General features: G+C 43.0%; 2 protein-coding genes across 2 annotated transcripts; one reads left to right on the top strand and one right to left on the bottom strand.

The window, feature by feature from the left end:
• The first annotated feature begins 12,733 nt into the window (after nt 1–12,733).
• On the top strand, nt 12,734–13,456 carry LOC120917380 (solute carrier family 22 member 20-like). The gene has a single exon (XM_040328637.1). The coding sequence runs from the start codon at nt 12,964–12,966 to the stop codon at nt 13,393–13,395; it is 432 nt and encodes a 143-aa protein (XP_040184571.1). The 5' UTR covers nt 12,734–12,963; the 3' UTR covers nt 13,396–13,456.
• Nucleotides 13,457–34,163: 20,707 nt separating this feature from the next.
• Nucleotides 34,164–68,848, bottom strand: LOC120917379 (solute carrier family 22 member 20-like). The gene is made up of 10 exons (XM_040328636.1): nt 68,327–68,848; nt 63,339–63,442; nt 59,553–59,707; nt 55,925–56,093; nt 55,695–55,818; nt 49,392–49,507; nt 42,106–42,320; nt 39,300–39,408; nt 38,998–39,201; nt 34,164–34,776 (listed from the first exon to the last, which is right to left on the bottom strand). The coding sequence occupies exons 1-10, from the start codon at nt 68,699–68,701 to the stop codon at nt 34,695–34,697; spliced, it is 1,653 nt and encodes a 550-aa protein (XP_040184570.1). The 5' UTR covers nt 68,702–68,848; the 3' UTR covers nt 34,164–34,694.
• Between the last annotated feature and the right edge of the window lie 3,241 nt (nt 68,849–72,089).

Raw genomic sequence — 72,089 nt, 5'->3', positions numbered from 1 at the left:
GAGATGGTCAGAGACTGCGGACATACTACAGGAGATGGTCAGAGACTGCAGACATACTACAGGAGATGGTCAGAGACTGCAGACATAATACAGGGGATGATCAGAGACTGCGGACATACTACAGGAGATGGTCAGAGACTGCAGACATACTACAGGAGATGGTCAGAGACTGCGGACATACTACAGGAGATGGTCAGAGACTGCGGACATACTACAGGAGATGGTCAGAGACTGCAGACATAATACAGGAGATGGTCAGAGACTGCGGACATACTACAGGAGATGGTCAGAGACTGCAGACATACTACAGGAGATGGTCAGAGACTGCAGACATACTACAGGAGATGGTCAGAGACTGCGTTCATGGCTGAACCCAGTGTAACAGTATATAGTATCGCAGGGTTGCTCCACTCCATTTAAACCATCTCTGTAAAGATCAAGTTGGTAATCTTCCTTTGAAAGTACACCCATGTGACAACTGTAACTGTCTTTCTGATTTTTTTAATATGCAGCATGGCGGGGCGGTGGGGGGGGGGGGGGAGGGAAATGAACTGTCTGCCACCCACTTGTCCAGTAGTGGGTGGCAGACAGTACATTTCCCTCCCCCTCTCCCCCCCCCCATGATGCATATTAAAAAAAAGAATGGCAGTCATCACAGTCACAGATCATAATCTGCATACATCCGATGCTAACTAAGGCATAAGTTAATAGCCAATAGGTAACTAAGCACTTGTTAACCTTACTTGCTGCCGGAATGGTGCGGTGGTGGTGGCACTGAAGTGTACTGTACTCGAGTCGTTCCTCCTCGGCGGCGCTGGCTCCGCCTCCTCTTGTATCGTGAATGGCATCTCTCCTCGTGCTCGGCTCCTCCCATCCCCTCCCGCATACGGCCGTGAGCGTGACCCCTGAGATACGTCACGCCGCTGGGAGGTGATCAGGGCCGCTCTAAACATAGGAGGAGGCGGAGCCGGAGGGAAGTGGCAGGCCAGCGCAGCTTGATGGACGCCGGTTATTGGCTGATGACGGCGCCGCCGACGCCGGGTATCTCGTAAAGCAATGTAAATGAAAATGACAGTGATTGACAGCCGGCCCAATTATCCGATCGGCCCACCGGGATTCTCCCGGTACTCCCGATGGCCAGTCCATCGCTGCCATCATCTCTTACATATTCTAGACTCCAGAAAAGCATGTATGCTACACACTTTCCATGATCCTAAAATCATTTTGTTTTTTGATTCCTTTTTCCTCTTGCCCCTCTGTTTCTGTGGAGTTCTGCATTGTTTGTGAAGTGGGAATTGTAGAACTATAAGTATAATTTCAGAGGGTTCAGCTGTGACGCTGCAGGCCTTGATATAGCATTCTGTGCGGAACACAACAGCAACAATCTTTCCTATAAACTTCCAATCGGTTATTTAAAGGAAATCTACAATGACTTTGAAATAGAAATAGAATTCCATATGTGCCAAATAAGTAAATCATAAATTCAAAAAATACTCTAATCAAAGAACATAAAATGAAATGAAATGAACACAAATTAATTAATGACAAAAATCAGTGAATTAAAAACTTGAATACACCCGTGCACAGAAATTGGCCCGGATTCACAGACAGCGGCGCACATTTATGCCGCCGTAGCGTATCTCCTTTACGCTACGCCAACACAGCGCAGAGAGGCAAGCATGGAATTCACAAAGCACTTCCTCTCAAAACTGCGCTGTGTTTCCTAGGCGTAAGCCGGCGTAGGTGGAAGTGGGCGTGAGCCATGCAAATGAGGTGTGACCCCATGCAAATGATGGGCTGTGCGCCAGACAGATACATATAACAAACGGCGCATGCGCCGTCCCGTGGATGTATCTCAGTGCGCATGCTCACAATCACGTCGGAACAACTGCCTAAGATACGCCGGATCACTGCCTACGGCGTGAACGTAACCTATGCCTAGTCATATTCACGTCCAACGTAAACTATGTAAAATACGCGGGCTTGTGTTCCCTGGTGCAGCCCTTTGCATGGATGCTGCTGAGTTACACCTCCTTTATGAGGTACAACTTACGCGCACCAGTCGTAGCCTGCGTCGGGCGCAAGTACGATCGTGAATCGGCGTATCTCCCTCATTTGCATATTTGAATCGAAAATCAATGGGAGCGCCACATGCGTCCAGCGTAAATATGCGCCCACTCTACGCCGGTGTAGGCAAGTTACGTCGGTGGAATGAAGCCTGTTTTTAGGCGTATCTTAGTTTTGTGGGCACGGCGCACAGATAAGGCGGCGCATATTTGCACTTACGCGGCGTATGTCATCCATATTGCAGGGACCAGACATAACATTAAAGCCGCAGTTTTAAATGACTTTTTTCTTATAGTAACCTCATTTTGTGCAGGGACAGTTCTAAACACGTGCCACCTCACAGGCATACTATAGACACCCAGCAGGTACGATATTTAAAATATATATATATATTTTTTTCACTTCAAGCATCATTAAAATCACTGCTCCAGAAAAAATGGCCACTTTTAAAACTTTTTTTTCCATTGATACATGTTCCCTGAGGCAAGACCCGGGTTCTCAAACCCGTTTTCCGACAATAACTTGCATATTAGGCTTTAAAATTAGCACTTTTGAATTTGAACGTTTGAGTCCTATTGACGTCAATGGGGTTCTAAATGTTCGCGCAAACGTTAGGTCCGTTCGAAGGTTCTGGTGCGAACCGAACAGGGGGGTGTTCATCTCATCCCTACCGCTGGTGGGCGTCACATGATTTTTAATGATAACACTGCCTTTATCATGGGTTAACACCAAGTCCAGAAACACCAACTCTCTGGGGTCGATTCCATGTGTAAAATATAACCCAAAGGGTTAGCATTAAAATGGACCACAAATGAGGGAAAAATAACTTGGCCACCACTTCAGATGAGCAGGATGTCATGAATGTATCTGTCAAAGAACACAACCTGTTCAGCAAAAGGGTTGTTGGCCCAGATGTATCCCTCCTTCCAGTAGCTCATCGTCAAGTTGGCATATACAGGTGCAAAATTTACTCTCATCAGTGCCACCACTCCAGATGAGCAGGATTTGCAGCTTTTTTACATCTGGACCAGGGCAATTCCATCCATCCATAGGAGCAGCCTGTCGATACACCACCAGTGGAGAGCGGCTTTTCATCTGACGTAGCCCGCGGTCAGCACACCAGCTGAATTGCCATACTGACACGTGGGTTACCGTGTTCCACCTTCCCATAAACTGCAACGTCCGTCCGCATCAAAGCCACTGAGTCCATGTCACCTTGTGGGTCCTTTGTGCAGCGGAGAGATTGGTCCCGTCTGTGGAAGCCGTCAGCTCCTCGTTGCTATGGGAACCTCAGTGATACGTAAGCTGTTTTTAATTCGTTTACTTTTTCCATCATCCACATCATGAGTTTCCCAGTGTTGAGCAGTCGTGCCTAGTAATGTACCATCTAGGCCTTTAACATGGATCCCGGCCTAGACTCCCAGAGTCTGTGTGTTCTAGGGAGACATGAACATGAATCAGAAACAAGACTACTCCATGGATATCCCAGGCATATACCTTTCAAAGAGCAATGTTCTCTTAAATGCCAGGGCCCATGGTCAGTAGGCAAGAGTCTAGCCTGCAGTCCCCTCCAAAAGCCTCTGTCCCGGTGGAGTCTGTCACAATTCCCCCCTTTCTACAGGAGACTAACACAGAAGGAGACGTCAAACAGGTTGACTTCAAAGTTAGTCTGTAGTTCCAGTCCCCCAATACCCATACCCACACAGTACCCCAAACAAATTGTCCCAAACAGAGCATTACTCACCCAACCAACCTCTGCTTCTCTTGTAGAACATACCCACCGCTGGGGAGAAGTGCAGACTGGCCCTCCTCCCTGGAGTCCTTTTAGCCCCTGAGAAGAAGACAAGGTGGCTGGGCTCACTCTGTCATGCTGTTGGGGATCTGGGCTGACTTCCCAGCATCCCTGGGGTATACAGGTAGAGACCATAGTCCCTTTCACTTTTTCTAGGTAAAAAACACTCAGTGCTTGCAGGGCTGATATCCTCCTGTCCCGATGCCAGACTTTTTTTGGGGGCAGAGTGAACTCATCAGTCAACCTGATTTTCATTCTTGGCAGCAGGAAATGGTTGTCATCAGTAGGTGTGGCGCAGAGGTCGTTGACTCTCTGTCCAGCTGCCTGTGCTTCAGCTGGGTGTAGAAGCTTCACTACATCAGCTTGTCGCTGAAGAGAGGGGTTGATTACCCGACTCCTTGGAATTCGGCAGTTGTTACCGGTGTTGGGCAGAGGTTGGTAGCACTCTGCCGTGTTGCCATCACTTTTGCTGGGGACTCCACATAATCCGCTCAGGCTAACTGTTGGGGAGGGAGGTTGGCTTCCTCCACTCCCAGACTGTGGATCTGCCGCTGGGGAGGAAGGACGACCACGTTCTCTCCCAAACTGTGTAGCTGTCATTTGGGGAGGTGAGCCGGCTGCTTCATCTTTCGTTCTCTAATTTAGCTGCTGGGATCACATTTCTCTGTCACTGTCTCCCAGGTTCATGGATCCTGGCTTGGGAGGGAAGACAGTTTTCTCCACTCTGGCTGACTGTTGGGGAGGGAGGATAACATCCTCCTCTCCCTTCTCCCCCCTGGATCCTGATCTGCTGCTGGGAAGTGACTGTCTCCTTCTCACCCTGGGCCTCCATAAAACTGCCACAGGTGTGGGGCAGAGGTCTTGGACCCTCTGTCCGGTTGCCAGTACTTCAGCTGGAGAAGTTTGTTGTAACTCCACAGATACTGCAGTTGGGAAGTCCCATGTCCCTGTCAGTGGTGTGAGAGAAAGGCTAGCTGCCACATCTCTAAAGGAAGCTTGAAGTTGCTGTTGGTGCTGGGCAGGGCTCAGTAAAGTTCTGCCATGATGCAAGCTCTTCCGCTGGGATGTAAACTGAAAAGTTGGTGGCCTTGGACAAATCCCCCAGGGTCACAATTGTTGCAGGCAGAGGTCAGCAGCGCTATGCCGGGATGTACGCTCTTCTGCTTTAGGCTCAATGGGTTTTTCCTCCACAGCAGAAAAGTCAAATCCCCAGTCTCTGGAACTGGTGTCTGGGGATAGAAGTTCACCATCTCCTGTCTCTGAAACCCAGAAGATGTTACCGGTGCTTGGCAGAGGCTAGCAGAGCTCAGCCCTGTTGCCAGCACTTCAGTTGAAAGTTCAGTAAATGTTACATCCTCTGATTAAAAATCACATAACTCCATGCTTTCTGTGATCTGTGGCTGGAGAGATGAGCCGACTGCTCCATCTCCCGTACCCTTATCCGGCTGCTGGACAAACGCATTCCTCCATCCAAAATCGCCCCATGCAGAAACGGGATCGGCAATAAGACCTCTGCTTCCATAGCCGTGGGTGCAGGTGAGCAAAGCACACTGTTACTCTGCCACATTGCCAACACTTCAGCCAGGATTTCAGGACTGTCAGCTGGTACTTCTGGATAGTCCCAGGCAAAGGGAGCCCAGACCTGCTGCTGAGCAGAATTTATCAGCCATCTGTAGGCGATTTCCAGCTCCCATTCCTGATTGGTTAGAAACTCCAAATCTTCCAGTGCCCTCTGAGACATTCCGCATCTGTTCTCTGTATTCCAAGATTTCCTCCAAATGCAACTCCAAATCACTCCCAAAGTCAGGGTCATCGAACAGCCTCTCTAATACCAGCCCCAGGCCGCCATAGCCAAAGCCTTCTGTTGGGCTGTCATCCGCTGTCCACAGGCACACTTGGTCTACATACAAGTGGAGGGATCTGTAGCTCCTGTCCAACTGCATCTCCACCTGGACCAGCCTGCTTGGTTCAGCTTTCCATTCCCTGTGCAGTTGTTTACACAAAAACAGCATTTACACTTTGTACTATGACCAGTACGTTTCTTGGATGCCCATCTGAAACAAAAGGATGCTTAGAAATGTGTCTAGTGCCTTGCGATCTAAGATAGACCTAAGGTCCCGTTTGGTTTTGGGGTCGCTAACCGATCTAGTGTTTTACAATATTGAGCCCAGACCTTCTGCTCCAAGAGCAAATGCAAAGCAAACGCCTGATAACTTTACGGTGAACCCAGAACATTCCAAAGAGGCGTACTTAACCTACCAGGTTTCTGTCAGAGTTAACTAAAGAAGGAGCGAACCACCTGAGAGACTGCCCTAGCCTCCTCAGGCCCGAGATACTTCTCAAAACACAGCAGCATCAGATGCCTCCCTAACTTTGGAGGGGAAAAGCTTTCAGCGCCTGGTATTCCGAGGCAGTCTCTCATCCAACTACTAACCAGGTCCAATCCTGCTAAGGCTCTGATTGTTCCAGGGGAGGGTGTAACGAAAAGACCTGAGCACTGTGGCGGTTTCAGCGAACCCAAAGAGGAGAAAGAGACCTTAGGTTTCCACCGGAGGTAGCCAGAACCCTGAACGGACCATATAAGTAAGGCTCTGAACTAATAACCTTTGTAATTGAGAAGCAGGATCTGACTTCTTTAAAAGCAGAATCAACTGCTTCCTAATCCTCGGGTTCCACCCACTCTTGCTCAAGAACTGGTGGATCAGGAGATGGGGATCTTTCCCTGCTTATTTACCCTGTTAGTTACAGAATCAATCATCCCTGCAATCTTGTCCTCTAACCCTGCTAAGGCTGATACAAGATCGTCCTTGGTTATGTACTCCAAAGTGGAATGCCGGACAAATGCAGCAGCTCAAATTGACATGTCACACCTGGCCTTTCAGGAGAAGTTATCACAGCAGAACTCCAACAACGTTCCTCAGGACCTGGCAGTGGAACACCTGTCAATGCTGCTGCTAAATTCTCCTAATGACATTCTTTTACAAAAAGTTTTATTGGCATAAAATCCAGCATATAACGACAAATTCTTTAGATGGTTACATCGTACAGTAGACAAACAAGGTGATGGAAAAACGATAATACAAAACGACACAAAGAGACCCGTATCACACACCCTGGTAACAAACCTAATGTCCCATACAACAAGATGGAAAAACAAAAAAAAAAAAAACCAAGGTTTACCCATCAAAAGTCTCTGGGTGGATAGGGCGACCATGGTCAAAAAACCACAGCATAGTCATGTCAGCAAAGCTGTGCAACTAAAGAAGTCTCCTTCAGGCAAAATTCCTTATAAAAAAAAAAAAAAATTATCAGAAATAAAGTGCAATAACTATGAGATTACAATTACAACCATCTCAGCTCGGCCAAATCCTGAAGGCCAAATAAAATTGTGGAAGGAATGCCTAGAAAATAGTAAAAGAAAATAGAAACGATGAAAAGGGAAATAAAGTCCAGTATAAAGGAGAGAAAAAGTAAAGGAGAGGAGGAAAAGAAGAGAAAAAAAAGGGGGGGGGAGAGAAAGGGAAGAGAGGAGGGGTCCACGGGGCGTGCACACAGGTGAGCATCAGATCATAAGGAGCGTGTCATCAAATCGGGAGGGTTGAGAGTATGCGAGCCATGGCCGCCAGACTCTGAGAAATTTGTCATGCGTATCTGAGAGGATAGCAGTCAATTTCTCATTCACCATGACCTCATTCATACGATTCTTTACCGCTTCATAACTGAGCGCAGGGGATTTCCAAGCTTTCGCGATGGTCAACTTAGTTGCAGTAAAGAGATGCTGAGCCAATTGCCGCTCTGGGCGTAATAACTCCAAAATAGGCTTCCCGAGGAGGGCTTCAAAGGGATCCCTTTTAAGATCTATATGAAACATGTTACGAAGAATGGTATAAATTCTGACCCATAGTCTGCACGCCCTCGGGCAAGACCACCAAATGTGTGCCATAGAGCCTTCCTGTGAGCAGCCTCGAAAGCAAAGCGGGGAATAGGTTGGAATGAATCGAGCCAATCTAGCTGGTGTGTAGTACCACCGATATAACACTTTATAGGCATTCTCTAATATAAGGACGTTTCTAGAGCACTTAGAGAGGGCCATAGTCATAGCCCTCCAGTCCTCCAGGTCCAACTGTCTCCCCAATTCCTTTTCCCATTGGGAATGATAGGCCCTAAGTGGAGGTGTCTTAGTGGAAATTATAGACGAATAAATCAAAGATATCGTACCCGGGGAATGGGGTCTAGCTCTACATAAGCTTTCAAAAGGAGTCAGAGAGTATGGAGTGGAGCTGGACCGTATGAGTTGTTGAAGAAAGTGCCTCAATTGTAAGTATCTATAGTGTTCCCTCAATGGAATATCATGAGAAGAACGCAAAGCGTCAAAAGTCAGTATTCTAGTGGGGGTAAACAGAGAGTGAACATCTGTAAAACTATGCTTGGTCCACCAGGAAAATTGTGCTGGATTTTCACATCCCGGAGGAAACAATGGACAGTGAAGAATTTTTAACAATGGGAGGTGAGGAGAGATCAGGCCAGCGGAATATTTGACTGAGTCCCATAAGTGCAGGGAATGAATCAAGCATGGTCCTAATGGTTTCGGGAGCTGGGCAGGAGGAAGCCACAGCAAAGAAGAGATGGGTAGTGGACTGGTGTCCACAAGATCCAACACGGCCCATAGTGGCATCTGGTAGGTGTCATGAAGATGGGAAAGCGGGGCAATGCCAGCTGCCGTGTAGTAAGCCTGCAGATTGGGGACCGAAAGGCCACCGTTTACCCGCCGGGCATATAGGACCTGCCTATTAACTCTGGGGCGAATACTCCCCCAGATGAAATGTAAAACTTTGCGCTGATGTATGCGCAAGATATGCGAGGGGACAGAGATGGGCAAGACCCTAAAATAATAAAGAAGTTTAGGGAGGTAAGACATTCGAATGGCCGTTATCCTGCCAAACCATGATAATGGTAGGTGGGACCAGGAGGAAAGCATTTCCGATTTGAGCAAGGGTGGGTAATTGGCCCGAAACTTTCCCTCATAAGTAGGAGTAAGACGAATTCCTAAATAGGGTAGCGAGGTGAGCCATTGAAAAGAAAAGGAAGATTTCAAGTCCATCAAGAGTGAATGGGAGAGATTAATTGATAACGCTTTGGATTTGCGGGGATTAACCTGAAGACCTGAGATGGAGGCAAAGGAGTCCAAAAGAGAAAACAAATTAGGAAGAGAGATCCTGGGGGAGGTTAATGTCAACAAAATATCATCGGCGAACAATGAAACCTTGTGGGAAGAACCCGCAAGCTCAATGCCGCCGACATCGGGGTGAGAACGGATCGCCTCCGCCAGAGGCTCCAAAGCCAAGATGAACAGTAGTGGCGAGAGTGGACATCCTTGACGCGTGCCCCTACTGATGTGAAACAGCGGCGACTCAAAGCCATAGTACTTAATTTTGGCCCTAGGGGAGTCATAAAGGGCCACCATCCACCGTAGAAACGAGGCACCAAAGCCATAACGACGAAGAACCGACATGAGATAAGGCCAGGACAAAGTGTCAAAGGCCTTGTTCATGTCTAAAGATAGCAGCATAGTCTCCAACGAGCGCTTCTGGACTACATGTTGCAGTTGTAAAATCCGCCGAATAGCATCACCTGCCTGCCTCCTGGGCACAAAGCCAACCTGATCCTTCTTAACCAAACGGGGAAGAAAAGAGTTCAAGCGGGTGGCCAAAATTTTAGTTAAAATCTTCATATCTATGTTGATCAATGAAATGGGTCGGAAGTTGGCCCAAGAGGAATGGTCACGGTCAGGTTTAGGAATCATGACGATATTAGCCGTAAGCAGGTCCGAAGTGAAGTTCCGGCCCTGTTTAACAGAATTATACATTGCTGTCAGGTGTGTGGCAATAACGCCAGCTAATTTCCTATAATACAGCGCCGTATAGCCATCCGGTCCTGGTCGTTTACCCACTTTCAAATCCTTGATACTTTGGACTTCCGAAATTTGAATGTCCCGATCCATGAGTGTCGCATGAGATTCTGACAACGAAGGGAGTTGGAGGCTCTCCTAATGACATTCTAACGCATGACATTCTAATGTATCAGGAATTACTACAATGCCAGACAAACACAGTGGCTCGGATACACCTGACACCACTGGTCTATTGGGAGATGCGAACACTGTCAGATTATTACCACCCGAGTCCACTGGACCTGAGGCCAGTGCAACTGCCTTTCCCAGCTACCTCCCCCTTTTGGGACCATTTCATTTGTACAACAAGTAAATAATGTAGTTAAAAAGAAAATAGGGACACAATGCGCAATGCGTGGCACCACATCCAAAATGTATAAACAAGGGAAGAATATTTTGTAATCCCAATTGGCAAAGAAAACTATTTAAAGGTATAAAATATCAAAATGTATTTAATATCATCATTTAATGTCACAGTATAGTACATTCTCCCATGTAAAGCAAATATGGTTTGGCAGGGAAACCTGTAAAGATGTCCTCTGAAATCGTAAATATGCTGTCATAATAGAAGTCTTATATCTGAAAGCCAGCCGACGAAATCACAATGCCAACACCAATAGATCACTACACATTTCGCCATTAGCTTCCTCAGGAGCTGCTGTTGGTACTGGGAGGTACATTGTAATTAATACTTGGCTACATGATACGAGATTTGGTTAGGACATCGTAGTAAATTTAATTTCAATTAAACATATACCAATCAAAGTAGAATAGAATATACTGGGATACATACCGAATTCAAACAAATGGAAGGTATGAGGCATCCAATTTACCATGAAGAGGGGAAAGGTGGGAGGGGAAGGAATTTAATGCCTCATACCTTCAATTTGTTAGAATTCAGTATGAATTCCATTAATTACAATGTACCTCCCAGTACCAATTTGATCTCCTGAGGAAGCTATTGGTGAAACACGTAGTGATCCATTGGTGCTGGTATTGTGATTCCGTCAGCTGGCCTTCAGGTAGAAGATTTCTGTTATGACAGAATATTCACCATTTCAGAGGCCATCTGTACAGGTTTCCCTGCCCAGACATCTTTGCCTTACATGGGAGAATGTACATACTATGGCACATTCATGCACTTATTTTTGTGACATGCAACCCAATTTGAAATCAATAAACACTGAAGATTTTACACTATGGAGGCCTTATATTTTTCTAGGATTTACATGTGATCGAACCCATTTCGGGAGGTGGAAACTTGACAGCGTGATCCCCCTGGGCGATCAAAGGCCCTGGCTGGATATAGAGCCACAAGCGCGAAAGACCTCCCGTAACAGGAGGTCATGAGGAGCTGGTAAGCGCCCATTTTATGAGGTGGAGGCTTTTTTTGCTAATTCATGAATATTCTGGTGAAAGTGTAAAACACTGAGGGATACATTGGACTTCATGTCACTTTATGGTCTTTCTTTTATTTATTTTTAATGTGCTTATGAACACAAACGCATCAATAATTTAAAACCTTTTATTTAATTTAGCACAGTTTATATTTGATCTATTGTTATGTGCTGTGTGTATCTCACAGGATAAAATTTTTTGATTGTAATAATTTATTGTGTGATTTTTGATAGCGCAGTGTTACACATTGTTTTTAACTGGTAATTTCAAAACGAGGGCTTTTCAATGGCAGTTTCTATATGTCTTAAGTAAAAATGTCCTTTATTATTGGTAGTAACAATGAAGTAGTGGGTGACAGTATGAGGTGTGTTCATAAAAATTTTGCATAGCATTTCCCCAGTGAAAGTGCATGTACATTTGTTGTGTACAAATGAGGGAAAAAAGCCAAATGTTATTAGGCTATTTTCTGTGCTGGTTGAATGTTTTTCCCTGGTTTAAAATAAAAAATATTGCATTTGGTCACTAGATTGTATTAACTATCAAAGGAAATTCCTATGATACTTAGCACAATCTAGTGGCCAAATGTGGTATTTTGTGGTTTATTTTCATGAAAATCATTAGTCCGGTACATGAAATAGCCTAATATCATTCATTTTTTTTGCCTCATTCACATATACTGTAACAAATGTGCATGCACTATAACTGGGTGTATTTCTATATAAATGCTATATAAATACATCCCTATTTGTATAACCTAAGGTGCCAAAATGTTCAGTGCCATGCTCCAGACTATATTGGCTACATAAAATAAAGGCTGGAGTTGAATTACTTCCATGTGCTAAACTGTGATTTAGCATCTTAGCTTGTATAGTTTCTTCTCTTCTTTTTCCTAAACTGCCTGGACGTTAAAAGGTTACCACTTCCCTTATTTTATTCTTTGAATCTCTTTCAGAACATTCTCCTAAGAAACTGAATTAAACGAATCTGACGAAATCTGAAGGTTAAAACTACTGAACCACATAATAAAACATCCAACCATAAAGGTGAGTTATTAACCTACACAGGCTTGGTCTCCAAGGTGTGAACTGTATATAAGGGTTCAGGATATTGTCAGATATTGTCAGATACACAGCCCTCCACTGGAAACCTGAAGACGGGAGGGCATCCAGAGTTCTGACATCATCAAATTCTCGAAACAAAACATCTCATAACTCATCAGGTAATCATACAATAAAGTGAACTGTGGTAGGTAGTAAACAGTATTAGGCCTCCCTTATAAGCGTTAGAACAGGAATAGTGGGGAAATCTTTCAATGGGAACACTTGTTCTAGTGATACCTGTCTAAGAAGGGATTTCTGTATTTTGGAGAAACCCCTTTATTTTCTGTTGTATCTGGGAGAGGAAGTGAATTTAGTTCATCCCTGAGGGTTGCAGCTGGCAAAAAATAAAAAAATAAATGAAAGGGGTTTTAACTATTCTATTCTCTATCTGAAACAAAAAGGTAAAATAGGCATGGGTCTATAAAGCAGGCACATAGCTAGAAAGTGCTCTGTCTTCTCTGCATAGAGGTTGATGAGTTCTTACTAACCAACAAATAACTAGAATTTGCAAGTACTACTTTCTGAGCCAATCAGCTGCCTGGCCAGAAGTGGGTGCCCCAACTTACTGTACTAAAAAATTGCTGCATTCAGTATTTGACAAAAACTGTCTTGCTTATTATTCTTGCATTTCCTCCTTGCAATATAGATTTGGCAACATGGCATTTGCAGATCTTCTTGATCGATTGGGTGGAGTTGGCACGTTTCAGATCGTGCACAGTATATTTCTGGCATTTCCCGTCCTCATGGTGGCAACTCACAACTTCCTACAGAACTTCACCGCAGCTTTTCCAGCTCACCACTGTGAACCAAAACCTGGCATCAATGGCACCGATGGTCTAACGTACCAAGAATTTTTAAGGATAACTGTGCCAACTGATCAGAAAGGCCAACCAGAGAAATGCAGGAGATTTACTGAACCCCAGTGGAGCTTCCTTCATCCCAATGCCACAATGGCAAATATCACAGGAATAGAAACAGAGTCATGTGTTGATGGTTGGGTATATGACAGAAGTGTTATCCGGTCATCTATCATTACAGAGGTGAGTACCATCATAACATTCCTATTAAATGTTAATGTGCCCATCTAGAATGATCTCTGTTGGCGCTGATCCTGTATTGTCCTAGCTTTGATCATTTATTGTCTAAAAGTATGCCAATGGCATACATGGGGTCTAGAAAACAGAACAGGTCTGTCTAGTCACTACAGTAGTGGGAAAATGTACCTGTTGAAAAGTTTAATCTGTTGACAGTGTGAAATGAGTTGAGCTATTATATCATGCCCTGTAAATATGCAAATTTCATACCGTTCTGTTACCACCTTAAGTGCCATCAGGAGACGTTAGTCTTCATCGAGCCTTAGCACAGGTCCCCTAGTGCATTCTATCATGATTTTATTAACATCAACTGCTCAAGCGCTGAGCAAGGGTGAAGCTTTTTTCTACCTGAAAAGCATTGGCTGTATTCAATGCTCTTAACCAGTCAATGTTTTAATAAGTCAATAAAGTGAGATGAACTCTTGTACTAGGCACTCTTTAGTACACACCTGAGAACCTAAAACACGTATGGTTGTAAGGTGAGGGGCAAAGCTTATTAAGTTACTAACTTTATTTAGATTCATTTATATCTAACTGGCAGCTCTATGAGGATTCAAAGTTATCCTTTCCATTTCAGTGGGATCTGATATGTGACCTGCGTCCCATGAAGCAGATGGCACAGTCTGTGTACATGGTTGGCGTTTTGCTGGGTGGAGCCATTTTTGGAGGCCTTTCAGACAAGTAAGATTTATTTTCATTGTAACAACTTTCAGATATTTCCAGTTTTCTGGCAGTTATAGTTATTAAACGTTTTAGAATTGTATTTATTATAATCTGCTATGGAACCACAATTCACTGGGAAGCACTTGGACTTGGTTAACCCAGTCTTGCATAATCTGAACTTGTAAATCGACTGAATGGTATTTTACCTCCCAGAGCTAGTGGTGAATTAAAACTAGATCACCAAGCCTAGGGCCGTATTCAGGCCGAGAACCCCATCTCTATACTATACAGTTGCCCAATGAAATAGTTACATGCCTTCATTCGTGATTTTATATACAAGGTATTCAACATAATGTAAAACAAGGTAAGAACATCTCCATAAGAATTCACTGGAGGATATTCTAAAACTCTCACGTTAACTGTATTTTCCTTCTTGGAAATGTTACATTTAAATTTTGGATTTTAAAGATGAAAAAAATGTAATAATAGACTTAAATTAATGCTAGAATCTAATAATTCATGCCAATTTAATTCAGTGACTTTATCACCTGTAAAGTTGATATTTGCTAACAAGCCAACCTGTACTTTCCGAAGTAAAATTCTGTTTAATTTGTAGCCCTGGACCACTCTTGTAATATCTACCATAGTCTGGATTAAAAAGCAAAACTTCTGTTTGGCTGCAGGTTCGGTCGTCGGACAATCCTTATCTGGTCATATATGCAGATGTCAGTAGCCGGTACTCTTGTGGCCTTCCTGCCCAACTTCCCATGCTATGTATTCTTCAGACTTATTAGTGGAATGACCTTCTCCAGTGTCCTACTTAACACACTGTGCTTAAGTAAGTTTCCATCATTCTGTTTGAATATTTTATTATGTTTTCATAAAGCATAACAAAGGTCATAAGAATAATACCATTCACATTAGTAAAATACAATGAAAAGAATAAAATGCAAAAAAGCAGTTATAACTATGCTTCTCTCATGAAGTATATAGAACCAAATGTAAGGAATATTCATTAGTGTAACATTTCAGTTGTCATAACAATTTAGTGATGTTATTTTAGCTATAATCAATAACAATCATATATAATCAACATAGGAGAATATAGAAGCTAATATTTAGTTATTGCTTCATATAGTGGGTCAAAATAACCCAAAATAATGAGAAATTAATTATATATTCCAGAGCCAAGTTCCTGCTAATTGGCTTGGTGTTATCTGGAGATTAATTTATATTTCTAACTATCTCAGATGACCCTTGTTTTGGTTGGTTAAACTTGTTTGTAAGAAAAATAAAGTAAAACTAAACCAGTTTAAGGTAAGGGAACACTAAAGTGGAGAATGAGGAATATTTCCAGAGAGGATATTTATAGGGCATAGAGACAACAATATTTTATCAAAACCCGGAGGTAGGAAATGCTCAAACCATGGTCTCCACAAGGCTTCATATTTGGATATATTGTCAAGAAAGATTGCTTCTGTTTTTGCATGAATCATGGATTGAGTAATCCTGTTTTTGACTGATAAAATACATAGTGAGTCAGATTTTCATGCTGTTGCAATAGTCTGCTATGCTGCTGTGATTATGAAAAGCATTAGTTTAAATTGACGATGTCATAGGGTGTGGGGTTTACTGTTCAGGAGTGCCGTAGCTGGATCAGGTGGTAGAATAGTGTTCAACATTGTGTTAAGGATTTGAAACACTTCTGACCAAAATGATTTAACTATTTTGCATTCCCACCATATATGTACCATGGGTAAGGCAGCCTCGGAAGCAGTGGGGAGGATATTGTGGAGAGAATTTTGAAATTCTGGTAGGAACCAGGTACCACCTAGTAAGAACTTTGTAATTTTTTTTAACCGCTTGCCGACCAGCCGCCGCAGTTATATGCTGGGCGAGATCACGTAGATCTACGTCATCTCGCCGAGCAGTCAATAGGGGCCCACTCGCCCCTGACGCCGACGCGCATGCCCGGCGGACATTTTTTTCTAAATTGTGGCTCTATTTTTGTTTATAGCGTAAAAACTAAAAACCGCAGAGGTGATCAAATACCACCAAAAGAAAGCTCTATTTGTGGGGAAAAAAGGACGCCAATTTTGTTTGGGAGCCATGTCGCACGACCGCGCAATTGTCAGTTAAAGCGATGCAGTGCCGAATCGCAAAAAGTGGCCTGGTCTTTGACCAGCAATATGATCCGGGGCTTAAGTGGTTAAGAGCCACTATATTCGGCAAGGCCGATTTGGTGGCTTGCCAGATTTATCCAATTTGTAATTGAAGGTCTCTTTCCCATTTGTTAGTATAGGTTAGGGGAGAGGAAGTGGTGTGTGAAAGTAATTGGTTATAGAAATCAGAAATTAGTCCACGCCTATTAGGATCAGTTTTACAGGCTTGTTCAAAGGTAGTGAGATTTGGGAATGTCGGGTCTGACAGTGCATTATTTGTAAAAAAAGTTTTTAATTTGCAGATACCTAAAGGTTTCTCTAATAGGAATATTGTGTTTTTCTTGTAAGGTTGGAAATGAAGTAATAGATGTGAATGTATAAAAATGATGTGCACAAGTCAATCCTCTCTTTGACCAAGCTGAAAAGGAGGCTGGGGAGGACCAGGCTGGATAGAATGATGGGTTATGAAAAAAGGAAAATAGAGGATTGTGGCGAGATTGCAGGCCAAACCGCGTTTTCAGTCTGTCCCAAAGAGACAGGCTATGTTTCGTTATGGGGGTTTTCACAATCTTTCTTTGAATAGGAGAGAACCATAAAAGATTTGTAGTAGAGAGAGTGTCACAATCAACTGATTCCAATGCCACCCATAGTGGGGTTTCAGTCGTTGCATGATATTTGGGTAATAATGACAATTGGGCTGCATAGTAATATCCGGTACTTCCAGACCTCCCCGGATTCTAGGACAATATATAGGTTTAGGTAATCAGGGTTTCGTCCTACCCCATATATATTGTAAAGTTTTACTTTGTAATATTCATAAGAAGTGTGATGGTATCGTAACGGGAAGAACTCTAAAAAGGTATAGTATTTTTGGGAGGATAGAAATTTTTATTGCTGAAATTCTGCCCATCCATGCTAAAGGTAAAGTTGAACAATTTGTGAGAAGTTTATTAAGTTGTGTTAGCATTGGTGAATAGTTTGTTGCATAGAACTCTGTAGGATTAGCCATAATGTTAATTCCTAGATATGTAATATATGTCATTGTCCATATAAATGGTAAGGAATTAACTAATTGGGTTTGGATATCGAGAGTTAGGAATACATTAAGGGCTTTGGATTTGTGAGGATTTATCTTAAGGCTCGATACTTCTTCATATTTGAAGAGGACATCTAGAAGAGTTGGTACTGATGTTATAGGTGAGGTAAGGAATAGTAGCACATCATCTGCAAACATGCATAGCTTATGATGATAACCACCTAATTCTAATCCTCTTATGTCTGGATTGAATCTAATGAGTTGGGCAAGGGGTTCAATTGCTAAATCAAAGAGGAGAGGGGAAAGGGGACAGCCTTGTCTAGTACCTCTTTCAATGTTAAATTGGTCAGATTTAAATCCCGAATAGGTTATATATGCCTTAGGATGCTGATATAGAGTAGTGATCCATCTCAGAAAAAGAGGACCGAATCCCAATCTACTAAGGATAGAGTGTAGGTAAGGCCATGACAATGAATCTAACGCCTTTCGTAAGTCCAATGAAAGGAAACATGTTGGAATTTGGCGAGTGCGAGCCACATGAGCTAAAAGTGTAGCTCGGCATATGTTGTCACCAGCCTGTCCTAAAGGAATAAATCCAGTTTGATCTTTGTGAATTAGAGAGCCTATAATGGGGTTAAGTCTAGAAGCGAGAATTTTGGCTAATATCTTGATATCTACATTAAGGATTGATATTGGTCTATAATTAGACCAAGATGTATCATCTGTGTTAGGTTTGGGGATCATAGAAATAGAGGCAGGGCCGTCTTTAATATGGTTTGGGCCCTGGGCAAAACATTTTTTGGGCCCCCCTCCAGCTTATTTTGGGCCTGGCTGGTTCACATGTATGTGTTTTGGTGGCCCTCATTTGTGCAGGCACAGCAGCCCATTGATTTGAATGGGCTGCCATGCCTTTGTTTCCTGCAGAATAAAAGGTGCATTCAGCATTTTAAAAATACAGTTGCCTTGAAATCCATTCTGCTTTTGCACCACGCACTGTGTTTTTAAAAGCGTGACCTAAACGTCTAAAAATAAAGCAAGTTTGACAGTGCAGGAACTGCAGATAAGTCACAGCAGACAGCAGAATGTATTTCAGTGCTTGATGGGCATAGGTGTGCCGTGTGTGCAGCCTATTACATGAGGCATGCGCTTTTCTTTGCAGGAAACGCAGGCATGGTGGCCCATTCAAATAAATGGGCTGCTGTGCCTGCGCAAATGTGGGCCGCCAAAACACATACATGTGAACCAGCCAGGCCCAAAATAAGCCCATCAAGCAGTTAAATACAGACAGTAATGCCATGTGCTCAGAGGCCTTACTCAGCCTGGACTGCAGGTCTGGTCTGTGATTTAAAGAGTTCCTCTATTTTAAACATGGCATGGCATGGGGTCCCATGGTGCTAAAGCAGAATGGACAGACGGTGCTGTGACCCCCATGCCATGCCATGTGTAAAATAGGGAAACTTTTTAAAACACTGACCAGACCTGCAGTGAATCATTAAATATTATAAAGACTTTGGGCACACTCTACAGAAAACTTCTGTTTACAATATAGATTAGCAAACAGTGACATACCTTGAGGAGCAGGACATGAAGTCAGCCTCGGGAAGAGCAAACTGGGGATGTTATAAAATCACATTCTAATTCACTTTTATATACAAGCAGCACCCAGTGGCAGGAAGGGAGAAGTAAACGTCTAAAGGGAAGCCAGGGGTGCTGTACATTTTAAAACACTTGGAAGGGAAGCAGTACTGTCACTGGCTGCGTGCCGCTGATGATTTTCAGCCTGATTTGTGGGCAGCACAGGGGCTTAATGGGCGGCAGAAATATATAAACAAAGTTTTTTTTTATAAAAAAAGGGGGGTTGTCATCCGGGGCCCTGGGGAACTATGGGCCCCTGGGGACCTCCAGACCTCTAAAAAAAAAATTGGCCCTTTAATAAAAAATAAAATAAAAATATATTAACCACTTACCCCCCGGACCATATTGCTGCCTAAAGACCAGAGTACTTTTTGCGATTCGGGACTCTGTCGCTTTAACAGACAATTGCGCGGTCGTGCGACGTGGCTCCCAAACAAAATTGGCGTCCTTTTTTTCCCACAAATAGAGCTTTCTTTTGGTGGTATTTGATCACCTCTGCGGTTTTTAGTTTTTGCGCTATAAACAAAAATAGAGCGACAATTTTGAAAAAAATTAATATTTTTTACATTTTGCTATAATAAATATCACCCAAAAATATATAAAAAAACATTTTTTTCCCTCAGTTTAGGCCGATACGTTTTCTTCTACATATTTTTCGTAAAAAAAATCGCAATAAGCGTTTATTGATTGGTTTGCGCAAAAGTTATAGCGTTTACAAAATAGGGGGTAGTTTTATGTCATTTTTATTATATTTTTTTTACTAGTAATGGCGGCGATCAGCGATTTTTTTTTTTCGGTACTGCGACATTATGGCGGACACTTCGGACACTTTTGACACATTTTTGGGACCATTGGCATTTTTATAGCGATCAGTGCTATAAAAATGCATTGGATTACTATAAAAATGCCACTGGCAGTGAAGGGGTTAACACTAGGGGGCGGGGAAGGGGTTAAGTATGCCTGGGTGTGTTCTTACTGTGGGGGGGGGGGGTGGCCTCACTAGGGGAAACACTGATCCTCGGTTCATACATTGTATGAACCGAAGATCAGCATTTCCCCTGCTGACAGGACCGGGAGCTGTGTGTTTACACACACAGCTCCCGGTCCCCGCTCTGTACCGAGCGATCGCGTGTGCCCGGCGGCGATCGCGCCCGCCAGGCACACGCACGGGAGTCAGGGGCGAGCGGGGGGGGCGCGCGCGCGCCCCTAGTGGCGGCTGGGAGAGAGGACGTCATATTACGTGCTCTCGCCCAGCAGAGCCACCTTGTGGACGTATATCGACGGTGCGCGGTCGGCAAGTGGTTAAATATATTTTAAAAAAAAGTTTTTTATTAAAAAAAAAATAAAAAAAATGGGGGTTGCCATCTGGGGCCCTGGGGGCCTCCGGACCCCTAACAAAAAAATAATAAAAAACATTTTTAACATTTTTTTTTTCCAAAGGGGGTTGCTTTGGGCCCCCAACAGTGACAGGGCCCTGGGCAGCTGCCCCTTTTTGTCCTATGGTAAAGACGGCCCTGAATAGAGGCAGTGAGTGATTCTTTTCAGAAATAGAGACCTTTAAGGAGGGAGTTAAATACTTCAAACATGAAAGGAGATAGTAGGGACATGAAACATTTATAGTAAGTGGCTGTGAGGCCGTCGATACCTGGTCGTTTTCATAGTTTGAGTGATTTTATAGCGTCTTGCAGTTCTATTTCAGTGATAGGATTTTCTAGAGTTTCCTGTTGTCATGGGGAGAGTGAAGGAAGATGAATTGTGGATAAAAGTATAGTCAGGTGAGATTGATCGAATGTAATAGTATCCTTGTATAGTTCAGAACGTTTTTTATGTAATACATTAAGAATTTTTAATCTGTTTTGGGGTATAATTGGTCTTTCGAGTTTCCATCATTCATGAGAAATTCTTTTCATACACGTTTTGATCCTTTTTCAATTCTTAAAGAGTGAATCATTTTATATCACTGAGTAGAATAGAAAAAAAAAAAACAGCCCAAAGCAGTTCTGCAGAGTATAGTACAGCAGCATGTAAATGTAAATTATTCAATAATTCAGTACCAGACTGGGCATAAAAATAAGGCCTTGCATAAAAACGATATCAGCCTACATCTCTGCATGTAACCAAAATTTCCCGTGCCAAGCAGAACAAGGCTCATGAACTGGTTTTATGATGACTTGGCAAAATATTGGAGGCCATATAGAATGATTTAGTGTATAAATATTAATAAGTAGACCACAAAGCTCATAGCAGCCCACAGAATATTCCACATACACCATTATGTTTGACATCTGCCAGGTCTTATATTGTTGGATATACTCAGGTCAGGAGATCTTTGATCAACAATCTTCAAATCGGTTGGATTACATTAGTGGAAAACCTCATATATTGCTATAAACCAACTCACTGTTCTGTACTGTAACACCTAAAGGTCATATATGGTTGTATACATATAAAAATATTTAGACAACCAACACTTAAAAACATTTATTTTATTTTAGCCAACGTAAAATATTTAAATTGACACAAAGCAGCAAATTGTAATTGATAAATAAAATCTGTTAGTTGTGTGGTTACACAAACCCATAGTCCTATAACCAATGTCTCTATTTGTTTGATAGTGTTGGAATGGATGCCAGTCAAAGGACGCACTCTCGCTGGTACCTTCATTGGATACGTTTTCACTTCTGGTCAAATGGTGCTTGCAGGACTGGCATATGCTATTCGTGACTGGCGCTGGCTGCAGTTTTGTGTCACAGCTCCTTTTTACTTTTTCTTCATATATTCATGGTGGGTAAAAATGTTCCATTAACTCTTCGATATATGTAAAAGTGGAATAGATATTTGGATATAAATGGAATATTTATTGCAATAACAATTGACCTTGCTGTTATGGAGTCTGGGTCGGGGGTAACTCATTGACAGGTCCTATGCAGTGATTAAAATAAATAGTTTTTCTCTAAAGGGTCAATTTTATTTTGTTCACATTGCATAGGAAGTTGCACTATGCAAGGGAATTATCCCCCAAGCTTAGTGAATGAGCTGAAGCTCTGCTGATATCCATCATCCAATCATGTGCAAGAATTTTTTTTTTTTTTTTTTTACATTTTCCTACCATGCGATTGGGTATCCTTTGCAAAGTGAAATATCACTGCATTCACTAAACTCTGGGGAAAGTTGCCTTCCAAAACGCAACATCCCTGAACATACTATTTGCCCCTTTGTCACTGAATTATTCTGCATGTACACTAGTTTTTGCCAAATGGCAAAGGGGATTTACAAGGGGAAACAACTTCTTGTTTCAATAAAGCAGTCAAAGCAGTCACAGCTGTTTCACCAATGTAAAAGAGGGCTTTAGAGTGTCTCTCCACTGCCTGACCACCAATGTAAAATTGGGCTTTTACCTAGGTGGACACACTGCTGATCATTAATGTTACAGGGAGCCTTTTTACTGTCAAACTACAATGTAGAGCAGGTGTAATGTAACCAGGGCTTACTGGGTAGCATGCAATAAGTAGGGGTGCAATATTGGCTGGTTCCTATCATTAACCGCTTGCCGACCATGCAACAGTGTTTGATGGAGGCAGAATGGCTCCCCTGTGCGAAACACTGTAGCAGTACGGCGGCCTCATTAATGGGTATGGGGAACACGCATGCTCCTGCCGCGTCACTGAGGTGCCGATGAGCGTGTATGCGTGTGTGTAAACACACATCCACGTTGTGGCAGGGAAGAGGAGACGGATCGTGTGTTCCTAGCATATAGAAAACAATGATCGTCTCCTCCCCCAGGCAGTCCCATCCCCCCCACAGTTAGAACACACTGAGGGAACACATTTAACCCCTTAAACCCAGTGACATTTACACAGTAATCAGTGGCTATTTTTAGCTCTGATCGCTGTATAAATGTTAATGGTCCCAAAAAAGTGTCACATCTGTCCGCCGCAATGTTGAAGTCCCGGTAGAAATCGCAGATCGCCGCAATTACTAGTAAAAAAATAAATGCCATAAATCTATCCCCTATTTTGTAGACACGTATTGCAATTTCTTTCCCCCATAAATATGTAGAAAAATATATATAAAAATTATTATATTTTTTTAAATAGTTGGGATATTTATTATAGCAAAAAGTAAAAAATATTGGGATCTTTTTCAAAACTGTCGCTCTCTTTTTGTTTATAGCGCAAAAAAAGGTGATCAACTACAACCAAAAGAAAGCTCTATTTGTGGAGGAAAAAAGGACTTAAATTTTGTTTGGGTACAACATTGCATGACCGCGCAATTGTCAGTTGAAGCGGGGGTAAATCCTTCCAGGGCTAAAGTGTGCAGCTCTAGTGCAGCTCTAGTTAAATAACTGCCTAAATGCTGAAGGGAGGACAAAGCATTTCCTCAGTTTTCTCTCCCCTTGTGGTCATGCTATAACATTGCAACTTTTTAGTAAATCACAAGCTGAGAGGTCATGTGAAAAACAGCTAAATTCTGCCCAGGCAAAGGCAAGACTGTGTCACCTGAGCCACCATGAAATGTCAAGAAATAGATGCTGACTCATTCACACTAGCGGTACTCTCCGAAGAGAGATCCATGTTTGGATTTCTCTTTGTACAGAGCATTTGAGAGGTGTTTAATCCCTACCTCACTTTAACCAATCAATCTTTGCACTAGTGTGTCACAACCATATGCATTGCATTCACTTGAATGGGTTGCATCCTCGAAAAGTGACAGGGAATATAGTTTGTGTGTACACTTCCGGCCTCTGCAGCCAAATAAGGTAGTGGCTGGAGGGCAGTAAAAGCTTGGCTCAACCGAAGGGGTTTACCACCCCTCAACAAAATTTGGTTATCATGCATGCAATTAGCACCTTAGCACGATAATATAAACTTGTTTTTGTTAGCAGCAATATGTCCTAATATTTCTTAAAATCAACAGAAATATTTGTGCCATAAGGGTATTGGGTGAACCAGTGAGATGTCGCTCTGTCACTGCTACTTTTTTAAAGCGGAGGTCCATCCACCTCTGCAAAAATTAAAAGCCAGCAGCTACACATACTGCATCTGCTGGCTTTTAATAATAGGACACTTACCTGTCTTAGAGTCCAGCGATGTCAGCACTGCAGCTGATGTTTTCATCAGCTGACGGGTGCTGCTGCCGCAATTGCTGGTAACAGAACCCGGCAGTGTAGCCTTACGGCTTCACGCCGGGGAACCCTACTGTGCATGCGCGATGCACTGCTCCTCTCTCCTACTGGCCGGCAGCAGGGGGGAAGGAGGAGGGAGCCGAGTGGTGATGTCAATATCCGCAGCTGTGGCTCCGGAAGTGGGAACAGGATACCTGTCAAAGACAGGTATTCTGTCCCCCCTCCTCTCGAAAGGTGCCAAATGTAGCACCGGAGGGGGGGAGGAGACAAATGAGCCGAAGTTCCACTTTTGGGTGGAACGCCACTTTAATGTTAGAGATTCCACAGTCTTCTGACCACTGCAGGTAAAGCAGAATGGTATTTGTGTGGTTCAGCTGTCAGTAAGGTGTCACTAGTGGCAACATTGTGGCCTTATTTAAGTCTGCCATTAACAACAATTCTGAAAAAAATGTTCTAATGTATATATGCATGAATGAAGTATCACTACAAGTGCTTATAACTGACAACTTGTGTGTGTTGTATGAAGGTTCCTGCAGGAGTCTGGTCGCTGGCTTATTTTAAATGGGAAAACAGATCAAGCACTGACTAATCTTCGACGTCTGGCAAGAATGAATGGCAAGATTGAAGAGGGACTTAAGATGACTAAAGATGTGAGTTTGGAATCACAAAGACAAGGCTGGATAATAATGTTGTTATATGTTGTATACCGTCATACTATCATCAGCATACAGTATGTTAATATTACAACTATACAGTATGTTAATAATAACATTATGCTGTATAGGCCCTATTCCTTTTGTCACCAACTATCTGATTATTATAACAAAATAAAATTCAAAAAGTGCAGATAAGCCAGCAAGAAAAATAAGTAATTTTCCTGAATTACAGTAAGATTTCTAGTGACAGTCCTGCCACCTCTCCCTCATCTGCTCTTACGCTGAGTCTACTCCCAAATATCTATAGTTGGCCAGGGAAGAACATACACAAATGTTAAATGTTGTGTTCCCTTCCATACACTGCTGTCTCAGGTATGGGTAAACACATGACTGATGGCAAATATGACCCTTCCTGATAGGCAAACTTACACTGGTTATGAGATTTATCAATTATGCTCTTTATTTGTAGGAGATTATTGCAGAAATGCAACATGAAATTTCTAAAAGAAAATCTTCTCACTCCCTACTGGACCTAGTGCGAACTCCAGGAATGAGACGTATCACAGGGTGTTTAATGATGGTCTGGTGAGTCCTTAGAATTGCTCAATTAAAAACAAATGTTTTTCAGTTGATAGATTAAACATAGTAGTGGAGCTAATTACTGAAATTTGGAGCAAAAAAATAAATAGTTAACCTTCCAGTTGGGTTTTTCTGATTTCTCTGTAACCTGCACTTAGCAGTTAAACTGTTGTACTGTTTTGGGAAGAATGTGACTCACTGGGGCTGATTTACTAAATATGGAAAGTGCTAAATCTGGTGCCGCTCTGAATAGTGACCAATCAGCTTCCAGGTTATATTGTCTAAGCTTAATTGAACAAGCTGAAATTAGAAGCTGATTGGCTACTGGCTACTATGCACAGCTGCACCAGATTTTGTACTCTAGTTTTAGTAAATCAGCCCCACTGTCTTGGCAATTGGCTGCTCAGGCAACCATTGCTATTACATGGGTTTTAGGGAGTAGCCTTCTGCCTTGTGTAAGCTCCAATTCATGACTTGAGGCTTAAACAGGGCTAGAAATCCCAACAGTTTAACAGGGTGAGATAGCGAAGAGAAGGTAATTATGCACTACTGGTGAGATAGATCAATGGTAGAATACCTCTGGAAAGGTGATGCCTGTTCATTCAGCCCCCACCTGCAACTGTGTTTGAAAACTTAAAGTGGTAAAGTGGAGTTCCAGCCGCAAAGTTTTTATTATTTTTTTTTAAAACACCCAAGATGTTCGTCTAACCTAATGTTACAAATGCTAAATATGAGTCAAGACACTGTATTATAGCAATTTTTTTAAGAAAACTGACCTTTATTTTCTGCTTGCGGTGCACTCCCATCTTGTGGGCACGTGAAGCCCACAAGTGTTTTCTTTCAGGAATCGGTGCTGCTGGTTACCCAGCATGCACCTCCGAATCTCATGCACATGCATAAGACATAAGGCACAGCACCCGATTGGTTGCCATCACAATGGCTGTGTCGTAGGAAGGTCCCGCTCCGTTGTTATGGCAACCAAGAGTTAGATAGACAATAGACTTCTAAATATGCTCACAGAACACTACTCTAGCCGCCTCTGCCACCGCAGCTGCCTCTTCTGTATACAAAACACTGAAAATGGCAACACCTTGTTGCCCTTTTCAAAAATTGTACTTATTACTGGCTTGCATTGTGTCATTTCCTGTTTGGAAATAACGTAATGCTAGCAGGCAGTGATGCCCACTGACTCCTGGGTATGATGACACACATCTTGCAGGAGCAGAGGCACCGCAGGATGTGACGTACCTCGCTACAGCGCCAAAAGAGGAAGAAAATAGAAGACATCTTAGCAACAAGGTAAACAGAGCTTGGAAAAAAAATGCCCAAATGTTGTTCAACTTGTAGGATTGTAGCGATTAAAGCAAAGATGAAAATATGGGTGGAACGCCGCTTTAAGTGTAGATTTGTTTAATACAATGACGGCAGATTAAACATTTTGCCTATTTAAAATGAAAAAGACATGTTAGAATAGTTAGGACATGAAAAATAAACCACAGAAGAAAGCATTTGCAATGAATAATAAAAAGGATTCTGGAATTACATATAAATACATAGGGGGAGATTTACTAAAACAGATGCAGTTGTGCATGGTAGCCAATCAGCTTTCACTTTTTATTGTCAAAGTTTAATTGAACGCACTGAAGTTAGAAGCTGATTGGTTTTACTATGCACAGTGCTGCATCAGATTCTGTGTGCACCAGTTTTAGTAAATCTACCCCATAGTATATGGTGTGAGAAGGTAATACACATTTGAAGTAAAGAATATTTAATGTGTTTATGTGTATTCTAAAGAATATATTTCCTTGTTTTATTATGTGTAGGTTCTCCACTAGTTTTGCATACTATGGCCTAGCTATGGACCTGCAAAAATTTGGAATCAGTGTCTACCTTGTGCAGTTTTGTTTCGGTGCCATTGATGTCCCAGCCAAGTTTGTGGCAGCCTTAATAATGAGTTATGTAGGACGGCGAGTGGCACAATCTACATTCCTTATTCTTGCTGGTGCCATGATTATCGTCAATATTTTTGTACCAGTAGGTAAGATGCTCTAAAATCATTATATTCTCTAGTCTTAACTTTCAGATTTGTATACATCATTGTATATACTGTAAATTTGCTCCAGCTTTAAGGGGCCAATTTTTTTTTTTACCAGTTTTCCAACTATTCTAGTATAAAAACATCAAAGCTGTACTCCAAACTGATCTAAAAGATTCACATTGGTACAGCTCTGTATTAATGAATATATGATTAAACCTATATTGGTTTAAATACAAGCAAGTACCTGACCTGGACTTGTTGTCAACCTCTTGTAATCCACTGTACAGCAGAGTTTAGACTCAGAAAGGGAGGATTGGCCCAAGGAGCCAGACAATTGTGCTGTAGTGCTCATATGCTAACACAGAACAAAAAAATGATCCGGTTCCCCCATCCACACATTTGGTGGATGGTGGAATCACTCCCACCGTGTTATTGTGTACTGACAGTGGGGAGACTTCCCCACCAACATAAGGCAATGATCAGTGCTTCTGGCTATAGCCAGTGCCACTGTTTTTTTAGGAATGACCCAACAGGCTGGTTGTACAGAAGTTATTCAGTACATCGACTTCTGTACAACCAGGTTGCCCATGCATGGATCTAAATTTGGACAGTCCCTACTGAACCAGTTGAATTTTGATCCATGTATGGCTTAACAGAGAGATAAGCTTAATATTGTGCAGCTTCTGTATCACTGTTCATCCAGAGACTAGAGACAGAGAGAAATAATAAGTGTAGCATAGAAAAATCAGGTCTCCTACCTTGCCAGACAGGGCTGTGTTGTGTGGCAGAGATGTGTAAATCTCAGAAAAAGATGGATAGATAAAGGACGGAGAGTTTCCATACACACGTATTTCATCTTTGTATTAAGCTGTCTGCCTGGAGGTCAGCTTTCAACTGAGAAGTCTTGTAGCAACTGTTTTACTATGATCTTCTTACTCTTGATTTAGACATGCGAGTACTGAGGACAGCAATGGCTGCTCTAGGTAAAGGATTCTGTGCCTCGGCCTTCATGTGCGCCTATTTGTATTCTGGAGAACTCTTCCCCACCGAAATACGGTAATTGCTGCATCTAAAATTCTATTATAGGACTGTTACAACTAGCTTCAAATTATGTATTATTGCAAAATCTACACGCAGTGCATAATGCTTAAGATTTTAAATGTCTTACAGGCAAACTGGCATGGGATTCTCAGACGTCAATGCTAGAGTTGGTTCTGTTGTGGCACCAGTGATTCATTTAATTGGAGATCACATCCCAATCCTACCAGCCATCATCTTTGGTACAGCCCCCATTCTGTCGGGTATTGCTGCTTCATGTTTGCTTACTGAGACCCGCAACCAGCCTTTGACTGATACCATACAAGAAGTGGAGGAAAGGTGAGACGCTGGGTGAATAACGGCATTCAAGAAGGTTGTGGTACTCTAGTATTTTGCAAATAGTTGGACCTGCTACTAGCCCATACTACAGGTCAATTCACAGACTTTGCTAAACTTTTTCGGTAGAGCAATCAAGTCAAGAGAATAAAAATGCAGGACTATGCAGGACCTAAAAGCTTGTGCTCACAATAGCTGTTTTTTCATAAATGTATCTTATTTTGTATATAAAGCAAAAAAATGTTGTGTTTTTGTATAGAGTAGTAAAGGTTTAGACCCCCTGTCTGTTTTTATTTATTGTTGTCTGTGTATCTCATAGGGAGATACATCCTCTCTGTATGCTCTGGTAATCACTGTCTCAGGGACTAAAAGTGCTTAAAATTAAAAAAATGTGACTTGTCAGCAGAACAGAAATTGAGAATTTTCCAGTGACAACTGTATAAACCTTTTTAACACATGTGCTGTAAAGCAAAACAATGTATGCATCATAAGAAGCAATGTTTTTTAATGGTGCTGTTCAGAACCATGAAGTGTGTTGTGCTGCAGTTTGAAAAATTAGCAATGTCCGTTTTTCTGAGCTCTGATTCCCAATAGAATAATAAAAATACAGGTAAAAACGATAAAATGCATGTTAAAAAAATGCTTAAAAATGGACAAAAGCAGACATGGATAGATGAGAATCTAGCCTAAGAGGTAATTTCCCTTTCACTTACCATTGTGTGTACAGGACAGGACATTTTAGTTAGATTAGGGAAGACCTAAAACCTTCATCTAGGAGATTCGCCCTCTCTATCTGTCTTGATGACCATAGTCACTGGGACAGAAACCTATGGGAAATCCAAATTTGGAGTTGTCATAGGAGATTAGGGAAATCTTCCAATGGCGACATCTGTCCTTATACAGCCTCATACACACGGTCAGACTTCAAACAAACTTTTCTGTGGATTTTTGTTTGAAGGGCGTTCCCGTGAACTTGCTATGCATACACACGGCAGGACTTTTTCAACAAACTTTTCCAAAATCACATGGTTTTTCAGCTCTTTCCTGCGCTTTACCGCCACCCTTTGGTCAACTTCTGCTATTGTTGGTTAATTTTAACATTGGTTCTGAGCATGCGTGCTTGTACTTTGGACTAAAGTCCGATGGACTTATGTACACACGATAGGATTTTTGTTGCCGAAAAGTTTGTCCGTTTGCAAAGCGAACTTTTGTCCGATGAAAACCGAAAAAGTTTGTCCAATGGAGCGTACACATAGTCAAATTTTTTTGAAAACCTGGTCATTTTTAAGTTTGCTGTCAAAAAGTCAGACCGTGTGTATGGGCCTTTAGAGCATATTTCCCCTAACTTTAGAAATATCTTCTCTCACTTCCTGTTGTGTCTTCAGGAGAGAGTAAAAGAAAATCTCTCAAATAAAAAAAAAACTCTATCCAACACTAAAATGTAAAGCTATGCAGTTTATATATACTTTAAAGCAAGGCCGTGATATTTACAAGTTTTTTATTTTGCTTGAAAAGCCAAAAAATCCAAAATGTTACCAATAAGCCTTAAATAATGTTTGTTTCGTAACATGAAAACATGAAATTGGTGGTTGCAAGAGAAGACAAGTAGAATAACATTTCCTTTTCCTTTTCAGGAGATTAAAAAACAATTGGTTGAAGCAAGAAGCATTAAAAATGGAGATTACACCTCTGACCCAGAAGCCAGACAACTGCTTTAAGGATGCAATTTGAGCTCCCGAACATTTGAGGATAACAAGACAGAACATATCTTGAGATCACTCTGTTGCACAGAGAATATTACAACAAGGAATTCTGTTGAGTCTTAACCACCATTTAATTTGGCATATAGGAGTACAGAATATGGCCTGTGTAACTACCCAGGGTACTGAAGACTGTTGAGTAACTTAGAAACACAGGCACAAAATATAGTGAAAATGTATAATTTATAGTGAAAATGTATTAAAAAAAGATTCCCCCGGTGTTCTCTTACAGCACTCATATACTTTATAATGAGTTTTGTTCACATGTTTGATGACCTTTTAATAAATCGCTGTCCAAACTACAATCTTTAGTATTTGTTAAATAAATGCTAAAGATAGGCAACATGTTCTAGAGATAGTAAAATGCAAGGCAATTGTGTATATATATCACTGTCATCATTCAACAAAATACAATATATATTAGCATGACATTAAGAAATATATATTATTACAATATTTTGTTACCGATACACATAAGAATCATGTTGTAGCAAAACATGAAGTTTAAAATCTTGCTAACAGAAAAATCAGTTTACTCACTCATGTCAAACATGATACTTCACAGGTATTCATATGTTATGAATGTTTATAGATTTTTAGACTAATTCACAATTAGTGATATTATTTTGAGATTGGCTGTATACAGCAAAATCTTTAAAGCCACTTATAACAACTTGCAAAAAAAAAAGTCTGTTCACTGTCCTGGAATGGTCCTTCAGCTTGGGGCTTCACTACTTTTCTAATGGAAGTGGAATGTCCCTTTAATGAATTAATCAAGTCAAACAATTTGACTTATGTAGCTATCTTTCAATGTAAAGACTAGCTAATCACCATTTTATCTTGAGTTTGGCAAGTTAAATGTCTGAAAGAAAGAGATGTTTATATTTTATTTCCTTACTCTGGATAAACATGTTATATCAGAAAGTAGGATGTCAAATTGTACATTGTTTAAAATAGTTTTAAAATCTGTATATTGTGATGTTGTAAATATAAAGGGGATATAAAATAAAGGGATTATTTTTGCATTCAGGCTGTCAGATATATTTTTGTAGCAGTTTTATTAGCTTGACAAGAGATTTCCAGTCAGTAAGACAAGGACTGGCAAGTACTGTTGCTGTTTGTGTTTGGGAAATGTAAATTCATCACAGATTCATTTGTAAAAAGCTAGAGTGCACTAAATTTGTGTCACAAAATGCGATAAAAATTGCACCGCATCCATACGTTTGGGTACATAGCAGAAATTCCGCATATATAATTATGCATGAAGCTCTCTAAAGTCAGCAGCAATCTATTTACATGTTAAATTATAAATTATAAACCAGTGCAGAGCTGGATTTTAATTCAACAATGTATTGTCCTCAAAATGACACAGAACCCCCCTCTTAATATTCCATCCAGATTCGTATCCAGGCATAGTTAGTCCAGGCTAGTTGGGGGAAAGTAGTGGGCATGTGCCCCCAGCCTTTAAGTACCAGGTCATAAACTTTCTAACATTGGAGAGGGGGGGTTACCTTGCAAGATGGAACAACAGGCCTCTCCCACCTTGCAGAGCATCCTTGTCCCAATTCTGATGGACAATGACCTCTTCCCAACCTATGTGTGCCCAAAGAATGAGGTTATGGTAATAGTAAAATGGGGGGACGGGGTCTTGGGGATTCATATGAAAGACTCTTTATAAAAAAAAATACAGGGGGACTAATCCTTTCCTGTTCCCAAAAAGAGTTAAAAAAAAACACACACATACCAAATTAAAACTCCTTTAATCAGTCAAAACACAAACACATACTTACTGGCTTTTAAAATAAAGTTTATTAATGCCTCAGAAGGACATTCCATACCCGAACACAAAAGGCAGCTACCAAACACTCCAATCAACCGAACAAAAACCCATACAAATAATTCTCCCCCAAGTATGAGACAAGGCTCTGTGTTGAAGGTCAACCAGGAATACATCTTTATTGAAAGCAATACAAGTCGTATACACAGTCAAAAGAGGAGGTGCATACTTCCTGCTCATATTACTCTGGAAATATACCTGTGACCAGAAACCTAATTAACATGAGCTCATTAACTAATCCCTTTTGACAGCCTAGATGACTCAGAGACATAACCTTTAGGCCAGACTTGCTGTCTTGTAGCTCAGAAGACACAATCAACATTATCACAACATTATCACAAATCAACACAGAACTCCTTCACACAATAGCAGAGTTAATTAACACAAACTACAATGGGGATCTAATGACTCTTACATTGAACTTCCTGGAATGCCCATATTAGGGGTTATACTTCCTGGTCATAGCCCTCACAGTGTACAGGGGATAAAATCTCCATATTTCTTGAGCGATATTGTTAATGAATATTACTGTCCCATTTGAAGTAATCCAATCACATTCTTAATGCCCATTATTTTCTTGCCCGCCCTGTGCCCCTAATAGACACAGGTTGACTTAGACATAAGAGGTGCATGGGGAGCTGAAACAATGGTATCCCATACTTTCTAAGGGATTCTGAGTTCCACGGGCACTCCCGTTACAACATCCAATGAGTTAATGCACGTCAATAACAATAACTTGTCTCCCACTGATCTCTACATGCCTCACACCCGCCACTAAATGACATGTAGTAATTTATCTTTACTGTGTGGAATTCCATATAACATCATTGGCCGAATTTGGTCAATGACTTCACTCGGGATTGGCAGTGGTATTACCAGCAGTGTTGACTGTGGTAATACCACAGGCCAATGGTAATTGGATTTGGGATTAGGGTTTTTGACAATTTTCAGCCTGTTCAGGCAACCTGCCCACGGATGAAACATAGGCATGTTCAGGGCTTTTTTTCAGCTGGAACTTGGTGGAACTCAGTTCCACCACCTTTGACTCAGGCCCTCTGTTCCCTGCTCACCACTATCACTTGTAAACATTGAAGTCTGGTTTCTGTTATTACAAGGGACAGCTTGTCTCTCAATGGCTCCCACAGATCTGATCTCCTGAGTGGACAAGGAAGATGCAGGTGCAGAGCAGATCCCAACTCCCCCACTGGATCATCTCCCTACAAGTGAGAGACGAGCCACCTACAGTGTGTGGGGAGGTACTAGAGCCAACAGGGTATTTCAGTTTAATACAGCAACACAAGTAAAACATGTGGTAAATAGTGGAGCTTTTATGGAGGGAGGGAGAAGATGCGGGCAGTGGAAGGGGGGTTGCATGCAGAGGTCAGAGCTGAAGAGGGGTGAAAGTGAGATGTGAATGGGGGATGCAGATGTAAGCAGCTGTGGAAGAAGGCTAAACTCTGCAATCTGTATGTTGTGCACCCCTGAACTCTGCACACTGTATGCAGCGCATTCCTGAACTCTGCAATGTGTACATAGCGCAACTGCAAACTCTGCACGCATTACACCCTGCAACTCTGCACTCTGTGTGTAGTGCACCCCTGAACTTTACACTGTGTGTAGTGCACCCCTGAACTCTGCACACTGAACTCTGCACACTGTATGTAGCAAACCCTGAAACTCTGCACTTTGGTGTAACATCCCCCTCCACAAACTCTTCACTCTGTACGTAATGCACTCCTGGTATTTGATGCCCCTTTAAGACCCCTGCACTTAGTGAAATTTGACCACACCCACTATTTGATGCGGTTTGGAGGGTGTGTGTGGGGGGAAGGTTGGTTTTGGGGGGGTCGTAGTTGAGTTCCTGCACCTATTTTCTGAGAAAAAAAGCTCTGGGCATGTTTGAGCAACACTACTGGCCAGGATATAAAGGGCTCATATATTAACTTCACAGTATTCCACAAGAAAAAATACATCTAATATTATTTCCCTCTTCTCAAGATGATCGAGAATACACAATGTCTTGGGTCATACCCTGAAATATAGTTTTATTCCCCCACTGCAAACATTCTTAATTGTAAACATGGATCAAATGCTGAAAAGCGACTAGGATATTTTACTAAATTCTAGAAAAAGTTACAGACATTAATACTATGAAAATGTTACGTTTCCTTTTCTCTTACATACTTTATTGAGAAAACAAAATTAAAAAATACTGTAAATACCTATTTTTTAACATATATTCAACTCCCCCACTGTTCTCCATTAAATTGCAGCATCACAAAGCATCTTTAAAGAACCCTCACGTGATTCTTCTATCTGCTAAGAACATCACAGTGACCAAATCTCCATAACGCTGTTTGAACCTGTTCACAGCTATAACTCTTCAAGACATCCTTGGTCAGGACTCATCTAGAGACTGTGTTGGCCATCATGGAATTTCTTTTAAATGAACCTTATAAGTGAACGCTTCACAATCTGACTCTTCAGAATCTGATGATTTATCTATATTCCTGTGGAGCAAAAAACAGTATCTGATCAGAAATTGGTAGTTGCTATTTCTACATATGTTGTACAAAGGGCCCCATACAAAAACCATTGAAGGGTCCCCAGTCTCGCTAATCTTTAGCATAAGGCAATTTCTCTTATGGTACTGTATACAATTTACTTTTATAGAAGTCATATAGAAATTTACAAACTCTTTGTAAATTGATTTTATCCAAAATGTACTTGCCCAATGCTACCTAATTAAGCCATTGCACAACCAGATAGTTTTCGGCCCCTTGTTCTTTGGGCTCCATAACAGCCCATTGATTGGACAATACCTCATTTCAAGAGTCATTGCACTTGGAGATCCTGTCTATGTTTAATTATACAAAGGTTGTATGTTTAATTATACACAGGTTATCCACACAGAAGCAAAACAGCTAAAAACATAAACAATGTCCCAAATTTACATGCATTCCCAATTTTAATATTAACAGCAATCCTCATCACCATCATCATCAAAACAATATAAAGAATTAGTTGACAATTTTTTTTTTTATCGTGTACTGACATTGCATATGATATGTATATCTTACTTATTCACATTGCATTGCTACATATTGCTGGTAAAAAAAATCGCTATGAGCGTATATTGATTGGTTTGTGCAAAAGTTATAGCTTTTGCAAAATGGAGGAATGATTTAGGAACTTTTTATTTTTTTAATAGTTTTTACTAGTAATGGCGGGGATCAGCAATTTTTAGTGGGACTGCGACATTGTGGCAGACAAATCTGACCCTAATTGACACTTTTTGGTGACCAGTGACACCAATACAGTGATCAGTGCTATAAAAGTGCACTTTCACTGTATAAATGGCACTGGCAGGGAAGGAGTTAACACTAGGGGGCAATCAAGGGGTTAAGTGTGTCCTAGGGCGGTGTTTCTAACTGTAAGGGATGGGCTTACTGGGAGTACAGAGAGATCGCTTTTTCTGATCACTAGAAACAGCTCATTTCTCTCTCCTCACCTGTAAGAATGGGATTTGCCTTGTTTACATAGGCAGATCCCCGTTCTGCCTCTCTTTACTGCAATCGCACAGGTATGTCTGTTTGCGCAGCTGAGCTGCCTTGCTGCAGTATATATGCGGAAGGCGGTCGGCAAGTAGTTAAAGAGGAAATAAACCTTCCTGTATTCTTTGTACATATAAGTAAGGCTATAGGTACGGTAAAACATTTTTTGGGTTTAACCACTTCCATACAGGGCATTTTCACCCCCTTCCTGCCCAGACCAATTTTTAGTTTTCAGCGCTGTTGCACTTTGAATGAAAATTGACGCCCTTTTTTTCCCACAAATAGAGCTTTCTTTTGGGGGTATTTGATCACCTCTGCGCTATAAACAAAAGAATAGCGACAATTTTTAAAAAAAACACAATATCATTTACTTTTTGATTTAATAAATATCATAATTAAAAAAAAAAAAAACTTTTTTCTTCCTCAGTTTAGAGGATTTACCATATTTTAATTTTTTTACTAGTAATGGCGGCGATCTGCGATTTTTATTGTGACCATGACATTGTGGCGGACATATCGGACACTTTTGACACATTTTTGGGACCATTCACATTTACACAGCGATTAGTGCTATAAAACTGCACTGATTACTGTGTAAATGTGACTGGCAGAGAAGGGGTTAACACTAGGGGGCGAGGAAGGGGTTAATATGTTCCCTAAAGTGTGTTCTAACTGTAGGGTGAGGGGGACTCACAAGGGGAGGAGATCGATGTGTGTTCCTCTGTACTGGGAACACACATCGGTCTCCTCACCGCTGACAGGACATGGATCTGTGTGTTTACACACACAGATCCATGGTCCTGCCATGATTGCGAGCAATCGCGGCCGCCCAGCGGCCGCCAGGCACATTCATAAACACATTCATAAACACATTCATAAACACTTAATACGTCCAGGTTCACACTTTTTTGCACCTCATAAACTCCTCTTTTCCAGCACTGCTCTGCCCCATAAGATCTCATGTGGCCCGCAAAGCCCTCTGATGTGGCCCGAGACCTCCTGCTCTGGGATGGTGGGTTGGCAAGCCCAGATCATGGGTTGCTGAACCGCCATCCCAGACCATCAGTGTTGTGAATGAGTCTGTCAGTAGAGGATTCAAGCGTCTGCAGAGCATAGCCACATAAGCCGATGCTTCCTGTAAAGCGCCAACTCCTGTCAGAGGCGGAGTGATCCCATATGCGCTCTGCCTGGTACAGCAACAGCCTGCGATACCTCAATCGACAACTTTTATTAAAGGTACGTTTATTACTAACATCACAGTGTATATATGGGCATATCTGTTCTGCAGTGGTTACTGGGCTGCTTTCAAACTGATCCGCAGGTGCAGCACTGAGCCATAGACTTCTGTTATTACCTGAGTGTTTGGTGCGCTTTCAGAAAGTGCACCACACCTGCAGGATATAATAGAAATCTATGGCAAAGTGCAGCTAACCTGCAGGAAAGCCACAGGTGCACTGCGCTGCACCCTCAGTGTGGCTAAACCACCACACATCAGTGTGAAAGCATCCTTAGGCCCCTTTTACACGATCGGTTTGACCCAATCGAACCCTCCGTTCACCTCTATGGAGCCATAAATGTAAACTGACTGGAGATCTGTCCCCTTCCATCTGGGCATTGGATCGGAGGGCCCATAGAGTAGAACGGGCTGTGTCGGTGTCTGCTCTGGACATGGAGCTGTCATCTGCCTGCTCCACTCATTGTGGCTGGCGAGCGGTTACCAAGTTGCTTAAGCGGCCCTCGCTCTTCAATGATTCATTTAGACATGGTGAACATATACCCTCTCCCACAGCCCCACCCCCCGCTAACCATACACTATCTTGGGTAAATAAATCAAGTTTTTAGTATGTCCTTACTCATGAATTAAAAATATGGCAACTCCCCTTGCTGACCTTCTTAAAATTCTATTTGCCAGTTTACCAACCTAGAACAAGGTCAGGAAGGTCAAAGTTAAGTCAGAGGTTCTTATCTGCATATTGGTTTCAGGTTAGTAACTCACAGTATTGAAGTCAGAGGATCAGCATGACAACCAGCAAGTAATATTTCCAGACACCATGTCAGCTATGGCAGCCTCTATGGGCCAGATTCACAGCAGATATACGACGGAGTATCTCAGATACTCCGTCGTATCTCTCAGAGTATCTATGCGACTGATTCATAGAATCAGTTACGCATAGATAGCCCTAAGATCCGACAGGTGTAATTGTTTTACACTGTTGGATCTTAGGATGCAATACCGCGGCCGCCGCTGGGTGGAGTTCGCGTCGTATTCCAGCGTCGGGTATGCAAATTAGGTTTTACGCCGATCCACGGCGGTTTTTCGCGTTTGGTACGTCGTCGCTAGTCTAGTTTCCCGTCGCAATTTTAGTCGTCGTTTTACCTGCCCTAACTTTACACAGCCCACGTATGGGCTGTTTAAAGTATGGCCGTCGTTCCCGCGTCGAAATTACCAAATTTTTTTCTCTTGCGTAAGACGTCCGGGAATACGAAAGTACGCTACGCACGTCGCCGTTCGAAAAAATGACGTCACTTCGCGCAAAGCATGGCAGGAATTTCAAAACGGAGCATGCGCAGTAGGTCCGGCGCGGGAGCGTCCCTAATTTAAATGGCACACGCCCCTTTGAATTACGCGGGCTTACGCCGGAGGCCGCCGGCGTAAGTTTTCATGCAAGTGCTTGGTGAATCAGGCACTTGCGATGAAAACTTGCGGCGGTGTAACGTATCTACAATGCGTTACGCCGCCGCAGTTCTATGTGAAACTGGCCCTCTGTTCCTCTTGTGGTAGCTATGATTCATTAATCTTCCCTCTGTACTGATTGCTTATTGATGCAATTTATTGCACAATTTCCAGTTCAGATTTGTGAACTGGTGCCCAGCTGACCTTCATATTTCACACCATCCATCATAAACAATTGTAGATCTTTCATTTTATGACACTTTGATCTAACTAAGAACAAGGCAGTCCAAACAACTCTAAGCTTCATGACTGGTGGTGGGGCTAGAAAACATACAGATTTAATATACTGTACCACTCCATTCTTTATAGATCTTTTACAGTTGTGTGAAGGTAAGAATGTGTTGCTTGCCACTTACCCGGAAAAAAAGAGATTGACAAAGGACTCCATCCCAAAGCTAAGGGGGACGTGAGATAATTGGCAAAAGGAGAAAAGTAGAACTCACCTATTTTCCACTTCATTAATAGTGTCAGGTAAGTGGGAATCTTTGGTTTCCATTAGGAAGCAAGAGAAAAAGCCTGCAATAATAGGAGCGATTCCGAACATCATAGGAAGTATTGTAAAAGAGAAATCTCCTGTTAGATGCAGAATCGAGGCAACAGCGGAGCCCAGGCGAGCATTCATAGCACTAAAACCCATTCCAGTTTGCCTGTGGGTCACAAAACACAATGCATGTAAATCCTTCTAGCATTTATCCTCTGCCCATATTCATTTGCAGCTACACAAGGTTACTCACAGGAACCTTACCTTATTTCTGTAGGATACAGCTCTCCAGTATACAAGTACATGCAGGTTATAGCACATGCCAGGAAAGCTTTTCCTGTCACTGCCAGGGCTGTACACAGCAGATTCTTATCTACAAGTAAAAATATTGATAATTATGAACAGGTTGCTCTTCAGGGGCGGGGTTGACACAATTTACAGATACTTCTTGCTATTGTATTAATGTACAGTAATCAATAATACATTTGCTTCCACTCTACCACTTGTATGCTTTTAATTTAAAAACTAGATTCCCGAAGGAACCCTAGAGAATATTTTAATTTAGCAGGGATGTCATCACATTTAACTTCTCACATCTTTCTGTAGAAATCAGACCATTTTTTTTAAATTTTAATCAGAAAAAAGTTTCCCCTCCAAAACTTCTGTTTTTCCTGGTCTGGGAACTTGGAACTACAAGTGACAGATGCGTAGCAGTATGTTTTTTGTTTTTTTAGAAACCAGCAAAAGCGTGCCAATTTGTTGAATAAGATTAAATAGAGAAAACTTTGTAGTGGTATAAATGTTCAATACAGAGTTCAGCAGCCTGAGAAGTATAATGTCTAGCACAATGTACATAATGTAGCAGTTCGTACAACATTACTATGGCAGCAATCAATAGAGATGTGTCAGTGGAGAAGTGTCTCAGTAAGGTATCAGTTGGCAAAACACTTTGCTTGAACAGTGGTGATCAGTAGGAAAGTGTCTGGTGGCAGTCATGATCAGCAGAGTATTGCACTGGTTCACAGTGGTCAGTAAAGTGATGTGAAGTGAAAACAGTGGTGGTCAGTGGAGGCGTGTACGTTGGGACAGTGGTGGTCAATGGATAAGTGTGCATCAGCACAGTGGTGGTCAGTGGAGTATTGCGTTGGTTCACAGTGGTTAGTAAGTGCATGTTGACACAGTGGTGGTCAGTGGACTAGTGTACGTCAGTACAGTGGTGGTTGGTGGAGAAGTGAGCATCGGTATGTTGGTAGTCATTGGGGAATTGCACATTGGCACAGTGGTAGTCAGTGGAGAAGTGACTGCATGTAGATTAGTGGCCAGTGATTAAGTGCACATCATTACAATGGTGATCAGTGAAGGAGTACAAGAAAGTACATTGGTGGTTAGTTGAGGAGTGAACATTGGAGCAGTGATTTTCAGTGGAAAAGTGAACACATCGATACAGTGGTGTTCAGTGAAGAAATGCACATTGGTACAGTCATTGGAGAAGTGTATGTTAGTGCAGTAGTAGTCTATGAAGAAGTGCACATCGGTTTAGTGGCAGTCCTTGGATAAGGTGTTGTCACTATAGTAGTGGTCAGTGGAGATATAGGTGTCAGGGCTGTGGTGGTCAGTGGAAAGGTGGATGTTGGTAAAGTAGTGGTCACACTGGTCAGTGGAGAAGTGCATGTCAGTTCAGAGGTGGTCACTGGAGAAGTGTGTGCTTTTGGAGCTGATTGCTGGGGATCTGTTTGTCTTATGTATTTTTAGATATAGGGGTTCTGTGAATGTATTTCCATCTACATGGCAAAATTAGGGTTTGCTTATTGCTAAGGGTGCAAAGAATCCAGAGGTTCTCAAACAGAATTGCCTATTATAGTTCATGTGGCAAAACGCCATTAACATAACATGCTCAAGTTGTTTGAGGTGTGATGTACACAGGGCATTCTGGTCTACTCTGCCTTAACATTGTTTTTCTACCCTCCAGCCCACCATACATTACAGCGTTCGGCCACTCTGTGCAGACTTGTAACTACCAGGTTTCCATCCCACATTCTCCACCCTAAAGATCTCCGGTATAATCAGTTTTTGTCTACAGGTTAGCCATTGACAACAGCAGATAAAAGTGTTAGTTTAGGATGCAGGAGCATAGGGCCGGATTCACAAAGACTTACGCCGACGTATCTACTGATACGCCGTCGTAAAACCAAATGTGCGCCGTCGTATCTATGCGCTGATTCTCTAAATCAGATACGCCTGAATTGTGGCAAAATACGACCGACGTAAGTCTCCTACGCTGTCGTATCTTGGGTGCATATTTACGCTGGCTGCTAGGGGCGCTTCCATTGATTTACGCATCAAATATGTAAATGAGCGAGATACGCCGGTTCACGAACTTACTTGCGCCCGTCGCTGTAATCTACGTCGTTTATGTAAGGCGTTTTTCCGGCGTAAAGTTAAACCACCAAAAAGCTGGTCTAAGTGGTTTAGGGTATGGACGTCGGAACTGCCGTCGGATTTTACGTTGTTTAAGTAAGTCGTGCGTGAATGGGGCTGGGCGTAAGTTACGTTCACGTACGCATTGAGCCGTCGTATCTTAGGGAGTATATGCAACGTGATTCTGAGCATGCGCACGCACGGCCATGCATTTACATGGGGTCACAATTCATTTTAATACAACACGCCCACTACCTGCCTACTTTGAATTAGGCGGGCTTACGCCGGCCTATTTACGTTACGCTGGCGTAAATATGGGAGCAAGTGCTTTGTGAATACTCAGCTTGCCTCTCAATGTTACGTCGGCGTAGCGCATATGAGATGCGCTACGCCGGCACAAAGACACACAAATGTACCTAAATCTGGCCCATAGTGTTTACTAGAAAATGATGATTATCACCATACTTTGTGCTAAGAGTGCTGTTTGATATAAACAATTATACAACACTGCTGCTTAATAACTTTGAAAGTCAGTGCATTCACTATATTTAACTTATTTTTTTATTTAAAAGACAAAATCCCAATATCGTTTCTTTATTATTTACATCCGTGATTTACTTTTGAAAAATTGTACTTAATTTAGGTGGGTCACCTTGAGGCATGAAGCTGTAAGATACAACCAATACTCCAGCCATGAACAGGGAAGCAAACTGCATGACTCGTCTGCCCACCAAGGTCATCAACAACATCACTATGAGCTTCGCAATCATTTCTACACCCCCAAACAGCGCCTGTGCTAGGAATACACCAAGCCCAAAGTCCTTCAGATCCATGCTCAGCCCATAGTAGGCAAAGTTACTTGAAAACCTACAGGAGAAAAACAATTTTGTTATTACTTTACCTTTTTTAAATGTGGTACAAGTAGCCCCAAATTATTTAATTTATTTGTATTACATACAGGTAACCCCAACATAATATTTTTCTGCATTACCTGCAGTCAGTGTGACCTAATTAACAATTTGTAGTGGAAGCTAAATTAAAACTGCAATATCCCTAGTATTTATGAGTATAAAGACACCAGGTAGGAGTACATTATTATATGTCTAGAAACAGGCATAATCTACCAAGTTTATTTAAAAAGCGGTGCAAGGTACAAAATTGTATCCCATTACCTGTGCCAGATTAAACTCAGTGAAACCTCCTAGGCAGTCTAAACCTTGGGTCCCCCCTCACAGGTTTATGGAGGTTTCTCATGATGATGTGCTCGCTCTAGTGGGATAACATTGACCTAAGTAATGTGCACATTGGTCGCTAGATGGAGATGACCATTACTACTGTGCATTACACTGAGTTGCTGCTGGAGAAATCCCCCCCCCCCCCCCAAACAGCATATAATAGCTGACATGAGTTTCCAGGGGCATTGCTAGGTCTACAAAAGATCTGGGGCTAGAGCCCATAGCAGCGCAGTAAATAAAGTCATATGCTTGGGCGGGCATACACATGTATATAATATATATATATATATATATATATATATATATATATATATATATATATATATATATACATATATAAACATTATATATTATCTTTACATCAGGGTTCCCAAAGCCTTTATCATTACATCAGGGTCCCCAGAGAGCCTCCTCCTTACATCGGGGTCACCAGAGAGCTTGTCACGTTACCTGCCACAAGATGCAGATTGTCACTTGCCACGTCACCTGCCATGGTGCCACCAGATGCGGATTGTTACATACAGATAGGCTAGGGTAAATAGAAGAGAGGCTAATGTATACAGATAGGCTAGGGTATATAGAGAGGCTACTGTATACAGAGAGGCTGGGGAAACAGAGAGGCTGTGGTATACAGAGAGGCTGTGGTATATAGATAGGCTAGTGTATTTACAGAGAGGCTGGGTATACAGATAGTCTACTGTATATACAGAGAGGCTAGGTATACAGAGAGGCTAGTGTATATACAGAGAGGCTGGGTAAACAGAGAGGCTAGTGTATATACAGAGAGGCTAGTGTACATACAGAGAGGCTGGGTATACAAAGAGGCTAGTGTATATACAGAGAGGCTGGGTATACAGAGAGGCTAGTGTATATACAGAGACTTGGTATACAGAGAGGCTAGTCTATATACAGAGAGAGAGAAAGAGAGACTTGTAAAGCGCAACACATGCGAACTGAATCGCCTCTGGGCGCTGTATCCATTTCATGGATAAGGAACTCCTTGACCTCAGAAGAGATGGGTTTTAATCTTTCTCCTGAAGGCCAAGTGGTCTGACTCCAGGCGGATGGTGGTTGGTAGTGCATTCCACAGGCGAGGTCCCTGGACTGCAAATCTTCGATCTCCTTTGGACTTGTATCTGGCTTTGGGTATCTGGAGGAGGTTTTGATTGGTGGATCGCAGAATGCGATTGGGGTTATGGGCTTTTATTTTTTCGCATAGATATTGGGGGGCGTTGCCTTGAATACACTTATGTATTGGGCAGAGTGCCTTGAAAGTGATCCTGTCTTTTACTGGCAACCAATGAAGGGATCTCAGTGAAGGTGAGATTGATTCCCATGGTTTTTTCCCAGTCACTAGTCGAGCGGACGTATTTTGAACGACTTGCAGACGAGTGATTTGGTATTTGGGGAGTCCTAGATAGAGGGCATTTGCGTAGTCGAGTCTGGAATTGATGATTGTTTCCACCACGACTGCTATGTCCTCTTTCGGGATAAAGGGCATGAGTCTGCGTAGTAGGCGCCGCAGATGGTGGGATCTGCTGACTACTGACCCTATTTGTGCATCCATTGTCATGTAGGTATCGAAAATGACTCAGAGACTTTTGACTTTGGTGCTAGGGGTGATAGTTTTACCCAGAATGGGTGGGGGAGTCCATGTTGACGCGGGGTGATTTTTCCAGTTAGCGTGAAACAGGATAAGTTCTGTTTTTGAACCATTGAGTTTAAGATAACTGTTTGTCATCCAGTTATCTATTAGAGGGAGGCATTTCTCTAGTCCAAGAGAATGATCCTTTTTGTTGCAGATGCGGAAATACAGCTGTGTGTCGTCTGCATAGGAGTGGTAAAGTAACTTCTGGTTACTGATGATTTCAAAGAGAGGGCGAAGATAGATATTAAACAATACGGGCAATAAGGGAGATCCCTGAGGGACTCCGCATGACACTGTACGTTTTTCAGAAGTGAAAGACCCCAGTTTCACTATTTGTGATCGGTTTTCCAAGAAGGAGGAGAACCAGGGTAAAACACCTTCAGCGACTCCGGCTACTTCAGCTAGCCTAGCCAGTAGTAGTCCGTGGTCTACAGTGTCAAAAGCCGCGCTTAGGTCCAGCAGTATCAGGAGACAAGATTCTCCTTCGTCTGTGGCCTCTAGAGCATCACCCCATATTTTGAGCAGCGCAGTTTCTGTTCCGTGACCTGGACGGAAGCCTGATTGAAACGGATCGAGTAATTTATGGGTGTCTAAATGCAGTTGCAGCTATTGTACAACTACTTTCTCCATTACCTTGGAGAAGACATTTAGAGCTGTTATGGGCCTCCGGTTGTTTGGGTCTTTGGGGTCGAGGGTAGTTTTTTTTAGAATTGGTTTTATTGTACCTTGTTTTAGCAAGGTGGGCACCATGCCCTCCTTGAATGATTGGTTTATGAGCTGCGTGATAGCTGGTGCCAGTATATCGGCACTTTCTTTCAGCAGTTTAGTGGGGATGATATCATTGGGTGCTGTGCTATTACGCAGAGTCCCAATGATGTTTTTAGTGGCATCGATGGAAATGGGTTTTAGAGTGAATTTTGGTGATTGCGGCGGATTTATGTGGGTATTAGGTTTGTGATTTGGGGGGGAGTTGGTGATGGTTCCATTTTGCTGAATACTTTCACGGATTTTTTCAATTTTATTAATGAAATAATCCGATAATTCGTTGCAAAATTCTTGTGAATCAGAATTGGGGGCCTCTAAACAAGCAGGATTCATAGTCTGAGTGACCAGCTTGAAGAGTTCACAGGGCGGTTAAGGGCATTTGCGATGATGTTGGAGAAATGATTTTTGTGATATTTCTTTGTTATTATCTTGTAAATGGTGTGGTTTTTATCTGAAGAGCACCTTTTCCACGCAGCTTCTGCTCTTCTACGCTCTTGCTTTAGCAACGTCAGCTGGTCATTAAACCAGCTGGAGTTGTTTTTCCAGATGCAAGTTTTGTGTTTTGGTGCTACTAAGTCAGCTGACTGGGCACGCTTGGGCTACATACCAATAGAGGGCTCTGTAGCTCTCGTCCAACTGCATCTCTGCCTGGATCAGCCTGCTTAACTCAGCTGTCCACTCCTGGTTTGGTTGTTCCCCCAATAACAGCACTCTCACTTCATACTGCTACCAGTATCTTACATTGACAGAGGAGAGAATTTCTCCCTGGTGGCGCTGCTCACGGGCTAGCACTTTCTTCCAGAGTTGCCGGCAGACAACATCATACCATCTCAGCAGGACCCGCATTGACACTGATCCCCTGTGCTGTATCCCCACCTCTAAGAACCTTCTTTCGAATTCCTCTTCCATGGCGGCTGGTATATGTACCTCTCCTCTCCTGCTATCCGGACCTTGGATCCCGGTGGTGGTTTGGATGTGTTCACAGTAAGAAAGCACAATCCCACCGCTTGCCACCAATGTGACTGACCTCACACTCAAGCAGAGTATGTCTGCCGTAAAAGCTTCCTTTGCCCGGTACCAGCACGATCCAAGGTCCTTAGCCCACGAATCACTTGTTGAGGCATCAGTGCAGGGTGAAGAGAAGCACGAAACTGTTTATTCAAACACAGGCACAAAGAAATATACACCCCCCTTCTTTGCATAATGCCACAGGGCAGGGCAAACTTTACCTCCTCCAGTAACATGACACACAGGTGTATTCAACTTTTCAACAGGAGACCGTTTTTAGGAGTGGCTGCTGTAGAAATTCCCTCCCCTCATCCAATAGCTGACAGGGGTTTCATTACCATGTAAGCCAATCCACAAAAGCATATACATCCCATAATACTTTGCTCCCAAGGCAGACAGATACAATAGAACAATGGGATACAGTAAGGCCCCGTACACACGACCGGATCTATCCGCTGGGATTGATCCGTGGATCAGTTCCAGCAGATAGATCCGGTCGTGTGTACGTCCGAGCGGACATTTCCCAGCGGATAAAAATCCAGCCGACGGATTCCCAGCGGATAAAAATTTCTTAGCATGCTAAGAAATCTATCCGCTGGAATCCAGTCCCTCGGACTTATCCGGTCGTCTGTACAGACTCACCGGATAAGTCCATCAGATCCCATCCCTCGCATGCGTCGTAATGATTCGACGCATGCGTGGAAGTATTTACCTTCCAGGGTCACGCACGTCGCCGCGTCATCGTCGCCGCGATGGCGTGGCCACGTTACAGTGGATGTATTCCACGGGGATGTTGATCTGATGGTGTGTACAGCCATCAGATCAAAATCCGCCAGAGGATTTATCCGCTGGAAACGGTCCGGCGGACCGTTTTCAGCAGATATCCTCTCGTCTGTACGAGGCCTCACACCTCAAACAATTTAGGAAAAAGTATACAACAGTCTATGAGACCAAGCTCATAAAATATTCCAGCAGTTGGAAAGGTGGAATTAATTTATCTTCATATATTTTAGGCATATTGTTCAGAAATATTACTGTCCTAAGTGAAAGAGCCCCTTCATTCTTTCAACACAAACCACACATATAAGACCCTGGATAACAATTGTAACACGAAAATACTGAGCCTGTTGTGGTTATACGGTAAATCTGGTTAGTGCAGACCCGACTGAGGTTCTCGGTGCCCCTAATAGACACAGGGTGACCGAGGCACAAAAGAGGGGCGGGAGGAGTGGAACAAGGAGTTTCCAGAGCTCTCTAAGATAAGCTGAGTACCACAAGCCCCCCCACCCAAAGTGACTCCCATTACAGGGCTCCTTTCCTGGGACCGCACACCTGGTATGGAGACCCCATGTACAGGAGAGTGGGGGAGTTAAGTGAGAGCATGCATAAGGTCCACGCTAGGTGCTCTGCGAGACCCCATTCTGTTATTGGGAGTGAGAGGCAAAGGTACGCTGGACTGGTGGAGTGGGCACGGGCTCAGCAGTATCCCTCATAAATGTAACATACTGTAGAACAAGAGGAAGGTGTGTACTGACATGGGACAGCACTTTTACAGTGAATGAATCATCTCTAAGCCAGGGCTCTGCAATAATGTTTGATTTTCACAAGAATGCAGCCCTGCCTATTCATGGGCTCTGATAAATACATGCACAGCAAAAAGTACCCTGGCGTGTAGGGCAACTCATATATAATGTCATATCGCAATATATGACATCAGTCATATCGCAAATGGCGTCATGTGTAACATCGCCATCCCAGGAGGCAGTTTCAAAGATCTCCCACGTGTATTGTCTCTGCGGTTATGTCACCCTGGCCTAGGCTGGGGTTTAGCAAGAAAAAAATAAGTTTTTACTTTTCAAATATATATATATTTTTTTGGTAATGTGTAAGAGGGAGGGGGGAAGCAAGAGAGAAGCGAGAGCACCTTGCATAAATGGGTAAAGTTCTGCTTTAAACACAAGCCTAGGATAAAAATCCTTGGAGTTTTATAATTCATGTTATCCAGCAAATATTTGAAAATAATGCACACTAGATTAAACTGTATGTATTGTAAACCCCAACAATGAACATCTATTATTTTTTCCCTTTTGGTCTGTTAAATACACCATTTTGTAAGTGTTTGGTTTGATATGCTCAATAAATGCAAAAAAAATGTAAGTGATCCTAAAGGCTGAAGGAGTTTTACCTTCATGCATTCTATGCATAAGGCCCCGTACACACGACCGAACATGTCTGCTGAAACTGGTCCGCGGACCAGTTTCAGCAGACATGTTCGGTGGTGTGTATGGCCGACCGGATAGGTTTCCAGCGGACATTTGTCCAGCCGACCGTTTTCCAGCGAACAAAAATTTCTTAGCATGCTAAGAAACATGTCCGCTGGAAGCCTGTCCGTCGGACATGTTCGGTCGTCTGTACAGACTCACCGGACATGTCCGATCGGCCACCATCCCTCGCATGCGTCAAAGTGATTTGACGCATGCATGGAAGCTTTGAACTTCCAGGGCCGCGCACGTCGCCGCATCATTGTCGCGGCGACGGCGCGGCCACGTCACCGCGTATCGTGTACGCGCGGATTTCTGTCTGATGGTGTGTACAACCATCAGACAGAAATCTCCGGGCGGACATGTCCACTGAAAATGGTCCGGCGGACAGTTTTCAGCGGACAGTCCGTCCGTGTGTACGAGGCCTTACAGTAAAAAACCCTCAGTTTGCTGCCACCAAATATTTACCTGAGCCTGATTTCCATCCAGCGATGTGCATGAGAGCAGATGCTCTCCCAGCTCTATGCCTCCTCATTTGCTCGGAGGTAGCAGTGTGAGCAATTGACTGCCGCTGCTGTCACTCACAGCAAGTGAGAAGGGAGCAGGGCTGGCCCCATCCTGTGTATCTTAAGGACACATGAAGCAGTGGTCGGGGGTGATTGAATACTCAGCATGGGGGAGGAGACAGCACCGGTGGGAGACCCAAGAAGCGGAGAGGGCAGCTCTGTGAAAAGTCATTACACAGAGCAGGTAAGTATAACACATTTGTTAGTTTAAAAATCATAAAATGTTGTCTTTTAGTATCACTTTAATTTTGATCATGCCAGACATTTAAAGCTGTCCTTTTCCCTTTGCATGTTGTCTAATTAGCCCTCCATGTTCTTATTTATTAACATAATGCAAATAGCAATGTTGTCCAAGATCAATCAGATCAATGAAAATATTTCATGCTTGGTTTCTTAAGGTTAATGCACTTTTGATTTTACCCAATGTAAAAAGCTTGTGTACTTGTAAGACTTACCAAACTATAATGAGACTCAGGGACATGCGCCTCATAGTCGGAGTACGGACAAGGTCAAACACTGAGTGCGATGCCCTTATTATCAGGATGTCTTTCTGCATCTCAGAGCACAGTATCTAGCAGAAGAACAAGTGCATTGATTATAAAGATTGGCTGAAAACAATGTCTAGAATGTCTAAGCATACAAGTGGATCAACATTTACCCTTTGATGGTAGATTATCATGCCGAGGTAAGCGGACTGACTTCTAGACTATAAAGATATCCTATTTTCACAATGACAGAAGCTGACAAGCTGCAATACAGTTTATACTACTGTTATCATTGTCATGGTGATTATTATTATTATTACAGCTACTTATTGTAGAGAAACAGATAGTTTAGAGCCTGCTCATAAATGGAACTTGATGTTAGATAATCCATTTATGTACTTTTTTAATCCAACAAAATTTTATTTAGTTTAGTTTACAGAGGTACAAGGTATACAAAGTCCCCTTAACAGTGCGGGGAAAATAAAGATCTGCAGCGAGACAGCCACATATTCAGAATACATCTATGAACAGGAGGTAAACCCCCCCCCCCCCCCCCAAGCAAGTCAAACATTTCCCTCCCGACAATTGGCTCAATGCCCACCTCACCCAATATTAATGCCCAGAAGCCTGTCCATCACCAGGTCCACAGGGGCCAGACCCGGCACATCCAGCCACTTTGCCCATAACTTCTCAAATTTTTGGGCATTACCCCTGTGTTGATATATCACCTTCTCCATCCTCAGCACTGTCCCAATGTTATTGATCCATTCAGCCAGCGTCGGAGGAGCCTCGGCCTTCCAGTGAACCATAATGAGCTTCCTAGCTTGGAATAAGACCCTTTGCACCGCCTCCCTGTCCATCTCCTCCCATTCATACTCCTCCAGAGCCCCCAAGAGACAAGCCCTCGGGTCCTGCGGAAGAGACACTCCAAATGCTGAGTTGATGGTACTCACGACTCCCGCCCAATATGTGTGGAGTTTTGGGCATCTCCACAGCATATGTATCAGGTCTCCATGGTCTCTCTTGCACCTGGTGCAGGTAGGGTCGAGCTGTGGGTTCATTCTATGGAGTCTGTGTGGGGTATAATATATTCGTAACAAAATGTACAGTTGCGTGAGCCTCTGTGAGACATTCAGTGAGCACTTGCCTACTGCCTGAAAAATTCCCTCCCATTGTTCCCCGTCCAAGTCCCCTGCATCAGCTTCCCACCTTTCCCGTATCTTCAGGGGATGCTGCTTCATCACATACTGCAACAGGATGGCATAGCATTGGGAGATAAAGCCCTTAGACGTCCCAGCCTCCCCCAGAAGATCAAAAGCAGGGGTCGGCGACAGGCACCACTCAGAGGAGCGACCCTGTGCCGCCACTGCGTGTCTCAACTGTATGTATGAGAAGTACATGGACTGTGGCAGGCCAAACGCCTCCCGCAAGTCCGGAAACGTGCGAAGTACCCCGTTTCGGAATATTTGGGTAAGGTGTGTAATCCCATAGTGTTTCCACCTGGCACCGGACTGTAGTTTAGCCAGTTCAGTGTACGTGTCGTTTAGCCATATGGGACTGTACTTCGTGTAACCCTCTGCGCCTTGGACATATTTAACCTTATTCCATACCTTCTGAATCAGACTAAATGTGGGGAGCTTCTTGTGCGGTCTAGCAAATGCCTGCGCCTCCAACGCCTCAGGGATCGGACCTCCGCCCACGGTGTGCTCCATAAGCCTCTGAGCCGAGGACCGCACCGTCGGCCGAAACATGCCAACCAGCTGCTGCATCTGAGCCGCCAAATAGTATAGCCAGGGGTTTGGCAGCGCCAATCCCCCGCTATCTTTAGGTCTCTGCAGGTGTTCCAACTTAATCCTAGGGTTCTTATCCTTCCAGATAAGTCCCCGAAAAATACTGTTCACGGTGTGAAAGACTTTCAGGGGGATGACCATGGGGGTGTTGTGTAGAAAGTACAGCAGTTGCGGCATGAGTATCATCTTGATTAGATTCACCCTCCCAGCAACCGACAGAAGCAGGGCCTTCCAAGTTTTAACCTTATCCCTAAACCTCAACAACAGGGGGGAAATATTTAGATGTATGAAATCTCGTGGCCGGGCCGTTACCTGTACCCCTAGATATTTAAAGGATGAAGTAATGGATAAGGGGCAAACAGCGTTAATTACTTGTGTGTCATCACCATCCAACAGAAGCAGTGCTGACTTTGTCCAGTTTATGAGCAAGCCAGAGAATTTTCCAAACTCTGTGATTGCCATCATAGCCTCTCTAAGGGAGGAATCCGTGTCTCCCAGCAGCAGAAGCGTATCATCAGCATACAACATCACCTTTTCCTGCATGTCGCCATAGCAAAAACCGGTGATGCGGGGGTTAGCCCTGATACTCATGGCCAGCGGCTCAATAGCCAGGGCAAAGAGGAGGGGGGACAGGGGGCAACCCTGCCGAGTCCCCCTCCTCAGTGCAAAGCCCGCCGACAACGAGCCAAATGTCCGTATCGCTGCCTGCGGCTGGCTGTACAGCAGCCGCACCCAGGAAATGTAGATAGGGCCAAATCCGAATTTCCGCAAAACGGTCCAAAGATAATTCCAATCGATACTATCGAAGGCTTTTGTTGCGTCTAAGGATAGTAGAGCCCTACTGCCCATGTTGTCTGCCCGCGCTTGTATATTAAGGAACAACCTTCTCAAATTAACCGCCGTTGATTTGTTAGGCATGAACCCAGCTTGGTCTCCATGTACTATGGAAGTCACCACCCCATTTAGCCGGATGGCGAGCACCTTGGCCAGGATCTTAACGTCACTCTGTAATAAGGAAATGGGACGGTAGGCCCCCGGGTCCACGGGGTCCTTGCCTGGCTTAAGTAACAGTACTATATTTGCTTTGGACATGGAAGGGGGCAAAGTCCCTCCCTCCCTGGCGCTGTTAAAAACCTGCAAAAGCTGTGGCAGCAACACCCCCGAATACTGTTTGTATACCTCCATGGGCAGCCCATCCTCCCCCGGGGCTTTACAATTAGGGAAGGCACTGACTGCCTCTTGCAGTTCCTCAACAGTAACTGGTTTCTCCAGCGAAATACGCTGATTATCTGACAGTCCCGGGAAGGTCAATTGGTTCAAATATAGCTCCAGATCCTCCTGGGTGTATGCCGCGCCGGAACTGTACAGGGCTTCATAGAAACCCGCCAGTTCCTGCATAATCTGGTCTGGCTGAGAGACTACCCCTCCTGACCTAGCTCTAATAGCCCCTATCTCAGGTGACCGTTGATGAGAGTTCGCAATCCGTGCCAGTATACGGCCGGTTTTCTCACCCTCCTCAAAAAACGCCTGTTTGGCAAAGAATCTCTTCTTTTCTGCTGACGAGGAGAGCAACTGCTGGTAGGCGGACTGAGCCGCCTGCCAGGACTCCCTGGCCGAATCAGAAGGATCTGTAATGTAAGCCCGCTCCATTTCCTGGACCCTGTTCTCCACTTCTATCAGTAATGCAGCAGAGGCCCTCTTCACCCCAGTCACTTCCCGTATGAGGAGGCCTCTAAGATAAGCCTTAAAGGCATCCCACTGTAGCACATTTCGTTCCACCCCCTCCTCCGCAACAAAATACCTCCGTATACTGTCCTCTATTTCGGTGTGGGATCTAATCAATTTCAACCAAAATGCATTCAGCTTCCATGGTGCCTTAACCAGGTTCCCCTGCGGTGCCACGCAGAGTTGCACCACCAGGGCCGAGTGATCCGACACACTACGGGGCCTATGCGACAGGTCTGCTATCAGTGGAAGCATGCTTGCGTTACCCACCCCCAGATCTATCCTGGACAGGCAGCCATGCGTCTTCGAGAAGCACGTGAACTGCCTGCCCCCTGGATTACGGTGCCTCCAGATATCAGTCCAGCCCACCTCTTGCAACAACCGCGCCAGGGGAGTACTCCTAGCGAGGGCAGAGGGTCTAGGGCACGGATGTCTATCCGCCACCTGGTCCAGACAGCAATTAAAGTCGCCGATCACGAGCAACGGAACCTCCGGCCTGCCCCCTAAAAAGGAAAGGAGGAGCCTGAGCACCGCTGCCGTGAACGGCGGGGGGATGTAAACACACGCCAATACACAAATCAATGTACCAATTTTGCAATGGATGAATACATAGCGACCTTCAGAGTCTACCGCACTGTCAAATTCCTGGAAATCCAGGGCATTGTGCACTAGTACACTCACCCCCCTAGAGAAGGAGGTGTGTGTAGAGTGATATGCCTTGCCCGCCCACACATATTTCAAAAAGCCCACAGTATCCGCAGTCAGGTGTGTTTCCTGAAAACATATCACCCCAGGCAGAAATTTCTTTAAACACATAAATATCATCGTGCGTTTCAATGGAGAAAGCATACCCCTCACGTTCCATGACACAATAGGTACCTTAGCCATGGGTGTCTTCCTTTAACATCAGAAAGCAATATACTTGTGGGCAAAAATGCACAGTCTGACCCCACCGTCGGGAAAACGGGCCACCCCCCAGTTCTGTCCTCTCCTGCACAGTATCTTGCGTAAGGGCCAACGGCCCAGGTCTGTTAAGATGTACCTCTGTCTTCATATGGTAGCTAGAAAAACAAAAGTTAGCATAACTTGCGGACCAAACGGGTCCCGAAACATCAGTGTCCACCAACAGGGCGGCTCCAGCACTTTGTGCGACTAAACGTCGGCTTACTTCAGTCACAGAAATCATTTTACTTAGAACAGCTTTCCTCACGATGTGCTGCCAATCATAATTTCCCCCGGCCAAAGGGTAAGTGAAAAAGGAATATTCAAACAGGCAAATTGTAGGGGATCCCCCCTAAAAAAGGGACAGCAGTGAAGCATAGAAACATTTCAATCTTGCATAGTCAGTGACTGGAGGCAAAACCAAAGAAATAAAAAGTAAAAATAACTTGCCCATGCCTCACTCCCCCTCCTCCTGTGCTTGGCGTTGTAAAGATTGCTCGTTTCTATCCAGCCATGACATGGCCTCCTTTGCAGACTCAAAGAATTGGGCTTGACCCCGCACCACCACCCGGAGCTTCGCTGGGTAGAGCATAGCATATGGGAGTTGTATCCGTCGCAGTCGCCTTTTTACATCAAGGAATTTGGCCCGGCGCCGTTGTACTTCCTGCGAAAAATCTGGGTAAAATGACACCCGGACGCCATTGTGTTGGATGTTAGCTCGCTCCCGAGCCTGACGCAGCACCGCCTCCCTGTCCCGGTAGTGGAGTAGTTTTGCCAGGATGGATCTAGGGGGGCCCCCCTGCTGCGGTGGGCGCGAAGGTACTCGGTGGGCTCTTTCCACCGCAAAAAATGGTGACAACGTATTTTTGCCAAAAAGTTCAATCAGCCAGTTCTCTACAAACATGGTGGGGTCTTTACCTTCCACCCTTTCCGGCAGCCCTACTATACGGACATTATTGCGTCTGAGACGGTTCTCCATGTCTTCCACGCGGTCATAAGCGTCTCTTGCCATCTGCAGGGCAGCTCTGGTGTCTTGGGCCATGGGCTGCAGCTGATCCTCCACCTCACTGACTCTGCTTTCCACTGCAGTAGTACGTTCACGAATCTTTTGCATATCCTGCCTTAGTAAACCAAACTGCTCCTTCAAAGTGTCCACAGATGCAGTACATTTATTAACTGCTTTAAGTATGTCTGCCAGCGTGGGTTGCACAGCATTCTCAGCTTGTGCGTCTGGGGCCTGCTCGTCCTCCGGTCCCTGGCCTGCTCCTTCTCTGTCCTCCTCCTCCCCCCAGTATAGTGGGACACTGTCGCCCTGTGCTGCGGGTCTAGCCTGGTGCATGGCACCGGAGCGGGACGGTTGTTCTGGCCCCCCCGTTCCAGACATCTTTTGGGCATAGTAAAGCATGTCCCTGGGGGCCTCTTTTCCCTGGGTCTTGGCAGGCTTACCCTGTTTGGGGCCCGTTCTGTCCGCTCCACGAGGCGTCCCTCTGGCAGTTGGCGCGGCGGCGCCATCTTGGGCCTCCATCCCCGCGATCTCCACCTGTCCTTTGCGGGTCTTTCCCCTGGTGCACAACGCCGGTGGTGGTACCGCTGTGGTCCCGGGAGTGCTGGCTTCCAGCATATGGCGGTCTCGAACCGGAATAACGGCCGGGGGAGGATCAATACCGGATCAGCGCTGGGAGCTGTGAGAGATGCGTCCTCTCACATGCCTGTCCTGGCCACGCCCCCCATCCATTTATGTACTTGGTCAGGATTCAGTTCTGTAAGTGTCTAGTATCCAGATTTTCCTGTTAACTAAAGTACCTACTTTACTTACCTGTACGGTTAATTTTTCTCCTTCCTTTTTTTTCCCATTAACATTGGCAGCTTTTCGAAGGTGATTCAAAGCTTTTTCTGGCTCATCCCGAAGAATTAGCCATCGTGCAGATTCTGGTAACCACCTAAATGGAAAACAGGGAGATTGTGGAGGGTAGTATCATACTTTAATTTACTGTAAACATTATCTGCCAGTTTTCAATCTGGTAAACATAACAAGTGTGGTCTTACCAGGAATAGATGAAGAAGATACAAAATGGAGCTGAGACGGCAAACTGAAGCAATCTCCAGTCTCTGATCTTGTACGCCATAGCAGACAGAACCAATTGTCCGAACGAGTATGAGATACCAAAGAAGTTTCCAGCCAGTGTGCGGCCATCTTTGGGCATCCATTCTAGTACTTGGAGAACAATGAGATGAGTTAGTCTACTCACAGTCCTAGAACATTCGAGGACATATTTCACATACCACAATTTATTTTATTTTATTTATCTTTCAGGGGATGTGTAGAAAACTACCATTTAAAGGGTTGGTCCACTTAAAATTATATTTCAGTTTTTGGTAGTTTCTGAAGTTTCTTATCAATATGGCAAAAGGAGTAATGATGAATGCAAACAATGGACACAAACTCATATGTGAACAGGATCAGAGCTGGGAATTATGGCAGAGAATTTAAGTGATTGTAAAGCTTCAATTTTTTTTTTAAATAACAAACATGTCATACTTACCTCCACTGTGCAGCTCGTTTTGCACAGAGTGGCCCCGATCCTCATCTTCTGGGGTCCCTCGGCGACTGTCTTGGCTCCTCCCCGCTTCTGCTAACCCCGCTGGGAAGCTCTCTCCCAAGGGGGTTACCTTGCGGGCGCGCTCCTGAGTCCTGTATTCGGCGTCCATAGCCACAGACTACAGGACTCGGCCCTGCCCCCCAGCCCTCGCATCATTGGAGTTGATTGACAGCAGTGCAAGCCAATGGCTGCACTACTATCAATCTATCCAACAAAGAGCCGAGAAGACTGGGCCGAGATCAAGCCTGTTCTCGATGCGGGACTTTCGAGGGCTCAGGTAAGTAAACCGGGGTGCTGGGGACAGGTAATCGTCAGATGTTTTTTCACCTTAAAAAAAATTTTTTAACATTAGATTGATGCTCATTTTGTGAAGGGGAATCGGGTGTTTTTTAAAAAATCTAAGCAGTACTTACCGTTTTAGAGATAGATCTTCTCCGCCGCTTCCGGGTATGGTCTTCGGGACTGGGCGTTCCTATTTGATTGTCAGGCTTCCGACGGTCGCATACATCGCGTCACGAGTAGCCGAAAGAAGCCGAACATCGGTGCGGCTCTATACGGCGCCTGCGCACCGACGTTCGGCTACTTTCGGAAAATCGTGACGCGATGTATGCGACCGTCGGAAGCCTGTCAATCAAATAGGAACACCCAGTCCCGCAGCCCATACCCGGAAGCGGCGTAGAAGATCGCTCTCTAAAACGGTAAGTACTGCTTCGATTTAAAAAAAAACACCCGATTCCCCTTGACAAAATGAACCTTAATCTAATGTTAAAAGTTAACTTTTTGGGTGAACCTCCACTTTAATGCATAGGATGCATTAAAGGGGTTTTAAAGGTTTGTTTTTTATTTTCTAAATAGGTTCCTTTAATCTAGTGCATTGTTGGCTTTTCTTTCGATTTCCCCTCTAAATGTTTTTTTTCTTTGTCTGAATTTCTTACTTCCTGTTTCTCCTCAGTAAGCTTTCCACCATCATCCGAGCTGTTCTGGCTGGGGATTAATCAGCATGCTCACCCCTCCCTTGGGACTACATCTCTGTGGGGAGACGCTGTGAACGCTCACGCTGACTAAACCCCAGCCAGAATGGCTGGCTCGGATGATGGGGGCAAGCTTACTGAGGAGGAACAGGAAGTGAGAAATTCAGACAAAGAAAAAAAACATATAGAAGGGAAATTGAAGGAAAAGGTAAGTGAACCAACAATGCACCTGCTTAAAGGACCCTATTTAGAAAAAAAAAAACCTTTACAACCCCTTTAAGGTGAAAAAACATGAACCTTTACAACCCCTTTAATAGAACAAGCATTCAAAGCATGTTTGCATTGAGCTGGCATAACTACCTGGACCTGTCCTGATATCAGCCTCCTTTAATCCCCTGTAAAGCAGCAGTTGTAATGTGTTTAATAATGTGTTTGGAGTTCAGCTTTAATATATATTAAAGCTCTTAGATATTTTTCCTGTGTTCTTAAAATTACTTTCTATTTAAAGTGGAGGTTCACCCTCAAAACAATTTTTGACATCACACGGAGCCGCGCCATCCTACCGACAGAATGCCGGTGGTTGGTTTTTTTTCTCAGCACATACCTCTTAATCATGAATTTGACCTCACGGCGATCCCGCGGGAGTGGCCGTTCCCAAGCACTGCCTGTGATTGACAGGCTTCCGAACGGCGCATACTGCGCGTCACAGGTTGCCGAAAGAACCCGAACGTCGGTGCGGCTCTATACGGCGCCTGCGCACCGACGTTCGGGTTCTGTCGGCAACCTGTGATGTGCAGTATGCGCCGTTCGGAAGCCTGTCAATCACAGGCAGTGCTTGGGAACGCCCACTCCCGCGGGATCGCCGTGAGGTCAAAATCCTGATTAAGAGGTATGTGCTAAGGAAAAAAAAAAAAAAAACAGGCAATCTGTCGGTAGGATGGCGCGGCTCCGTGTGATGTCAAAAATTGTTTTAAAGGGTGAACCAGCAGATTGAGCAACTGGTGAATTCTTGTGTTTTTGGTTCTATTGTAGTGAGTGGAACAGTAATTGATTGTTTTTGTTTGTTAAGGGTATCCTTAAGAGTATTAAGAGTTTGAATCCTTCCACTTTCCTGAAAGAAGTTTCCAGAGTATAGGGTAGGGAGTTTCAAATGATCAGTGTAAATATTTATCATGCCCTAGTTAATTCCTGGATTGAGGCAACCAGAAGGTGGCTGGAGAGGTGAAAATCTTTAGGAAACCTTGCCAGAGTGTTCTTTCCTCTTCAAGGAGGGTTCCAGTCCTCCTGGGGCTGCAGCCCCTAGTAGAAGAAACAGGAGACAAGAGCCTGCAGTCTGGACCTGAGAGCCTGGAAAAAAGATTGCCAAAGGAATATACTTGCTGGAGGTCACTGTCATTAAGTCCTGGTCTGAAGAAGGATCTTGTTATCTCACTGACTGAGGAGGATCTATCTGTGGATGCTGGGTGGCAAACAGCTCCTGATACACAGTGAGTAAAGATCTTGCTGTTGACTACTAGTTGTGCAAGTACCAGAAGGGAACTAAGTGCCAGAGGTTGCTACGGACTGCTGCTGTAGTGTTGTAGATATACTGGCCATTCCCTGTTACCTTCAGAAAAGCTGCTATTGGAAGTATTAGAGAGAAGGTTTTCCTCCTATTGGATTATCCTGTGACCCTAGACCCCTCCCCCGTTCAGCAATAAATACTGAAAAGTCATCCCGTAGTCCAGTGATGGCGAATGTTGGCACCCCAGATGTTTTGGAACTACATTTCCCATGATGCTCAACTACGCTGCAGTGTGCATGAGCATCATGGGAAATGTAGTTCCCAAACATCTGGGGTGCCAAGGTTTGCCATCACTGCCCTAGACTGAGCCTGAATTGTCAGTGTGTGTGACTGAGCTTGCATGACTGGCAGCCTCTGTACTGTTGTGGGAGACCTCGGTACATATTTAGTGTTCTCTCTGGGAGTAAGCGCTACACGTGTATGCTGAAAGACATCCAAGCATGTTGGTCATTTTTGCTTAACACATCTTTATAAACCATAATAAACTACAATATGTAATGGTTCTGAACAAAAGCTGTGTGATAAGTGTATGTACTTACTTAAAGAAATGCTATTGACAGAGATAGCAGAGGAAGCCACACCACATAGGAAGCGGAATGCACAGTAGGCATCGAAGGTTGGCAGAAATGCAGCACAAGTGCCAGCTACACCCATCTGCAAGTATGACCACGTCAGGATCTCCATTCGGCCTACCCTAGGAATAGAGAAATACATTATCATGGCAAAACCTTGATTAGTACAGAGAAATAGGATTATGTATAAAATAAATAGACAGCTCTATCACCAAGAGTTATTAATATCTGATGACTGTCACTCTTTAATGAAGGACTTAGCACCATCACTATGGGAATTTCTCCCATCATTTACAATTGTGGGTTCTCCCTTTCCCAGTTCAGGACATTCATAGTGAACAGATTTTTTCCTTTCTTGCTTGAGTGAACAGTTTCAGAATACAGAGAGAACATTATTATGTCTTGTCTACGGTATACAGCATCTGCTTATTCAAAGATTACTTCATAAGGGTATAGTATCACCTTTAAAACTAAACTACAGGGTTGTTTTTAATATTTTGCTACTAAGCAATTTAATCACTAAATTGTAATCATCTCATCTGTAATACACTGATATTAATATACATGCATAATTCAGTCAGTGACTGATCTTTCTAATATAAGACCTTTCTACAATTATGCATGTTGGTATCAAGAAAACATGCAGGCTTATTCCTATGAATAGTTGAGAGGGAGCACTGTAGAAACAAACCCATCGTTCAGGCATACAATAACAATAATCTCTGGCTGAGAAAGATCCACCTTGCTCAATTGCCCTTTGCCCAAAAGATAGCCCTGCAGAGATGTTAATAAAGGCCTACAACATTATGAATGTTCCCCAATCCAACCGTAAATGGTTAGATCTGAAATATTTTTGAATGTGTGGTGGTACCTTTAGGGCCCACATTTGTATGTTGCCTTGTGGTGTGTTATCACCCACTAATGTACATTGTTAAAGATGCTCCTTCATTTTGAATGGGCTTCCAATGTACAACACAGCTAAACCTGGACATGGGCATTGCTAGCTCCAGGCATCCTGGGCATGTGCCCAACATCCAGTTGCAATCCTGGGTCTCAAGCATGAAATTGGCCGACACATTTTTTTGTTTTCTTCATGGCACTGTAATTCCCAAGGCATTTGCACTACAGTGGCACTTCTGCCAGTCAAACAGATGCAGTTCTATAGACACATGGCACAGCTGAGGTGTAAACAGCACCTGAGGTCTCCATTGCAACAGGTGATTGAGTTTGGGGAAGGGGGTCTGTATTGATGGGGAAATAGGCAGTCTGTACTGGTAGATAATTCTGTACTGGTAAGGGGCTGGATGGGGGTCTGTTCAGAGGGGGTGGTCTGTACGAGGGAAGTCTGTACTGAAGGGGTGTTCTATGAGTAGGGGTTCTTGCTGGAGGGAAAGTTTAATGCTCTGGGGGGTAACCTGTCTTGAGGGGAAATTTGAGCTGTTGGAGGATATCTGTACTGTGGGTGTTATGGGCCTGGGGGGGCTTTACTGGGAAGAGAAAGTCATTTTTGGTTGTACTCTGTATACTGGCCTGTGTTTTTCACTGTCCTTACCCAAGTACTCTGTGTATTATGTACTCCTGACCCCTACACTCAATATGTATGCCTGACCCCTGAACTCTGTGCGTTACACACTTGTGAACCCTGTACTATGTGCATCATGCACTCCTGGCCCCTGCACTCTGTGTAATTTGGTTGTACTCTGTACATTGGCCTGTGTTTTTCACTCTTCTGACCCATGCACTCTGTATGTTATGCACGCCTAAACTCTGCACTCTTTGTGTTATGTAATCCTGAGCCCTGCACTCTGTATGGTATGCACTCCTGACCTCTGCACCCTGCAAGTTACACACTCTCGGCCTGTTAACTCAATGCTATAGGAACTCCTGAGACTTGCACTCTGCATTACATACTCCTGACCCCAGCTTCTGTGCATTACATACTTCTGATCCCTGCTCTCTGTGCGTTATGTATTCCAAACTCCTGCATGCTGTGCTTTTTACGTTAACCTGAACTTTGTATGCACTTCTGACCTCTGCACCCAGTGTCTTACATATAGGAACTATGTTGTATATTTCATACTCCTAACCACTGCACTCTGTATGCTGGGTTTTATATGACTCTCGAACACTACATACAATTTATTCCTGAAAGTGGTTCTAAAGGCAGAAGTTTTTTTTTCCTTAATGCATTCTCTGCATTATGGTAAAAAAACTTCCGTATGCAGCTTTCCCCCAGCCCCCCTTATACTTACCTGAGCCCCATCTCAATCCAGTGACTCTTGCACTGGCTCCTGTTGCTGCCAATCACAGCCAGTGAGGAGGAAGTGGGGTTAGGGCAGATGTGTGTCAAAGGAACAAGTCGCTAGCTATGGGGGCACTCGTAGGGGGGGCAGGAGTGCCGACGGGGGACCCGAGAAGAGGATCAGGGTTGCTCTGTGCAAAACAATTGCACAGAGCAGGTAAGTATAACATGTTTGTTATTTTTTATTACACTTTTAAAATCACTTGAAGTGAAGTTTTATTTAACCATGCCCCTTTAACCTCTCCCACTGTGTAATTTGGTTACATTTACCCGTTCTTCTCGTCTGGTGCATTTGAGTGACTATCAAAAAGAAAACATTGCAACTCTGATTCCACTTTACTATGTGTTGCAGCAATGAACAGCTTACCATGAGTTACCGCAACACTAAGGTGTGAAGCCAGCATTAGACTTTAAATGAGTCAAACTGTTTTTGTAATTACCGTATATACTCGAGTATAAGCTGAGTTTTTCAGCACATTTTTTTGTGCTGAAAATGCCCCTCTCTTCTTATACTCGAGTCACCTTTTTGCGCATGATTTCCCAGACTTTGGGGACCCGGTACCGGCTGGCAAAGTTTGTTGTCCGGGGGACCTACGGCTGGGGAGCACCGATTTTTCAAATCCGGGCACCCCTTCCATAGACTCCAATGTTAAACAGTCATTTTTTCGTGATTTAGGGACCCAGTACCGGCCGGTTGTAGGCCTCCTGGACCCGGAACTTGGCACACATGTAGCCCCATTTCTCCTCTACAAGTGTGCTAAGTTTGTTTGCTGGGGGACCTACGGCTGGTGAGCACCCATTTTTCAAGAGCCGGGCATCCCTTCCATAGACTCCCATGTTAAACATCAGTCTAGTCATGGACACAGTGAGGCATGGGCACAGTGAGGCATGCACATGGACACAGTGAGGCAAAGTGAGGCACAGTGAGGCATGCAGATGGACACCCTAGGCTTATACTCGAGTCAATACGTTTTCCCAGTTTTTTGTGGTAAAATAAGGTGTCTCGGCTTATATTCGGGTCGGCTTATACTCAAGTATATACGGTAATTGCGTAGTACATAGCAGGACTACTCATGCAATATGTAGGTACAATTGTCTTTATCTGAACTTCTTCCCATACTCCAGTTTACAGTAAGTAAGTGGTCAGTACAGCTACACAAAGCAGTCTAATACAGGTCACAATTTCATTCTAGACATAATTTAAATGTGCCTTTAATTACTTTCCTCCATTAAACTTTTGGTTAAACTATTTGTTCAAAGGCTGATGTGAAAATGATATCACAACCAGTGCCAAAATATTAAAAATTTTCTTTAATATCTACAGAACTCAAGTAATTGATTAAACACTATTGTGCTTGGTTATGGAACAAGATGATCTGTGGCACTATAACCACACAGTCTACACGAACATGCGGTGTCATTCTTGTTATCATGCGACATTAATTACTTACTTGTCAGCCAGGCTGCCAAAGACTAGAGCTCCCAGAAGCACGCCTGTCATGTAGATGGATCGTGCTATCTGTTTCAGCGAGCTATGGTTACAAACAAGATTCCACTGTAAGAAAAAATAAGTATTTTAGAGAATTTTCTCTTTATAGCAAACATATTTTGAAATGTGATGCCGCGTACACACGACCGTTTTTCATGACGTGAAAAATGCAATTTTTAAAATGGTCATTGAAAAACGACCGTGTTTAGGCTCCAGAGCATTTTTCTCGACGTGAAAAATGGGCATTAAAAATTTGGAACATGCTTTAAATTTTCACGTCGTTTTTCACGTTGTCGTTTTTCACGTCCTACAGGCTTTAACGATGTGAAAAAAACGTGCATGCTCAGAAGCAAGTTTTGAGATGGGAGCACTCGTTCTGGTAAAACTAGCATTTGTAATGGCGATGGCACATTCGTCACGCTGTAACAGACTGAAAAGCAAGAAGACTGAAAAGCGCGAATCGTCTCTCACCAAACTTTTACTAACACGAAATCAGCAAAAGCAGCCCCAAGGGTGGCGCCGTCTGAATTGAACTTCCCCTTTATAGTGCTGTCGTACGTGTTGTACGTCACCGCGCTTTGCTCGAGCATTTTTTTTCACGATCGTGTGTATGCAAGACAGGCTTGACAAGAATCACGTAGAAAAAAACAACGTTTTTTCTAGGACATTAAAAATGGCCCGTGTGTACGCGGCTTGAGAGTTTGAAGTTGGCACTTCTTTCTCAAAAATACCCTGAAAAAGAAAACAGAAATGTGCATACCAGCAAATTCATAAAGCTCAATTAAAACTCTTTGGCACAACAGAAAGTAAGGTTATTTTACAAAGTTCATTATAATAATGTTATACAATCAGTAGTCTCAAGTATTTTAACAGAAACTAAACAGAAAAAAAATGTATTGGTGCATTGAACTGCTATTATTTTGAATAGCATCCCACTCACTCACTGTAACAGTAGTGGGAAACAGTAGTGAGCAATTTTCCAACACTGCATACTGTGTTGTGGTGTGCTGAATTAAAAAAGGGTCTGGTCCAGTTTTTGGGCTGTTACCATGTTGTTCATCATGGGTGAGCTTACTTATTGCAAAACATATTAATGCACAACAAAATTGACCTTATCATGCAGGCTTTAATGCACCGCAATAGCCCAGGGAAAATGTGAGAGGGCATTAATGCCACGTACACAAGATCAGGCTTTTGCCCGGCCAAATCACATCAGAATTCTGACGAAATTCCATCGGAAAAATATAGAACATGTTCTATATCTACCAATAAAAAATTCCAAAAGGAAAACACTGCGCTAGATATATATGTGAATGATAGTAATAAAATAAATTAAATAATGCATGAAATAGCTGCCAGTACCAAAAATTTGTGATACAAAAATGTATAAAACATGTGGAATATAGGGTATAGCGCTCATAAAATTTGAAAAGAGATTCTAATAATGTACAGATCAATATTAAAAACCGTGATAACTAGTAAATATTGAAAATACAATATCACAAAAATGGAAATTGTAAATTAAACAATCTGTATGTGACACTGAAAACACCAATAGTGAACACAAAACTCAAAATAGAAAAATAAATAAAAAAGAGAAGGATTCACACTATATGTGATGAGTGAAAAAACGTGTGATTTTAAAGCAGAGATTTTTGGAAAAAGGATATTTAGAGACAAACATTGATGATACCATTCAGATGGTTAATGACATGGATCGTAATACGATGCTCATGAGAACTGATAGGGCTAATCAAATCACAGACAACCGATTTGGTTGTTCTATGTTGTTATATTTAAAGGAGCACCTTCTTTACGCCACAAAGTAGCCCCTAACATCATTGATCCCCCAAAACAATCTCTTTCTTTCAAACCATGAAAGTTTTTTTTCCATGTCGTAAATGCAAAATATGTGAGCTAAATTCTTTTAAAGGACGGAAATTGGAAAATTTTCAATCCACACAGACTGATAAGGTATATGACATTGTTCCAGCGAATGTGTGATATACCTTATTCAGTGGCCATGTTCTAAGCAGTACATCAGTCGCACTAAGAGGGCCCTACATGTCCGGTTAGAGGAACATGTGGGTAATATAAAACGTGGGTTTCCTAAACATAATTTATCCAAACATTACGCCAAATATCATAATCGTCAAATTAATGGCACCATGTTTGTCCCCATAGAAAAGCTCCGCCCACATTGGAGAGGCACGAATAGGGTGCGCGCTATATCCAAACTCAAGACGAGGTGGATATTTGAGATGCGGTCCTATGTGCCTCATGGGTTAAACGTAGACTGGGATATTAATTGTTTCATAAACAATTCTTAACCATGCTACTATTAATTTATAGCCTGATTTTCTCCCATTTTTAGCTTCATCTGTAATTTTCATTTTAATATCAACTATTTAATTTTAATATCAATATTTCAATGATATATGTGCTTTTTAATTCATATTATGTACTTCATAATGAATTGCCTGTTTTTTATGTTGGATCTTGTGATATAAATTTCCATTTTATGGATGTTGGACATGTGGTTGAGGCGGACTCCCCCTTTCTGCTTCTAATGTATGCTCCGCGTACTTCCGTTATCTTGCCACAAGATAGCGATGTTTTTTTCCTTAACAATTAGGCTTGTTTTCCTTGCTCCATTCAGCTGCCAGTATCATGCTGGTTATTCTATCCGTTCCCCGTTTCTTATTTTTGTTTGCCCCCACTTAAAATGGCGGATCGGCATTATATAAGGGCATGCGTGATGGCACGAGTTTAGCAGCCAATCCCAGACGACGTCCGTGGTGAAGAAACGCGTAGGCGTGGCTTGCATACTTGACGTCATCACGCCGTTCCTAACGAGGAAGCACGGAGCGCATAAGAGCAGGAGAAGGAGGTGATGCCGCCGCCGCCTCTCCATCACATTTGGATTTATATACACCGCTATCTGATATCTTCGATCCTGTAAGTGCACAACTTTTTGGCTTAATTAAATTACGCCTTTGGTATTATGCTATGGTTTTTTTTCTTTCTTTGATCGTTTAAGACAAGCAGACAGCACTTCAGATACACCACAGAGGGTCCGGAGGGAGACCTAAAATCCCCATGTATGCTGAGACCACTGTCCTAGTGGTCATCTAAACAGGGTAAGGAGACTACAACACTACTCCCGGGTGTCTCACATACAGTGTGAATCCTTCTATTTTTTATTGATTTTTCTATTTTGAGTTTTGTGTTCACTATTGGTGTTTTCAGTGTCACATACAGATTGTTTCATTTACAATTTCCATTTTTGTGATATTGTATTTTCAATATTTACTAGTTATCACGGTTTTTAATATTGATCTGTACATTATTAGAATCTATATTTAAATTTTATGAGCGCTGTACCCTATATTCCACATGTTGTATATCTAAAGTCCGATGGAATTCATCGGAATTTCCGATTAAAAAACTCTGATAAATCTGATGAAAAAAGTCCATCTCACTGTTTCCATCGGAAATTCCAATTGTGTGTACGGGGCATTAGAGAACTAAAACAGTTTCTAAATGATTGCTTTTGATTACAGTACTTTGCACTTATTTCTTTGCCAATAGAATATTCTACGTATTAAGGCAAAAATCAATGCACAAAACACAGAAACCCATAGAAACCAAACATTAATTGTTCTGGCCACTGCAAAAGGCAAAAAGACGATTAACTGCAGTTCTGTTTTTATTATATTTGTTCATTCTATTATTTCCTGCGATAAGTAAGGATTATGGTTTTCACCAACATACTGTATACTTATGCATATCATACAATATCTTATATTGTAATATGTTTGCATGGTTTAATTTTTCTACACAGTAATCATTATTCATCTACTATCCCGTTTGCAGCAAGGCACACTTGTTCTTTTAAAAATCACTCATTTCTTTTAGATTTAACATTTATTCCAATTAGTCACACTTACGTATACTGTACAGAATTAGATAAATTGGAGCATTTACCTCTTTACTCTTCCTCCTTACATTAAATCAGAGTCAGATAACTATGGGGTTTATTTACTAAAGGCAAATTCACTTTGCACTACAAGTGAAAATAAGAAATAGCATGTTTTCTTGTACATGAATGAATGATAAAATCAGCACAACTTCCCCTAATTTCAGATCTTCCTCTCAGTGCACTTGTAGTGCAAAGTGTATTTGCCTTTAGTAAATCAACTCCAAAGTGTTAGATTGATGGCTATTTGCTGTATTTCTCTGGGCTACAATGAAAAACATGTACCAGCATCCCTTGACCGTTATTGCTAATACCTACCATACCACAAAAAATACATCATTGTCCTCGTACATCATCCTTACACAATATCACATAATTTACCTAGGATAATGGAAAGCAAAGGGGTAGCAAACCTAGCAACCCCATTAGGGCCCAAAGACCTGATTGGAAATATTATTTATTGCTACAAATGATGATCTGTTTACTGGCTATAGGACTTTTTTTTATGGTCTTAAATGTTGTTATACCATGTGAGATATTTGTATTCAAAAGTGTTATTAAAAATGAGTGGTGTGGGCTTTTTCACATTTGATATTAGGTCATAGAGAGCTTAGTCATTCTCTCCCTCATATATTGAAATTCAGTTGTATCATTAAATCTTTAATCCTTATAAGAGCTGGGTCAGTCCAATTCATTGGGCCTCATGGTGATTTCTACCTTTGCTACCCTACTGCCTTAGAAAGAGATAGACTCTATAGAATTGTGGTCATCATCATTATCCTCTTTTACTGCTTTGTACTGTATGGGTTGTACCACAAACAAGCTAAACAAGTTATTTCACACTTCCTTTGCTATGTCAAAGTCTGCCCTGGGCTTCCTCCTCTTAAAATACAGATAGAGCTTTATAAGAAGCAGATCTTAACTGCAAGCTGCTTATGAGAAATGTTCGGGCTACAAAACAGGTTTCATACCTCAGTAACAATTGTAGAGGAGAAGACACTTCTGTCATAGATCCATCCATCCTTGCAAAATTCAGTGCCCTTTTCTTCCCACTGATGTGCTGTGGCGTTGAGCAGAAATCCTTCGACAATTTGGTAACGGGCGCACCTCTGTAGCTTTTTGTTCTTGTCCAATGGGATGTACAACTTGAAAAGCCGTGTCTCATCGTGGCTGTTCATGACTCTGGCAGAGGGAAGTTTGCAGAAGTGATCAGGCACAGCTCCGGTGAAGTTCTGTAGAAGGTTATGACAAGATAACAAGGCCACAGGTACCAAAAGAAGAATAGTATGCAATATCTGAAAGCACCCAACTCCACCAATAGACACCAGGATATCATTAAAAGCCATGGCAATTATTCCATTCAAAGCTTTTTACAATGTACAATGGTATGAAATATGTAGGTCCTTTTCAACTGAGCTTTATACAGATGTGGATGAGAAGTTGTGTAATTTTAAATGATGCTTGTGAAATTACGTTTATCATATACGTTCTTCTCGCCCATCACCCCCCCCCCCCCGCACACACACTCCTCCTTGCATCATATTCTGCTGGACAATATTTTTTTTAGTACTTGTACCTATCTATGAAATATCAGCTTGCAGCTTTGGCCACTCTCCATGTTACAATTCTGAGAATGTCACTCTTCCTTTCTTTAAAACACATTGTCCCAGAGCATGATGAATTGGCAGCTCTTGGATCCAAGGAACAAAGAGTTAAGTCAAAATGTTACTGGCTGTTTTACAAAAGGAAGCATGTAGATGTCCTTCTAAAACTGCCAAAACTAAGAATCTAGTGGATGACTGGTTTTCTGGCGCATGAATATTAACTCTACATCATCGGGTGCAGAAAAGAACAAAGTGAATATTTTCCCCAGATGGTTTATGTAGAAGGTTTATAGGGCTCCGGGGACATCTTAAAAATGTACCTAACACCAAAACTTTTTGCACTAGGACAGAACTAAATGGTTAATCCAACAGTTGACTCTGGAACAAGAATAGAGGGTACATTTTCCAATAGGGATACCTGTTCTGGGGACAACTGTCTAAAAATATGGCTCTGATGCTTGGCTCGGACTTGCGGGTGCACAGCTCGGGTCCCGTGACGACCGAGACCATCCAGACCTGCTACAGTGTGGCCCCATACACACCATAGAATCTATCCGCAGATAAATCCCATCAAATGGGTTTCTGCGGATAGATTCTATGGTGTGTACACTCCGTCGGATATTTATCCGCAGATAAATCTCCCCTGGGATGGATTTCCAGCAGATGGATATTTGCTGACATGCTCAACAAATCCATCTGCTGGAATCCATTCCAACAGGTGGATCCGCTCGTCTGTACAGACTTACCGGATCCATCCGTCCAAAGGGGTTCCCCGCACGCGTCGTAATGATTTGACGCATGCGTGGAATTCCTTATATGACAGCGTCGCGCCCGTCGCCGCGTCATAATAGCGGCGACGGCGCGACACGTCATCGGCAGAGGATTTCAGCGGGGATTTCAATGCGATGGTGTGTACACGCCATCGCATAGAAATCTTCTGAAATCCTCGAGAGGATTTATCCACGGATACGGTCCGCTGGACCGTATCTGCGGATAAATCCTCTCGTGTGTATGGGGCCTGTGTTTGGGGCGGGACTGGTGGGGGGGGGGGGGAGTCTGGCCTCACCTGAACGTGTCATGTGAGGTCATGGTGCAAGGGAGCTGAGCGAAGTGGCCAGAGCCTTGTGTGTGGATCCGTGGGACCAGTACAAGGCAAGCCGGGAGTGGTACTGTGAGTGCTGTTTGGACTGGAGGGGACTGAAGAGACCATCTGGCATGGAGAGAGACTGCCACTGTTACTCAGGAGGGGGCGTTTCGGTGATCTGTGCTGCTGCCAACTGCTGTCAGTGTCACTGTGAGAGTCGATTTTATGTGTGTGTGCTGCCTATTCTCATTTCCTGCCCCTGGACCCTGAGCCACTTACTTACTATTTGAAAATAAAATGAGAAATATGTTTTTGTCTTAATATCTACCTTAAATCGCATTGATAGTTTTGTAACTTTTGGAAAAGCCAGTAAAAACGTAGCTGTGCCAGTAAGTTTTGGGTGTTGTGTCAGTAAATTTCAGTCTGGTAGGTTGGCAACACTGAAGAGAAGCTTGAAAAAATGGGGGAGAAACTGCGCTAAGATGGTAATTATGAAGTGGGCAAACTTGTCAAACCACAAAATGTAATATAGATGAAATAGAATTAAACAGTAGTGGAAAGCAGCAAACCTTCTGCAAAACAACATACAGTGAACAAAATATAGGAAAAAAATGGCTGCACTAACCCTATAGTGATGGCACAACTAAGTGCAAAACTAAAAATAACATTGTGAATACATCAACACTTAAATGAAAAATGTGAATAATCCAGGAAAACACTCTTATGAATAGCAAATAAATGTGAACCGTAAATATATAAAAAAAATACATGAAAAAATAATCCAACAGTGATAACTGGCTGAAAATAAATCAAAGCGACTAATAAATCATATATTAAAGTGAAAGATTCATGAGTGAAAAAACAAAAATACGTCAATCAAATTAATATTCTGTGGGTCAAAGTTCATACATTTTTAAAAATATAAAGTCCTTGCACCTGTGCAGAAGAAAATGTTCTTTGCGAAATTGATCCATAAATATAAACTCTTCAAAAGTTTAAGAAAAAGCTGTTGTAAAGTCCACCACCAAATTTGAATTAATTGCCTCTTTACCAGAGCTCCGTGACCTCCCGTGACAGAGGATCCGGAGAAGCTTGGATTGAAAAGCGCGGTTTCCTCCAAAGACACCCAAAATGGACAGCAATCTCAGTCAGCACACTCCGTAGACACTCAATGGATCTCATACTCGTGTGTCTATGCCATGTAAAAGACATAATGCCTCCATAGTGTAAAAAAGCTTATATGTTTATTAAAATAAAAAAGTAGCACACTTACAGTTAAACAGCATTAAAAAGGCCTTAAGCCTGTTGTGCCGGCAGGACACAGACAGGCAAACCCGTCTTTCTGGATACACGAATGTGATGGGCGATAACCTGTAACACCCCTTGCTTGACATTGTGGTCAAGTCTCCCAGCCATGACGGTAACCAGACTCTGACCACTCCACTCTGGTGTTGTCACCAAATCACCACATATTCCTTGCCTGCTACACAAAAAGATGGCCAGGGAACTTCCCTTGCAACATTATTTTGTCTGGATACTGCTTACTAAGTATGGATGAAACAAGGTACAGCGCTACACAAATAAATAGTGACAAACCTGATAAGTAAATATAAGTGTACAATGATAAATGTGTATTAGAATAATAAAGTGCACAAATCTAGAGTGAATCTAAACGTTCAAAACCAACTGGTGATGAAAAAATAAAAAAATGAAAATGGAAGAAATAAATAGTGAAAAAATAGTCCCACATTGATGATTAAATCAATAAACTAAAAGCAATCTTTGTAGTGTGATTCATAATGGTGCACAAAGTTGAATTTGTGAAAAGAGAAACTTCTTCCACCAATAAGACACCCGAGTAGTGATAATGTAGTCTCCTTACCGAAAGTAGGTGACCGCTATCACGGCGGTCTCTCTAAGCACAGGGGTTTAAAGTCTCCCAATAGACTCACTGCAGATAATTCGCAAGCACAGGATGGTGTCTTAATGTCTCAAGAGATGAAAAACAGAAAGAGACTCCATAGCGTAATACTGCGTAACAAAATG

Source organism: Rana temporaria, chromosome 11 (genome assembly GCF_905171775.1).
Source record: "Rana temporaria chromosome 11, aRanTem1.1, whole genome shotgun sequence".
Lineage (NCBI taxonomy): Eukaryota > Metazoa > Chordata > Amphibia > Anura > Ranidae > Rana > Rana temporaria.
This window is presented reverse-complemented; position numbering and strand designations above follow the sequence as displayed.

Excerpts from the sequence above, each read along its gene's own strand:
- LOC120917380 (XM_040328637.1), top strand. The coding sequence starts at position 12,964 with ATGGCATTTGCAGATCTTCTTGATCGATTGGGTGGAGTTGGCACGTTT.
- LOC120917379 (XM_040328636.1), bottom strand. The coding sequence starts at position 68,701 with ATGGCTTTTAATGATATCCTGGTGTCTATTGGTGGAGTTGGGTGCTTT. Across the intron at positions 39,202-39,299 it reads CTGTATCCTACAGAAATAAG|GCAAACTGGAATGGGTTTTA; the intron begins GTAAGGTTCCTG and ends TGTGACCCACAG. Across the intron at positions 34,777-38,997 it reads ATTAATGAAGTGGAAAATAG|GAATATAGATAAATCATCAG; the intron begins GTGAGTTCTACT and ends TTTGCTCCACAG.